Source organism: Eptesicus fuscus, chromosome 11, assembly GCF_027574615.1.
Source record: "Eptesicus fuscus isolate TK198812 chromosome 11, DD_ASM_mEF_20220401, whole genome shotgun sequence".
Lineage (NCBI taxonomy): Eukaryota > Metazoa > Chordata > Mammalia > Chiroptera > Vespertilionidae > Eptesicus > Eptesicus fuscus.
The window spans coordinates 63,449,102-63,511,402 of NC_072483.1; the positions used below are offsets into that span (position 1 = coordinate 63,449,102).

At 46.3% G+C, this 62,301-nt stretch overlaps 2 protein-coding genes across 2 annotated transcripts; both read left to right on the top strand.

The window, feature by feature from the left end:
- Positions 1–13,158: 13,158 nt before the first annotated feature.
- NMUR1 (neuromedin U receptor 1) lies at positions 13,159–34,229 on the top strand. The gene is given in 4 exon segments (XM_054722843.1): positions 13,159–13,221; positions 30,310–31,174; positions 33,693–34,047; positions 34,049–34,229. Coding segments are annotated over 4 exon segments (1,464 nt in total).
- A 2,720-nt stretch (positions 34,230–36,949) lies between these two features.
- On the top strand, positions 36,950–54,296 carry LOC103283433 (nucleolin-like). Its single transcript, XM_054722844.1, has 12 exons — positions 36,950–37,039; positions 37,824–37,937; positions 39,953–40,280; positions 40,666–40,836; positions 41,275–41,361; positions 41,840–41,978; positions 43,423–43,547; positions 44,202–44,325; positions 47,935–48,092; positions 49,095–49,165; positions 54,095–54,179; positions 54,252–54,296. Exons 1-11 carry the CDS (start codon positions 36,950–36,952, stop codon positions 54,158–54,160), a joined length of 1,473 nt encoding a protein of 490 aa, XP_054578819.1. The 3' UTR covers positions 54,161–54,179; positions 54,252–54,296.
- Positions 54,297–62,301: the final 8,005 nt, after the last annotated feature.

A 62,301-nucleotide genomic window follows, 5' to 3' on the forward strand; every position in this document is an offset into this window, starting at 1 on the left:
TCCACCATCCCGCTGCAGCCAATGCCCGTCATGTTCCGCACACGCCCCCTGGTGGTCTGCACACATCATAGTGACTGGTTGTTCGGTTGTTCCACCGTTCGGTCTATTTGCATATTAGCCTTTTAATATATATATATATCTTCCAAGTGATGGACCAGACAACACCATTAGCTACCCAGTAACACAATATGCAAAAGATGAGAACAGACCATTCATCCAAGAAATCTAAATAACTAATAAACAAAGGAAAATATTCAAATGTATTAGCAGTCAAAGAAATATATGATTAAAAAATAAATTATCGCCGAAACCGGTTTGGCTCAGTGGATAGAGCGTCGGCCTTCGGACTGAAAGGTCCTGGGTTCGATTCCAGTCAAGGGCATGTACCTTGGTTGCAGGCGCATCCCCAGTGGGGGGTGTGCAGGAGGCAGCTGACCGATGTTTCTCTCTCATTGATGTTTCTGACTCTCTATCCCTCTCTCTTCCTCTCTGTAAAAAATCAATAAAATATATTTAAAAAATAAAAAAAAAAACTTGTTTTCTTTGGCATTTTCCAATTAATTGTTTTGGTTTTTTTTTTAAATATATTTTATCGATTTTTTACAGAGAGGAAGGAGAGGGATAGAGAGTTAGAAACACCGATGAGAGAGAAACATCGATCAGCTGCCTCTTGCACACCCCCCACTGGGGATGTGCCCACAACCAAGGTACATGCCCCCGACCGGAATCGAACCTGGGACCCTTGAGTCCGCAGGCCGACGCTCTATCCACTGAGCCAAACCGGTTTCGGCTCTAATTAATTATTTTACAGTAACATTTATTGCTTGCATTAAGAGAAGATCCTAAAAGGTAAAAGCACAGGATACCATTAAATAATGAGTAGCCAGAGTCAGAGATTTCTAGTTGTGGTGGATCACGGGCAAGTTTTTTTTTCCAACCATGAGTAGGTATTACTTTAAGTATTAGAACTAATTTGCAAGTTAAAATAAATTCCTTCTTTCTAACCTCCCAGAAGCCTGTGCTCTGCAGGCAAATAGGATTCCTGGGGCCACCCAAACGCCCACTCCACAGTGGGAAGGCAACTGAACTGAGAGACCACTCCTCCCACATCCACTCCTAAAACAAAGGGGTGCTTCAGCCCTCCCCACACCACATACACACCCCCAGGGCTGCCCAGGCCTTAGGACATCCCCATCTCCAGGGCCCACCTAGTTTCTCCTGGCCCTTAGGTTTGGCTTGCCAACTGCTAAAGAGGACTCAGGGCCAGAGTGGGACTGCCTGAAGGCCCAGGGAGGAGGGGCGGGCCACCCCAGGCCCCTCAGAGGCCTGGCTGATGGCTGTGCAGTGGCCTGAGGGGGCTCTGAGGGGCTCTGGTGCAGACCAGCCTTGAGAGGGCGGAAATCAAACCATGATCCCTCTGCCTGCGGCATGTCCCCCCACCCATCCTTCTCATTTACTCCTGGGTGTCTGAAGTGTGTCCCCTTAAAAGGCACGTGTTGACGTCCTAATCCCCAGTATCTCAGAATGTGACTGTATTTGGAGATTGGCCTTTAAATTCTAATTGAGTTAGAATGAGGCCCTAATGCAGTGTGACTGGTGTCCTTTTAAGAGGCAGTTTGGACACAAACACACATAAATGTCTATAAACCGAGGGGAGAGGCCAGGAACAGCTCCTTCCCTCACAGCCCTCAGAAGGAACGAACCCCTCCAACATCTTGATTTCTGCCTCCTGCCTCCAGAACTGTGGGAAAATACAGTTCTGCTGTTTCAGCCCCCAGTCTGTGGTACCTGTAATGGCAACCCTGGCAGACGGATGCAGTGCTCTTGAGCCGGATTGGGCCTCAAATAGAATTTTAAAGAAGTTAAAGATAGGTGCCTGCTCGAAAAAAATTTATTATCCAATTTGAGAGACAGGTCATCAGTCTGTTGTCACAACACAGCCCAGTGGGCCAAATGCACAATCCCAGCAGTATGCAGTGCAAGATCCAGGATGTCTAGCCAGCATCCTGGCCAGCCGGGAGCCAAGCCACGGGGTACAGGGAAGTTACAGGGTTTTGCCCTCAGGCTCCCCAGCTCTCTCCCAGGCCTAGGGATCTGCTAGTCATCTACAGGGTGGCAGTGGAATGGGGTGGGGGTGCTGTGACTCTGCATGGAGCCAGCTTTGTTCCATCCCTGGGGCATCCTGTGGATGGTGACTCATTTGAAATGCCTGTGTCTCCCAGGATTGGGGCCCCTCAGCTCAGAAGGAGTGGGAAGAGGGGTTTCCCTGGGGTTACTGCTCTAAGAGAGAGTTACTCACTGAGCTGTAGTTCTAAACTAGTGGTTTTTAGCCGCTTTAAGTCAGGAAGAACCATTTGGAGAAGTGATGAAAGATATGGACCCCTCTCCAGAAATAATGCACACACATGCATTCCCTGAGCCCCACCTCTACGATCTGAGCCATCTCTGGTTATTTGCATTCCAGGGACCTGCAGATCCTTGAAACCCACCTGCCGGGTGGCTCGTAGGCAAGCAGGGTGTGGAGCAGCGGTAAGGGTGGGTGAGCAGGGATGCAATCCAGGTGGAAGACACCAGAGTAGCAAGAAGTGCCAATAGGCCCTCGCTGGTTTGGCTCAGTGGATAGAGCGTCGGCCTGCAGACTGAAGGGTCCCAGGTTCGTTTCTGGTTAAGGGCACATGCCAGGGTTGCGGGCTCCATCCCCAGTAGGGGGCGTGCAGGAGGCAGCTGATCAATGATTCTCTCTCAGCATTAATGTTTCTATTTCTCCCTCTCCTTCCTCTCTGAAATCAATAAAAAAGATATATTTTTTAAAAAGTGCCAACAGTAAGAGCACTCAGGCTGGTCCTGGAGGGAGGAGGTCTCACTTCCTCCTGGAGGCTGAGAGGGTGGGGCAGTGTTCTGGGCAGGAGAGAGGCCTGGAGGAAGGAGGAAGCAGGGCTTTGAGAAGACTTGGGGAGGAAGCCTCTAGAAGCACAGTCTGTAAGAGCTTCCTACCACATTGCTACAATGGCTGAGCATCAGTTTTTGCAACTGTTTCCAGAAATTCAGGCCTTATCTCCCAGGACAGAGCAGAAAGAACAGGGTCAGAAAGTCCAGTTCAGGTTTTGAATGAGTAGAACAGTAAGTCCTGACCTGCCCCAAACAGGAATGTGTTCATGGGGGATGGTCAGCAAGGAGTTCAGGAAAGGAGGGTTTGTGGATCCAGCATTGCTGACAGGAGAGTGCTCTTCCGAGTGTGTCCCTTGGAGGGGATGGACCCTGAGCTTGCAGACACCTAGAGGAGTGCCACTCACCCTGCTCTGTGTCCACACTCAGCCAGCACCTTGGGTGTCCTTTGGCTTCTGTAGTGAATGCAGTTCTGGTCCCCAAAAGACATGTCAACCTGCAACCTTAGAATGTGACCTATTTGGAATAAGGGTCTTTGCAGGCGTAATTAAGTGAAGGATGGTCAGATGAGGTCATCTTGTAGGGTGGGCCCTGAATCTGATGACTGGGGTTCTTATAAGAGAAAGAGGAGGGAGTTGAGAATGAGACACGGAAGGGAAGGTCTTGTGAAGATGGAGGCAGAGGTGGGAATCAATGATGCATCTACAAGCCCAGGACACCATGGATTGTAGGCAACCACCAGAAGAGAGGAATGAGGCGGAGGGTTCTCCCTCAGAGCTCCAGAGGAAGCAATCCTGCCACCGTCTTGATTTCTGACATCTGGGCTCCAGACTGTGAGAGAATAAGGCCATCAAGTTTGGGTTGTTTGTTACATCAGCACTAGAAGTGAATATAGCTTCTGATGGTGATCAGGGGTGCTGACAAAGGACCTCATTTTTTAATAAAATTGGGAAACACTGTGTCAAACTATAGGTTTCTTTGTTCAAGAACTTTTCAGAGTCTTTTTTTTTTTTATCCTCACCTGAGGATATATATTTTTTTCTTTTTGTGTGTGTGTTTTTATTTTGAGGATATTTCCCCATTGATTTTTCAGAGAGAGTGGACTGGAGAGGCAGAGACAGAGAGAGAAACATCGATGTTGTGTGGCTCCCACATGCACCCCGACCAGGGCTGGGAGCCTGCAATCGAGGTATGTGCCCTTGACCTGAATCGAACCCAAGACCCTTCAGTCCACAGGCTGACACTCTATACACTGAGCCAAACCTGCTATGGCTCTCAGAGTCTTTAATAGGCCACAGAGCTTTATGAATTTCCAAGGGTGGAGGATCAGTATTGAACATGCATTTCCCAAACTTCTTTAACCAAGAATCCCTTTTGTATTAGTCAGCTTGGGCTGCCATAATAGAATATCACAGACTGGGTGGTACAACAGACATTTTCTACAGTTCTAGGGGCTGCAAGTCTGAGATCCAGGTATTGGGAGAATTGATGTCTGGTGAGACTTCTCTTACTGGCTTGCAGATACCCACCTTCTCTTTGTGTTCTCACTCGGCCTTTTCTCTGTGCATATCTGGAGAGGGGGAGGGGTGGTGGGAGGGAACTCTGGAACTCTGATATCTCTTCAACTTCTTATAAGAATATGGATTTTATTGGATTAGGGTCCTATGAATGTGGCCTCATTTAATCTGATTGTCTCCTTAAAAGCCTATCTCAAGCCCTAACCGGTTTTTCTCAGTGGATAGAACGTCGGCCTGCGAACTGAAAGTTCCCAGGTTCGATTCTGGTCAAGGGCATGTACCTTGGTTGCCGGCACATCTCCAGTGGGAGGTGTGCAGGAGGCAGCTGATCGACGTTTCTCTCTCATTGATGTTTCTAACTCTCTATCCCTCTCCCTTCCTCTCTGTAAAAAATCAATTAAAAAAAAAGCATATCTCAAAATATAGTCATGCTGGGGTTAGAGTTTCAACATATGAATTTTGTTGAACACAATTTAGCCCCTTACTGCATATTGATTTTCTGGGGGATTGGTTTTCCCCCAGACACACCTGGGGAAATGTAGAATTTAATCTCAGGAGTATAGGATATGGGTAGTATAAGGATGCCCTATATAAGGATCTTCTCAGTAACAGGAGAGGAGAAAGAGCATGTGTTAAGATATTTCTTAAAGCTCCTCCTGTCAAAGTATGGAATCTATGTTCTCTATCCCCTGAATCAGGGCTTGGCCATGTGACTTGCTTTGGTGCAGGGGACAGTGGGAAATATGACTCAAGCAGAGACCTAAAAAGTGTTTGTGTATGGGGGCTTGGCTCCTCTTGTTCCTTTTGGAACCCAGCTGCCAAGCGACAAAGTCTGGCCTGCTGGGTAATGAGACCAACGTGGCCCAGTTGCCCTCACCACCCTCGCCAAAAGCCAGGCATGTGAGCGGGGCTATCAGGGACCTGGACCATCCAGGCCCCCTACTGCAGCCAGGTAGACTAGCGGAAGAATCAACCAGCTGAGCCCAGCCCAAATAATAATAATAATAATAATAATAATAATAGTTTCTTTAAATTATCAAGTTTTGAGGTGTTTTGTTCAATAGTAGCTAAGGCATTTCAGAAGAGACCTGTGACTATCACTGATTTATACAGAATAGTTTTCTCAGGGTGTCTTTGTACCAAAGTTACTGGTAACTTCAGTTCTATGCAGAAGCAATATTTGCCACCAGTCTTGCTTCTAAAGTTTTCTATCCTCTTAAACTTTAAGACTTAAAGACATCAGCATGATGAATATAGGATGTGAGCTTTATTAAGCCAGTCCCTGAAGTCAGCTATAGACTGAAATTGAAAACACATTTTAAACGATAGAACGTGTTAAACATGGAAGAACTGAGCTATCTTGAATAGTCCATGGGAAGGACGTGGTGAACACTTAGGTTTTACTTGCAAAGCAATTTCCTTTTGAGAAATGGCACCATCTTCTGAAAACCAAGCTGAAGTGACTGTCTTGGTGGTTAAGGGTCGTCAGAGATGGAGGGTTGGGGGGAGAGCAGTGGATGTGGAGACAGCTCCCACGTGCCCCCCCAGCCTGACCTAGCTCTCTGCTGCCCTCCAGTGCTGATTCTTTGGAATTGCAGGAGGGTGCCACCCTTCATTCAGGCTCCTGGTTCTGTAGACAGCTGATCCCTCTCAGGGTCTGGGCTTATGTCACAGGGTGAGGAGGTTTGTGATCCATACCTCCCTCCCCCCCACAAAGCTACACATATCCACCAAACCAAACCATCTAGGGCAACAGTTCTTAACTTTTATTAACATTTATTAACCCAGGAATTATACTTTAATTTTTATATTTGAAGCCAATTAATCTTTTTTTTTTTTTAAGTCACACATATTCTCATAGGACCTTAGCTGCTAGGTTTATGGCTGTGCCTGGGATGCCTGGTATAAGGAGACCATCCCCCACCAGGACCTACTGGGACCCTGGACCCTGCTGCCTTCCCAGGGCTCCCTGCCTTCCACATTGCCATCAGCTATTGATTATTTTAAACACTAGTGGCCTGGTGCACGAAAGTCGTGCACATTAAAAGGGGATTAATTAGAGAAAATAATTTAATATTGCTATTTGCCCTTTCTCTATAATAGAAGTGTCAGAGATGAAAGAAAATTAGTAAAAATGTATATGACTGTGTAGAGGGCCCCCTGGGAAGGCACCTGAGCATTCTATATTGGCCCCTCTTGCCCTTTTGTCCAAGAGGGACCCTCTTCTCACAATCCAATTGCCCACAGCTGTTGCCTGAGCTCTCTGTTCATGCCAAGGTTGAAGCTTCATGGTGGCTGGTACCATGGATCTGTCTCTTGCCCAGTGGGGTGAGCTGGGTCTTCCCTGGAGAAGAAACCTGGGTTCCCCAAGATATGTGATTAGTACCAGGGCGTTGCCAGCAGGCGAGGGGATCCCAAGGCAGGTGCTGGGCATGGAGGCCATGGGGACATAGGCTACCAAGGAGACAGAACTGAACCTCACATCACCCTGCTTGGCCCTGGAGGATGGCTGGTTAGCCAGAGACGGATAAGATTCCTCAGGGAAGGAACAACCTAAGACAGGCACAGTCACAGAGGGGCCATCAGGAGAGAACTTGGGGGTCAACAGAGGTGGGGCACAGACCCTCACCCCCACAACTTTGCAGGGGCCTGAACCCTCACCCCTTCTGAGGGAGGTCTACTGCCCCCATGGCTGCTTCGCTTCCCATGCCCAGCTCAAATTGGGACCCGGGTAGCAGACAGAGACTTGGCTGACAGCAGCTGCCCTCTCACTGCAACAAGACTTGTTTTAGTTGTCTTGTACCCATGGTGTGGAGAAGTGGGTTTTTGATACCTAAATCCAACCTAGTACCAGGAATGCTCAGGGCCTCTAAAGAAGGCAAATAATCCTTTCCACTAATATTTACAGGGTAAAATAAGATTGTTATTAGAGTATTAAAGTTGACAGTAAAATAGTAGTCAAGTTTTCAGACTAATTTAAATTGGCTAATTGAAATAAGTGAATATTCTAGAAAAATTAATTGTACTGGACAAAAAGCTGTTCATAAAGTGTTAACTAAAATTTTTATTGGTAGTTCATCTCATGGTAAAATTATGTAACATGTAATGAACCTAAAACAGTCATATTTTAGTGCAAAAAAATAAAATTTAAAAGCTATCAAGACTACATTATAAAATTTCCAAAAGCCTCCTAATATTTAAATAAAAAAAGGAGGGATAGTAGAAGAATATCATGTAAGGAAAAATATCCTGTAAGTAAATTACATCTAGAAAATTTTTACTTTAGAAAATTAACTTTCATTTGTAATGCTAACAGCAAGACACCCATGAAAAACACACAAGGTGACAAAACAAGCCAGAGGAAAATCATTTGGGCAAAAAATGAAAAAGGATCCAAAGTCAAATTTATAGAAAATATTCCTTATTAACTTTTGGTCGAGAATATGTTTGTGTATTTTCAGAAAACAACTCCAAGACCATGTGGATTCCTGCAACAGAGAGGAATTGACAGGACTGCTCCAGCCATGAAGACAGAAGAGAAACAGTCCAGAGATGGAAGACGCTGACAACGCCTTGCCATACTAGCAGTCAGCAGCTGTGTGTCGCTGCAGGTTGCCCAGGACCAAACCAGAGAGGGTCAGACCTGCATTACCACCATTTGTCCACCATCCAGAACTGAAATATAATTGCTGACATGTACACATAAGGAACTGTTCGACTTTGAAATTAGGACTCAAAAGAACTGTTGGCCCAGAATGAAATTCACTACAGACTGATTAATTTGCCTCCCAGCATAACCATTATTGCTTGTCTCATTTTCGGTTCTTATAAGTGTATTTCTTGTATCACATGATCTCACTCATCTAGGAGAAATAATGAACAACATAAACTGATGAACAAAAACAGACCCGGAGACAGGGAAGCATTGATAAGACTGTCAAACCTCAGAGGGAAGGTAGGGGAGTATGGGGGAAACGGGGAGAGATCAACCAAAGGACTTGTATGCATGCATATAAGCCTAACCAGTGGTCACAGACAACAGGGGGGTTGGGGCATACATGGGGAGGGGTTTGGGATTGGAATAGAGGGGATGAGGACAAATATGTGATACCTTAATCAATAAAGAAATTTTTTTTTTTTTTTTTTTGCCGAAACCGGTTTGGCTCAGTGGATAGAGCGTCGGCCTGCGGACTGAAGGGTCCCAGGTTCGATTCCGGTCAAGGGCATGTACCTTGGTTGTGAGCACATCCCCGGTGGGGGGTGTGCAGGAGGCAGCTGGTCGATGTTTCTGGCTTTCTATCCCTCTCCCTTCCTCTCTGTAAAAAGTCAATGAAATATATTTTAAAAAAAAGAAAAGAAAGAAAAATTTTTTAAAATGTATATGAAAATCTTCCTCCTGTCAGAGTCTGGGGCTCACCACGGGACCCAGAGTCAAGTCCCTGCCCACCCACATGCGCCTCATAATCGCGTGAGACCCAGACCCGGCCAGCCCCCGCCCCCATTGGGCTAGATCCAGACCTGGCCAGTCCCACCCTTGTCAAGCCCTGCTGGGCAGGGGACGTAGCCTCAGGTCCCCTGGCCCAGTGCCAGGACAGGGGGCATGGCCCGAGGTCCCCCAGCCCAGACTGGGGTGGGGGCCGTGCCTTGAGGTCCTCCGTCAAGCCCTGCCAGGTGGGGGGGCGCAGCCTCAGGTCCCCCAGCCTGGCACTGGGAGGGGGTACAGCCTCAGGTCCCCCGTCAAGCCCCACTGGGCAGGGGGCGCAGCCTCAGGTTCCCCATCAAGCCCCACTGGGCTGGGGGCGCAGCCTGAGTTCCCCTGACCCAGCACTGGGGGTACACCTTGAGGTCCCCTGTTAAGCCCCACCAGGTGGGGGGAGTGACCTGAGGTCCCCTGTCAAGCCCCACCAGGCAGGGGGGTGCAGCCTGAGGTTCCCTGGCCTGGTGCTGGGGTGGGGGGCGCAGCCTGAGGTCCCCTGACCCAGCACTGGGGGTGCACATTGAGGTCCTCTGTCAAGCCCCGCTGGGTGGGGGGCATGGCTTGAGGTCCCCTATCAAGTCCAGCCAGGCAGGGGGGCACAGCCTCAGGTCCCCTGGCCCGATGCTGGGGCGGGGTCACAGCCTGAGGTCCCCCGTCAAGCCCCGCTGGGCGGGGGGTGTGGTCTCAGGTCCCCCGGCTTGGCGCTGGGGCGGGGGGAGCAGACTGAGGTCCCCTAGCCCAGCACCAGGATGGGAAGTGCACCTTGAGGTCCCCCGTCAAGCCCTGCCAGGTGGGGGGCATGGCCTCAAGTCCCTTGGCCTGGCGCCAGGGTCGGGGGCATGGCCTAAGGTCCCCCAGCCTGATGCCAGGGCAGGGGCGTGGCCTGAGGTCCCCTGTCAAGCCCCATGGGGGAAGGGGAGGGCGTAGCCTCAGGTCCCTGCTGATTGCTCTTTAAGGCTCCTTATGGGAACTTGGCTTCAGCTGTGGATGCAGCCATCTTTGTGACAGAGTGATGGTCAATTAGCATATTCCCTCTTTATTAGATAGGATACTTGTATAACCATTTTGCCAAGTTACAAAATCATGATATGGTTATTTTAGACAAGTTGGAAATTATAGATTAGTATAAAGGAGAATAACCACCCTCCCTAAATTTACCACCTTGAGATAACCAGTTAACATTTAAAGGTCTTCCCCTCAATCCATTTTTTTTTTAAGGTAAAATTACCACCCAACTTACCTCAATCAATATTTACAAGATATATTTTTATTTGAAAAATTGGGATCCCACTGTACTTTCAGTTTTGTTCACTTATTTAAAATATTTTGAGCACCCTAGCCGGTTTGGCTCAGTGGATAGAGCATCAGCCTGTGGACTGTAGGGTTCTGGGTTCAATTTCAGTCAAGGGCACATGCCCAGGTTGTAGGCTTGATCCCCAGTAGGGGCATGCAGGTGGCAGCCAATCAGTGATTCTCTCTCATCACTGATGTTTCTATCTTTCTCCTCCTCTCCCTTCCTCTCTGAAATTAATAAAAATATGTTAAAAAAAAACATATTTTTTGAGCAACTTCCTATGTCCTTAAATAGAAGTTTAATAGGTGCATACATTTAAGTATAAATTTAAATTTAATATCATTTAAAACATAACTTTAAATTTGATAGCTGCATTCCCACCATAAAGGTACATTATATGGCCAGTCACCTATTGTAGGGTATTTTTTAGTCTGTGTTCACTGGGTGTAGCTGCAGTAACAACATATCTCAACATCTCAGTAGCTCACAACCCTAAAGGCTCATTTCTTGCCCATCTTAAATAGGTGTATCCCCAAAATTTATACACAATTTAAAAGCTGTTAGCTCAATTTTGAAAATGAAATGCATTTTAATAAACACTGCCTTTATAATTATTCAAAGTGTGTGTATATATTTGGGGGGGACACCCTATATTTGTCACAGGTTTCTTGTGGCTTAGCTCCTTTTGGCTGTGGGTAACCTGTGGCTGTAATTCTTCTTCCTTCTATAATACAAGTCAAAGAAACAGCCCCAACTGGAGACATGTCAATCTTGTGGCAGAGGTTAAGAACAAGTGAGCAGGGGGAAATAAGCAATATCTCTTAAAGTTTCAGCTTGAGCCCTAGCTGGTTTGGCTCAGTAGATAGGGCATCAGCCTGCAGACCAAAGGGTCCCAGGTTCGATTCTGGTCAAGGGCACTACCTTGATTGCAGGCTCCTCCCCGGCCAGCGCAGGTCCTGGTCAGGGCTCATGCAGGAGACAACCAATCATTGTGTTTCTCTCACATCGATGTTTCTCTCTGTCTTTTCCTCTCTCTTCTACTCTCTCTAAAAATCAATGAAAAAATATCAGGTTAGGATTAACAAACTAACAAAAAAGACAAAGCTTAAAAAAAAGTTTCAGCTTGAGGTGCCACAAATCATGTTCATACACAAGCCATTGGCAAAGGCAGTCAGGAGGTCAAGGGCAAAGCCAGTGGGGCAGGAAATAGTGCCCCCTGGAGGCAGCGCAGGTGAGCGGGGTTGTATAATCTCCTTCCAGGAAGAGAGAGAGCGAACAATTGGGAACTAGAACACGATTGTCTCCAGGTGTTTCCAGATTCAAAGTATTAAACTACTTTTAACTTCTCTTTTTGAATGATATTAAATCTTACATAATTTTTAAACTAAAATTTAATTTTAACCACGGTTGCACAGGTACATGCTTTTTAAAGTCAAATAATTCTTTAAGGTTTATAAACCTCCCTTCCCGAAACAGTAGCAGCCTTCCAGCCAAATTTCTACACCTCAACCACTTGGAAAAGAACTTTCCCCCATTCTTAATATGTGCCAGAAATTGTGCTAAAGAATTTACCCAAATTGTCTTCATTTAATCGCCACAAACACCTCGGTAGGTAAATACTAGTATATTAGTAGTATTTATCTAACAGAAGAAATTGAAGCTGAAGAAGCGATTTCTTTGGCCAGCAGGGGGCAGATTTGCGCTTGGCATCAGGATACTGGATGCTGGAAACCAGGAACCGAACTTCTGCACCATCTTTCTCAAAGTGCGGTCCTCACCAGCAGCTTCCGCCTCATCTGGGAACTTGTTAGAGATTCACATGCTTAGGCCTCACCACAGCCCTGCTGGCTCAGAAACTCTGAGGTTGCAATCAGCAATTTAGGTGGACACCCAGCTGGCGTGGCTCAGTGGTTGAGCGTCCACCTATGAACCAGGAGGTCCCAGTTCAATTCCACTCAGGGCATATGCCTGGTTGCTGGTTTGATCCCCACTGTGGGGTGTGCAGGAGGCTGCCACTCAATGATTCTCTCTCATCATTGATGTTTCTATCACCCTCTCCCTCTCCCTAAATAACTTAAAAAAGAAGAAGAAGATTGACAACTGGGCTCCATTAGCCGGCCTCACTCCCTCCTCCCGGGAGGCAGGAAGGTGCCTGTGCCCTGTGCCTCTCCCACCGGCTTCAGTGACTACCTGCTGGATACCGGTGAGCGCTCCCCTGTATCTCTACCCCTGCTTCTACCCCTGCTTGGGACACTACCCCTGCTTCTCCCAGCTTCAGGGGACCCCACCTACCCACTGCCACCACTGCTAGGCTCAGGACAGTGATCATGGAGCCCCTTGGATCCTTGGTTCGTGGGGGATCCCTGGTCCACAGATGGAGAGATGTGCACCTTGGAGAATCTGGGGTCAGAATGAGGAAGAATGTGAGTCAGAGGGCTTCTACGGGAGAAGGGGAAGATCTGGGGTCCGAAGGTTTAGGGAAAGGATCCCCAGTTATGGGGAGAAAGGAGAAGATCTGGGGTCCGAAGGTTTAGGGAAAGGATCCCCAGTTATAGGTACCCTTTGGTCAGCCTGCAGACCAAAGGGTCCCTATCTACCTGGGATCCTTTGGTCTGCAGGCTGATGCCCTATCTACTGGGTCAGGTGGAACACCTCTAGGACTGCCCCTCCCAGGGAAGTTTCTGGGCGAACCACTTGCGCCCCCCAGTGCAATATCCTGGAAACACAGCGGGCGAGTGACTTCCCTACTCCTCCCCGCCTGAAGCCAGGTGCTCCTGGACACCTGCTACGTGGGGGCTCGGATGTCTGCTGGAGGCCCCTGTTGGGTCTGTGTTCCCTGGAGACGATGAAGGCCCTGCTTGCTGGAAGTCAAGGATCCTCCAACATGGGGACCCAGTGAAGCTATGGAGGGACTGGGTTACTCGGGAGGCGGGGGGTGAGGGGGGTCGGGGGGGAGGTGGCTCACAGAGGAGGGCAAATTCAGGATGGCGGAGCCTGAGGGTGATGGTCCAGACTTCATCCAGTCTAGACATCAGCTGTTTGTTCAGGTCATGCCATCCCATTTGGCAACAGTGTCTATCTCTGTAGAGTATCCTCATTCATTTCATTTTGTTCTCATGGCTGCCTTTTAAAACCATTCCTGTGGAGCCAGAATTATGACTCCCCTCTCCCCCCAGCCTTCCACAGTCCTCCCCACCCAGCTGTCACCATGCACACACATGTCCTCCAAATCTTGACCTCTATTTGATATCTCAGTGATGATTCCTCCATCTGTTTCTGGCTCCCTGCCTTCTGGGCACTTGGCAGTATCACATTTCCTGGCCCCCTTATAACTGATTTGATGGGGCCATGTGACTAGTTTTGGCCAATGAGTAGAGTGATTTGAGTGACTTCTAGGCTAAATATTTAATTGTCGGATACCCTCCAGAACTCTGACAGAGTGATGTTTAAGAAGATGGTTACTCCATCAGCATCAGTCCATGAATGACACATGAGAAGACTCCTCTTACCGCTCTATAGAAGCCTGTGACAAACATGTAAATGGAGAGAGTAATAAACTTCTGTTGTGTGCAGGGCTGGTCTAGAAGTTCCATAACATCACTAGAGACTTACACTTCCTCTGCCTTTCAGCTCTGCTCTTCATATGTGGTGACTTGCAGCTTACAGGTTACTTCAGGGTCCGTGATGGCTGCTGGAGCTCCAGACATCACAGCTATATCCCAGAAAGGAAATAGGTGGGAGAGGCTAAGAAGAGGGTAAAAATGGCCCTTGTCAGTTCTCTGTTTCTCTTTTAAAGACTTTTTCCTTAACTCCCACTCAACATCTTCTACTCAATAGCACCCCCTAGTTGGGAAACATCATTTGGCTGGATACATGCTGTATAAATGGTCACTTGGGAAAACAAAGAAACTAGGATCTGTCAGTGAGGAAAGAGGGAGAGAGGAGAATGGTCACTAGGTCGTCAGCCTGCAGTCTGTCATGGGTACCAACCAAAATTCCCTCCGGTCTCTTACAGTCCAGGCTCTGCTTAGCATCCAGATGATTACTTGTTTAAATTTTAAGGCAATACATGTACATAATTTTTTCCAAAAAAATGCTAGCAGTGTAGCCGATACTACAGTAAAAAATAAGTCTCCCTACTGTGCCCGTTCCCCACTTCCTCAGCCAGAAACAATCTCTGAATTTTCCATGTATGAACCGGACCCTGTCATTTCCCTGGTGAAGACCCTTCCATGGATCTCAGAGTCTGCTCTTGGGCCCTGCCCCCCTCTCTGCCCTCAGCTCATGCCACCCTCCTCCTGGCTCATAGTGGGAGGTGCTCTGGCTTCTAACCAGTTCCTGGAGATGCTCCCCCTTCCAGACCTTCCCCTTGCTGTTCCCTTCCCTGGAATCCTCTTTCCCCGTCCTTCAGGGCTCAGGTCAGTTCCCTTTAGTTCAGTGGCACATTCTTCTTGAGGCACAACCCCATACAGGGTAACCAAGTCCTTCCTCCACCCTCCAGTCAGGGTCCACACTGCTGGACAGTTGAATGTCATGCTTTACTACTGTCCATCACCAAGGGACATGATGGGGTAGGCCCAGGGTACTGTGGGAAATGGGGAGGGAGTTGGCCCAAATATGAATGAGCTTAGGAGCTAAGGAATCATTCTTTTATTTAATACTAGAGGCCCAGTGCACAAAATTCATGCACGGGTAGGATCCCTAGGCCTGGCCGGCGATCAGGGCTAATCTGTGGGGCAACCAGCGGGTCAATCAGGGAGCTCCTACTGGCACCCACCTTGGCTGGCCTGGTGCCGCCCACTCACCAGCCCCGCTCCCCACCTCTTCCGGTTGGGGCCTGTGGGCTGGGGGCAGCTCCTGTGTTGTTCCGCAGTTCGGTTGATTTGCATATTAGGGTTTTATTATAAAGAGAATGAGAGGGGCACATTCTCCTGGAACTTCTAGACCAGAACAGGGGGGCCGACAATAAACAAAACAAACAAATAAAATCATTCCAGACTGTGATAAATGGGATTTAGTAGAAGATTTCAGTGAGGGGGGTGGTGGTGTCAGAATGTGTGGTCAGGAAACTACCTTAGAACCCTGAAGTACGAGAAGGTGCTAAGCAAAGAAGCAGGGAAAGGGATTCCTAGCAGAGCAAACAGCACATGCAAAGGCCCCGAGGTGGCAGAGTGGTTTGGTGGAGCTCAGGGAAGGGGAAGCTGAGCAGAGGTGGGCAGGGCTGGGCAACAGGCTGAATTAAATTTGGGATTATTATGAGCATAACCAAGGGACACAGTAGGGGGCTGAGGGGATAACCACTGAGCATAACCACTGAGCAAACAGTAGGGGGCTGAGGGGATGTGCTGGGGGGTGGGGGTGGCCAGGGAGAAGTCAATGGGGAAAGAGGAGACCATGTAATACTTTAAATAATAAAGAATTTACATTTAAAACAAAATTGGGATTATTCCAAGAGCCTTGGGGGGATTTTTGGCAGGGCAGTGGCGTGACCTGGTTTGATTTATATGGGAGCGGACTATGAGAACTGTGCTTCATGAGTCCTTTGAGTGGTTTCTGCAATTTTCTGTTTACAGCATTGGGATAGCTTTATGAAGGTTATTCTGGGATGTCTGGCCATTTCAGCTGAACCAACAGCAGGATGCAGGGCAATAGCACACGTGTCAGCAAATGTCCCCCATGTTTCTCTGTGACCTCGAGGATTGTCTCCCCTGAGAGGGACACTCATGCCACTCAGCACTTCTTAGGCCTGCCTTCCACTGAGGGTGGGTGCATCCGCCAAGGCTCTCCAGAAAGACTGAATCAATAGATAAATCAATAGATCTATCTCTATCTCTATCTCTATCTCTATCTCTATCTCTATCTCTATCTCTATCTCTATCTCTATCTCTATCTCTATCATCTCATCTATCTATACCTATATTTACGCTAGAGGCCCGTTGTTGCATGAAGAGATTCGTGCAATAGGCCTTCCTTCCCCTGGCTGCTGGCTCCAGGCCTTCCCTCTGGCCGCCACCTTCAGTCTTCGCTCTGGGCGGAGCACCACTCCTGTAGCTCCCTCCGCCTCCGCCCCCCCCCCCACCCCGCCCTCTGTCCCCCACCCTCCCCCTCATAGCAGGCGTCCTGCCCCGCCTAGCCACTCTGGCAAATCTGAAATCTATAAGGTAGGCTGGCAGGCTGGACTCAGGTAGGAGTTGATGATGTGTCTTGAGGCAGAAGCTCTGCTCTGGAAGGAACTCAGGTTTTGCTCTTAAAGCCTTCAATTGATTGGATAAGGCCCACCCACATTATGAGGGTAATAAACTCCTTGTGGATGTAAACCACTTGTGCAAAATACCTTCACAGCAGCATTTATCTTTCTGGTTTTTTGCTTGTTTGTTTTCGTTAATCCTCACCTGAGGATATTCTTTCCATTGATTTTTAGATAGAGTGGAAGGGACGGGGGAGAGACAGAGAGAGAAACATCAATGTGAGAGACACACATCAATTGGTTGCCTCCCACTTGCACCCTGACCAGAGCTGGGGATGGAGCCCGAAACTGAGGTATGTGCCCTTGACCAGAATCGAACCCAAGACCCTTCAGTCCTTGGGCTGATGCTCTAACCACTGAGCAAACAGTTAGGGCTCAGGACAGCATTTATGTTAGTATTTGAATAAGTAACTGGGCACTGTAGCCTAGCTTGGTACCTCTCAGGCCTGCCTTCCACTGAGTTGACACATAAAACTATCACAGTAAAATATAGAAAAAATAAAAAGTTTTTATTCTAGGCCAACTTATGAAATCTTTGAGCTAACCTAGGCTCTTTTGTCCTGTTGCTCTGGGCAATCCTAGGCGTGAGTGTTTCGGGCATTAAATCCACCAACTATCCTTTACTTGAAAATGAAGGCATTTGGCTGAGGCTGAGCAGCCTGAAATTGTGGAAAAATCAAGTTCTGAGCATCCATTTCTCAATCCGGGTCTGGAGGTGGTGTGAGAAGCTGGGTCCAGCCCAAACTTCTCCCCTCTGACTCTCAGCCTGTGCTCAGACGGTGAGGTTCGTGGCCTAAGTGACCTGGGCCTCACTGGGCAGGAGATGCCTCTCCCGCTGATCCCCTTCCCTGACAGGCCTCAAAGGGTGTTCCTGGCTCACTCACTTCAAGTCTTGGCTGTGTAATCTTTGCCTTCCCTTAATCAGATATGTCAAGTTCACAGTCAAAGGGTCTGACCCTTCCCACAGAGTCTGCTGAACTCTACCCTCATAGCCCTCTATAACCTCCTGCTTCTCTGTCTTGGTGGTTTGTGTGGTCAGATGAAACCCAACCACAGGAGACAGGCAAAATAAGACAAAGGGGAAATGAACACGTCCCATACAGCCTGACTGTAGGGTAAAGGGCAGTGACAGGCCTGGACTGTTCAATGGTCCCTACCACAGTTCCCAGGCCTGAAAGTGTGTGTGGGGGGGTGGTTAGCGTGTATGCAAACTACCCCAGGCTCATGCCAGGCATGCTGGGAAGACTGAGGCCAGCTCCATGGTATTCTGGACTTTGGTTCAAGCTTTCACCCTACACAGTTGGTTGGTGAACACAGTCTCCCCAGATGGGTTCTCTACTGACAGGACTTAGAATCAGCCCCATGCCAGGTGAACTTGACTCCCAACCCAAAGAAGACAATTGCTTTAGTTTGGGTTTCTTAAAAAACAAACCTCGAGACGAGAATTGGGTGCAGTTGTTTATTTGAGATGTGATCCCAGAAAGCATAGGGTGGAGAAAAGAGACAAAGCAGACAGGAAAGGAAAGAAAGTTCATATTAATGGGCAAGCTTTGGCCTTGGGAAATGGGTTCAGTCCCACTGGGACCTTCTGAGAGAATGAAACATGCCTCAGAGTTATCACCTAGGGGCAAGGAAGCTGTAGTGTATCTGTGTTTAAAACAGTTTTATTAAGATGCTAGAGGCCTGGTGCACGGATTTGTGCACATTGAAAGGAAATTAATTAGAAGAAATATTTTAATATCGCTAGTCACCCTTTCTCTATAATAGAAGTGTCAACCAAGTTCACGATCAACAATGACAGATCAAAACACACGTGTGCAATTGGCGCCAGCGAGAGCTTTATATGTATTGCGCATGTGCGAGTCAACTTAGCCTTTTATATATATAGATAAACTTACTTAATTAGACCTGCTTTCTGATTGAGCTAAACTTTTTCCAGCCCAGTGAAGCACCCCAACTTCTCTTTCAGATAATTGTCAGCAACACAGCAGTAAATATCAACACAAAGCAGATTATTATTGTAGATCATGCAGGGAGAACAAAGGGTAAAATATTTAACTGCAGCAGTGTTTGACTATACTCTGCACAGTGAGAAAACCTGAAGTCATTTTCAAGGTCCACCCATTTCTTACTTCTTTTCAGTCGTGTCAAGTTTCTAAACTTCCTAAATCTCCGTTTTCCGGCTAATGAAAAGAAAATAGTATTCTACCAAATCTCCTATCTACCTACTCCAGGACTTCTGAGAGGATCAAATGAGATGATGCACGGGAAAACACTTCACAAATATTTGGTTAAAGTGTAAAATGTTTGCATCTGGCTATAAAGTAAGTCAAGTTCCTGGGCTGAAGAAATGCCAAGGAGGCTAGTCACTAGGGAAAGGAACCGGGTGTTGCTACATCTGGCTCCCACAGTTACAGTTTCTGGGCTGGGCTGTGGTCCGCATTTGGCGCCAAGGGGTCTTGGCAGCACTGGCAGCGAATTGGTAGGGTGTGGCTCTGGGGTGGTGGCTGGACCTGTGTTCCACTTAGATGAAGCCGAGTGTTGGTTTGTTGGTGCCAGGTCCGTGGCACCAGCCAGTGCGCATCATGGCAGCTCCTGTGTTGAGTGTCTTCCCCCTGGTGGTCAGTGCGCATCATAGCGATTGGTTGGACAGTCATACACTTAGCATATTAGCCTTTATATATATAGATAATTCACATACCATACAAATTACCCACTAAAAGTGTACAATTCAGTGGTTTTTAGTATATTCACAGATATGTGCTATTATCCCCTTGGTCAATTTTAGAAGATTTTCATCACCTCTAAAAAAACAAATCCCATACCTTTTAACTATCACTCTTATCCACCACACCCCACCTCAGTCTAAGCAATCACGAATCTACAGTTGACCTTTAAACAATGTGGGGGTTTAAGGGCACCGATCCCCCATACAGTTGAAAATCCAAGTATAGCTTTCAACTCCCCAAAACTTAACTACATTTGTTCCTCGGTATCATGGGGGATTGGTTCCAGGACTGCTGTGGATATACCAAAATCCACGGATACTCAAGTTCCTTGTATAAAACTATAGGCCTGATGCATGAAATTCTGCAAGGGGCTCAGCCCTCATGGCCCTGCCCATTGGTCATTCTGGAAGGTCGTTCTGGAGGAAGGTCATTCCGCCATCTGGTCTAATTAGCATATTAGCTCTTTATTATATAGGATGGTTTCATTGTATGAATGACTGCATTTTGTTTCTCCATTTGTCCCTTAATGAAGATTTGGGTTGTTTCTATCTTTTGACTATTATATTTAAAAAATGCTATTATAAACATTTGCATGCAAGTGTTTGTTTTTTTAAATCTTCACCCGAGGATATGTTTTTATTTAATTTTAGAGAGAGGAAGGGAGAGAGAAAAACATTGATGTGAGAGAAACATTAATTGGTTGCCTCCCATATGCGCCTGACCAGGGATTGAACCTGCAACCTCATTATGTGTCTTGACTGGGAATCAAACCTGCAACCCTTTGGTGTACAGCATAAGGCTCCAACCAACTTAGCCACCCTGCTAGGTCATGTATACAAGTTTTTATGTGAACATAAGTTTTAATTTCCAATAGGTATGCATCTTAAGTATATAATTGCTGGGTCATATGGTCACTCTATATTTAACCATTTGAGGAACTACCAAACTGTTTTTCCTAAGTGGCTACATCATTTTACATCACTACCAGGAATATATGAGACTATTAGTTAGCTGTTGTTTCATAACAAATTACCCCAAAACCTAGCAGCTTGAAACAGTAAATATTTATTACATCATATTGTTTTTGAGGGTCAAGAACCCAGAAGCAGCTGGGCCTGGTGGTTCTGGCTCAGGGTCTCTCATGAGGCTGGAATAATCTGAGGACTTGACTGGGCTGAGGTGGCTTCTTGGAAGCTGCCTACCACATGGGAAACTTATCCAACCACTCCCATCTCTCAGTAGGAGGGTAGCTCCTGGGGTGTTAAGTCCTTGGTACTTTTGGCCTAAACCAGAATATACTGAAGGCCCTGTCATGCTAAAGAATACCTGCAGGCAGAGAGAGAGAGAGAGAGAGAGAGAGAGAGAGAGAGAGAGAGAGAGAGAGAGAGGAAGCTGTTAGCCTGTATGAGCCATATTTGCAGATGTCCACAGGAGACATGGCCAGGAACCTACCTTGCCTGCTACAGTGATCAAACCTGACCCACATCATGTCTCGGTATCCCCTTCCTTGCTGAAAGACCCACCACCCCCTAACACTTGTCGTGACACCAATCTCCATCCTCTCTCCTGTTGAACATGCCCTTTGGTCTCTTTCATGTCCTGTGGGACTTTGCTCTAGTTCTTATCTGCTCCCCCCTTAGTTGATCAACAGTGGTATCAGCAGATTTCCCAGATCTTCTTTACTTACTCAGTTGATTTTTTTTTTTTGCTTTATGATTACAAAACCAATAAATATTGATTGTTGAAAATGCAAACAACACAAAAATTTATTTTTTAAAATATGTTTTTATTGATTTCAGAGAGAGAAGGGAGAGGGATAGAAACATCAATGCTTCCTGCATGCCCCCTACTGGGGACTGAACCCGAAAGCTGGGCATGTGTCCTGACTGGGAATAATACTGTGATCTTCTGGTTCATAGATCTGGTTCACAGGTTGATACTCAACCACTGAGTCACGCTGGCTGGGCCAAAATTTTATTTTTTAGAGAGTGAAAGTCTCTAGAATCGACCACTGTTGCCCATTTGACAAGTGTTCTACAACCATTTTCCATGCATAAACCCACCCAGTAATTTACATGCTTGGGGAGCCAACCCTCCCTGTTGCTATGTTCCTTACAGGTTTCTCTTGGCAACTTATCTTGCTTATATGCCTTTCCAGGACAGCATGTGTGGGTCAGCCTCCCCCTCTCACGTGCATGCCCAGTGCTTCTTAGTGTGTGTGTCTCATCATTTAGGTTGCTCATTTCCTTTTGATGGAGTCCCTTTTCATGGAGTTAGCAGGATCCTCTGGGGCCCATGTCTCCTCTCCTTGCCCTGACTCTGATTTCACCTGCAGCTGGGGAGGAAGGGTCCCAACTCAGGCTCATGCCTATCATCTCTCGCTTTGTGGAAGGACATTCTCTGGACTCTTGTACAGACACATCCTGGAAGTGCTGGGGAGCTAACAGCCCTGGGGGAAGCCAATTAGCAGTCAATTATTTGGTCTTTCAGACAGATGGTTCTGGGAGCGTGCAGGACACTGCTTTTAGGAGTTAAGACAAAATATTTAGGTTGAGGTTGTCTCCAATTTTTCATTATTACAAAGATGAGTCTTCTTGCACTCAGCTCTGCATTTGAGTTACTATTTTCCATAAATTTCTAGAGGTAAAGTTGCAGGGTCAAAGGGATAAACTTCTATATTTTGGTAGCTACTGTTAAACTTGTGTTTCAGAAATGTAATTCCCATCCACAGTGAGGGAGCCTGTTTCCCTCTATCTGGGAAGTTGGGTACATACAGATATATATTCCCTAGTTCTGCTCGCCAATAGAGCCACTGTCCCACGGCCAATGTGGAAATCCCTCCTTCTAGTGGGCCTTGGACTGCTGCCCTGCTACAGGTGCCACAATAGGAGAAAGGTGAAGAAAAAAAAAAAGGAACCAGCCGAAACCGATTTGGCTCAGTGGATAGAGTGTCGGCCTGCGGACTGAAAGGTCCCAGGTTCGATTCCGGTCAAGGGCATGTACCTTGGTTGCGGGCACATCCCCGGTGGGGGGTGTGCAGGAGGCAGCTGGTTGGTGTTTCTCTCTCATCGATGTTTCTAGCTCTCTATCCCTCTCCCTTCCTCTCTGTGAAAAATCAATAAAATATATTAAAAAAAAAAAAAAAAAAAAAGGAACCAGAGTTCCTTGGAAAATGGCTGATTCCAGGCTGGTCCCAAGGAAATACATTGAGGCCTGGAACATCTTATTATGCAAGAAATATACATGGTAAGGATGTATGAAAAGGTTGCAGGAGCTAGCTTGAAGGGCTTTGGCCGAAACCGGTTTGGCTCAGTGGATAGAGCATTGGCCTGCGAACTGAAAGGTCCCGGGTTCGATTCCGGTCAAGGGCATGTACCTTGGTTGCGGGCACATCCCCAGTAGGGAGTGTGCAGGAGGCAGCTGATCGATGTTTCTCTCTCATCAATGTTTCTAACTCTCTATCTCTCTCCCTTCCTCTCTGTAAAAATCAATAAAATATATTAAAAAAAAAAAAAAAAGAGCAGGGCTTTGCAGGGGGAGTGGGTGCCAGCTGCACTCCCTTCTCTGAGAAATGGGAGGATGGTGCCTTCCTTGGGGGTGAACTGAAACAATATTGAGGTCTGGTTAGTGCCCACAGACCCGCACTGTTGGGGGTGGGGTACTGCCCCCACATAGGGGTCACACAGGGAACGTAATCTGGGCCCAACTTCCTGCCCAGAGGTCTCAACCAGGAAGTTGCCATGCTGGGCCTGGCAGCCAAGATCTGGGAGGGAAGTGGGTTGTGTGGGGCCCTTCCCTCCTCACACTGGGCCTGGGGGTCCTAGGTGTGTGGTAGGGGTGACACAGCAGGGAGTATAATAATCGGATGACAAAAATGGCAGCCATATGGAGGGGGCCTTGGGTGCACACGGGCATGTGGCTGGCTGGAGGTGACAGGGACACACCTCTGTGTCCAAGTTTTCCCACGCCACCCTCGGAAGGGTTCTGCCCAGACAAAGCCTGACCCTGTGGATGATCTGAAGAAAGGGCTGGCCAGGGACAAGCCACCGGAATTAAACAAGAAACTGCCTTTTAAAATGAAGAAATTATGAACTTACACGTGTAATTATTATAGAAGGAACAAATGTTGACTGTTGAAAAAAATTTAACTGAAAACAAAAAGCATTACCTTCCCTCTTCCCACCCTAGTCTACCCACGAGAGAAAACCGCTGTCAACATCAGAATCTGACGCCCCTAGAGCGGCTGCCCCTCCGCAGGGCCTTGGGCCTCACACTGACCTAGGGCCCACCGCTGGACCAACCTCAGCTGGTTCCCCTCTTATCAACGCTGTGAGGAGGATACATGTCCCCATTCTACAGATGAGGAAGCTGAGGTGGGAGGGGGGAAGGCGCTTGCTCAAAGTCACACTACCTATCCTTACTCTGGCTGCAGACGCTCGCCCTCACCACAGAGGAGGCCTTTGCTCCCTTCCTGCTCAGAAGTGACTGCTCAGGGAAAGAGCGGCCTGGAGCAGGGTGGGGCCGGGGTCCTCCTGGGTCTTTTGGGGCCCTTTGAGGTTGGGTTTAGCCCGACAGAACGGTCTTGCCCTAATAAAGGCCTGCTCAGTTCAAGCTGCTCATCCCAACCTTGTTTATAGCGCCTCCACCCAAACAGACTCCAGAGCTTTCTGGGAACATGAGTTGCCGGAAGGCATGATCCTAATGAGATCACCCACCGGAGGACAAGTACTGCGGCATCTGTATTGTCCTTCCGTTTCTCTCTCTAAAGCCCCTCTTCCCAATCATCGATGTTTCTCTCTCTATCCCTCTCCCTTCCTCTCTCTGAAAAATCAATAAAATATATTAAAAAAAAAAGAAACCTTTAGGTTATTTTCTCTCACTGCCTTGAAGAAAAAGATTAACAATCACTCCCTTTCGTTCAGAAATGTACCAAGTTTCTGAGACTTGCACCTGTTCTCATTTATATGAAAACTATCCAGCCTGGGCCTGGTGGCTCAGTTAGTTAGAGTGTCATCCCAATATGTCAAGGTTAAGGGCTTAATCTGGTCAGGGCACATGTAAAACACAACCAATGAATTCATAAATAAGTGGAAGATGAAATCAATGTCTCTGTCTCCCAAGAATGAAAATAATAAAACTTCCGTCTCTGGGAACTCATCTCAGCTGCACCCCCACCCTGTGATCCCTTGAAGGACACGAAGCCCCAACTAGGGAACTCTTGAACTTTTACCAAATATTCCAGCGCAAACTGGGTACCAACACTGCTCCCTGGGGAAAAGCACAGGAGTCAGCAGGGTGAGGAGAAGCTGTGGGGCTAGTGTAGTCTGCTCTAGCACCAGGGAGGTACCCCAAACTGCTCCCGGAGGTCCCAGCAGCCCTCCCTTGGCAGATTTGCTGCATGGGGAGTTGACCCTTAGTCTGAGTAGATGCCCACCAGCCCAGGAGATTGAGGTATACACCCAGAAAACTTGGGATGTGTTTACTCCAGGCCTCCGCCCTGTGAGTGTCCGCACCCCCCCACCACCCCATGGGCATGGCCCTGGGGAAGCCACCTCAGGACAGAGTAGGGAGGCAGCAGGGTGTCATCGGGTTCTGATGGGACACGCTGCTATGGTGGTCTTGAGCTCAGGCCCAGAGGCCAGGGCACACAGGGCCCTCTGGACGGTGCTACAACCATGAATGGCCATGGGGCTTCTCCTTTAGGGGGGCTACCTTTAGCTCCACGTGGTCTTTGATGGCTGCTGATGCTGTGAGTGATGCAGCCAGCTGTAGGAATTCCTGACCAGTGGGAGTCCTTCTGCTTCTGTGAGGTAGAGAAGAGGGCCTTCTCCATCATTTCCTGGGCTCTGAGCACTTCCAAAGGGTCTACAGTGAGTTTCAGGCCGCTCAGAGTTTGTGGTTCAGGACAAGAAGTCCTTGGTACTATTCTTACAGAATTTTTCTGGAGTGTATTTTGTCATTAAAAACTCCACAAGTTCTCGGGAGCCTATAAGAATTATCTAATTTAAAAAAGTGTGAGTGTGAGTGTGTGTGCTCCAGTGATGGGGGAGGGGTCGACAACACTAATCACATGCTAAGTGTTGTCTGTGACCCCATGTTTCCCAGCCATGCTGCCTGCCCCTCATTGCTCATCTGATATGATAGCAGCCCTAGTCTTTTTTTAAAAAAAATATTTTTTTATTGATTTTTTTTTTTACAGAGAGGAAGGGAGAGGGATAGAGAGTTAGAAACATTGATGAGAGAGAAACGTCAATCAGCTGCCTCCTGCACACCCTCTACTAGAGATGTGCCGGCAACCAAGGTACATGCCCTTGACCAGATTCGAACCCGGGACTCTTCTGTCTCCAGGCCAACGCTTTATCCACTGAGCCAAACCAGTTAAGGTAATAGCCCTAGTCTTATTTTATTTTATTTACTAGAGGCTGGGTTTATGAAATCAGTGCACGCCGGGGGGGGGGGGGGGGAGTGGGGACAGGGAGGGGGCTCCCTCAGCCCAGCCTGCACCCTCTCACAATCTGGGACTGCTGGCTCCTAACTGCTCGCCTGCCTGCCTGCCTGATTGCCCCTAACCACTCTGCCTGCCTGCCTGATCTCCCCTAACCACCTTTGCCTTGGCCCCTGCCGCATAGGCTTCATCCAGAAGGACTCTGGAATGACGTCCAGAAGGTCGTTTGGCTGTCTGGTCTAATTAGCATGTTACGCTTTTATTATTATAGATTTTTGCAGCCCTGGTCTTGAAGGGTACACTGGACTCACTCATCTGGGGCTTGGTAGTTAACTCTCTGGGAAACTGCAGAATCCTTTACTCCCAGGACTTGGAGACCATCTGCCCCTGCATGCCTGAAACCTCCCTGTGCCTAGAGCTATGTTTATATGTGCAGTTCCTGGGAAGGCAGGCTGACGGAGGCTTTGAGAGGGCCTAACTCCCAGTTTCCAAGGTCAGTCTCATGGGGCTGGGGGGCAGGACAGAGAAAATCTGGGGGAAGGTCTTGTTTCCAGTTGTCACTAAATGGAGATAATCCCACCCAACTTTCTTGAGTGCTGACCACATGCCAGCCCTGTGCTAATCTTCACACTTCATCTCATTGCATGCTCACAATAGTGGTAACAGTGGTTAGTACATTCTACGGAACAGAGGTGCTGAGTCTCTTTCCATTCCCACAGCTCACCAGCACCCTTTCTGGGTCCTGGGGCTTTGTACTTAACCCCTCCCAGTGCTTCTCAGAGTGGGATTCTGGAGCCTGGGGCTCTCAGGAAGGCATCCGTGACCTCGCCCAGACGAAGTGAATCAGACCCTGAGAGGAGGCCCAGGAGCCAGCATTTTAGCCTGTGAGGCCCACATTTCTAGGCCCCCTTGCAAGTTCCTGATGTTACGCTCCTTAGCTGAAATAACTTCCAGCTTAGTAGCTCGTCAGAGGAGGGAGCGAGCAGGGAAGGTGCTCCCTGCTGGGTTTACATGTGTCCAGTTTGTGGGAGCAGGAGGAGGCTGGGGTCCCGGCATTCATGGCTCTTCCCTACCGACAGTTCCCTCCTTCCCTGTGGACATCCTGCAATCAGATGAGAGGGGCCTGGGGGACATCTGAGTGGAAGGGTATTGAGGGTGATAGGATTTAGTGAGGGGCCCAGCAAGGCAAGTGGGAGCCAGGGAGGTCCAACATCAGGTTAGACTTGTGTTCTTTTTCAGAAGGAAAGACCTACAGAAGGTTTCGAGCAGAATGGCTGCGTTGGGGGTTCAGGAAAACTAGGCTGTGGGAACACCACTGGAGGGAGAAGGGAGGTTCCCGCAGTAATCCTGAGGACCTGGACTCGGGCTGGAGGACCTCAAGGGAGAAGGGTGGAGACTGCTGTCCTGGGCCTGGGATGGAGGAAGAGAAAAGAGGCTGAAAAAAAAAAAAGAAGAAGAAGAAGAAAACAGGCTGGTGTGAAGCCTGGGAGGCAGGATGGGACCCTTGGAGTCTCACTGACTCCCGAGGGGCCAGTGGGATGTCCTTGGAGGCTCCTCTGAAATAGGGGGGAGGAGGGGGTGGGGCTGGAAGGAGTTATGCTAAAGGTCAGCACGTTTCGTTGCAGGGCGGCCGGACAGCGAGTGAGACCCAAATCACTGAGACTTCATCTCTCTGAAACACGGGTTGTTGTGAGGGTTCGGAGAGAGAAAGGTGCCCGTCAAACGCTTGGGAACACAGTGGTATGGTTTAGGTGGGTGTGTGGGTGGCCCCAGATGAGTGTGTCTGGGTTCAGCGGGGGGTGGGCGGGCTGCGGGGGGGGTGGGGGGTGGGGTGGCGGCCCTGCCCTCTGGTGGCGGTCCTGGACGGGGCACCCCGGCCACCGACAGGCGGGGCGACGGGGCTACGGGGCGGGCTGTTGGTGGGCCGGCCGCCCACAGTTGTCCAGGCTGCCAGTCCGCTCTCTCCGGGCGCCGCAGCTGCCGGTCGGGTGTGCTCCCGCGCCTGGAGCTCACGGCCGCAGACGGCATGGTAGGTGAGCGGGATGCCGGAGCGGGCAAGAGCGCTGTGGCTGGACGGGGCGTGGGGCTTGGGCAAGAAGAGGCGGGAGGAGCGCGGACTGGGTCCTCCCGGGTGGTAGAGGTCTGAGGGTCCCGTTGGGGCGCCCCATCTCCGGGGGACTCGCGGGTTATTTGTCTTGTGGCAGGCCACGCGCGCCGCGGGGCGACCCTTCCCAGTGGTGTAGGGAGCCCCCCCTGAACCTGGGTCTGCGCTGCGCTTGAACCTGGGTCTGCGCTGCGCTGGTCCAGCTCATCCCCGCGCCTCCCGCCCAGCCGGGTAGCGGGAGGCAGAGGCTGCGCTTGAGTGGATGGAAATGCGCCAGGGTCCCAAGATGCGGGGATTATGTGTGGGAGGGGCAGGGAGGCTGGGGAATTTTATTTGGGGAGGAGGAAGATACTCTGATTAAGAATGCCTGGGGGACCGACCCTATGACCCAGTTTACTACCTCACTGTAGAAAAAAAAAGAAAAAAGATAGAAAGATAGAAAGAAAGAAAGAAAGAAAGAAAGAAAGAAAGAAAGAGAAAGAAAGAAAGAGAGAGAGAGAGAAGAGAGAAAGAGAGAAAAGAGGGAAGGGAAGGGAAGGGAAGGGAAGGGAAGGGAAGGGAAGGGAAGGGAAGGGAAGGGAAGGGAAGGGAAGGGAAGGGAAGGGAAGGGAAAAGGAAGAAGAATGCTTGGGTCTGGGAGAGCAAAGGACCTGGAAAAGAAAGTAGTTGAACGGTGGTTGCTCGGGTATGTGGGCTACCTGAGGCCCAAGCCCGTGACTGAAGAGAGGAAATGGGGCTGAAGGAATAGGGAGAAGATCCGGGAACCAGCCTGAAAATCCAGTTGCTGGCGGGGAGGGTTGATGGTGGGGGTGGGCTTGGGGAACAGGCTCCGGAGGACAGTCTGGGGGACTGCCTTCCCTTTCCATGTGGGGAGCAGGGTCATGTTACTGGGCACTGAAACTGCGCACCCAGAATGTCCCAGGAGCACCCCTGAGAACTTTGTGTAGTCTCTCATTTAATCTTCACAGAAACTATAAGGTAGGCTCTATTGACACCCCCATTTCACAGGTGAGGACACTGAGGCACAGTAAGGGGAGGTAACTGCTACAGTGTGACAGAGCTGACATTTGATCCCAGGACAGTTTGTGTAACACCATGGCCTTGGTTCTTAATCACTGTATATGGTGGACTGGCGGAGATGGGCAGCCTGAGAGAGGAGAGGGAACCCTAGAACTGGCAGTTAAGGGTGTCAAATATTTCAACTTCTAATAGTTTAGGTGATGGAAAACAGAAATAAGAATGAACTTTTGGCAATGGCCAGCATTGCTCAGTGGTTAGAATGTCGGCCTATGCACTGGAGGGTCTCAGATTTGATTTTCAGTCAAAAGCAGGTACCTAGGTTGCAGGTTTGATCCCCGCCACCCACTCCCACCTGGTCGGGGTACGTGTGGGAGGCAACCAATCTCTCTCTCTCTCTCTCTCTCTCTCTCTCTCTCTCTCTCTCTCTCTCTCCCCCTCTCCTCCCTCCCTTTCACTCTCTCTAAAAATCAATGGGAAAAATATCCTCACTCCTTCAGTGAGGATTAAAACAATAAAGAACTAACTTTTGGATCAGCATTACCATCTTTTAGCCCTGGGTCCTTTCAGTGACTCAGCCCCCTCTGTAACTCAGTCCCCTCAGTCGGGTACTGATAAACCTGGCATCTGTGTGTCAGGCAGGCCTCTTTCATGGATTAAACTCTCTCAATCCTCCTAATAAGGGAACAGCTGCAGAGAGGTTACCAGGCAAATGGTCACACAGGGACTGGGGAGGCTGGGTTTGAACCCAAGCAGTTGCCTACTGAGTCCTTGTTCTTCAAGACCACGTGATACTGCACATTGCCCATTTTACAGATGCCCAAACTGAGTACCTGTCTCAAAGTCTGTGGCTTGAAAGTGGAGAGATTCAAGGGAAAACTGCTGATGGCAAAGCCCATGTTCAAGAGGATTCACCATTTAGTCAAGGTTTCAATAGATTGAGAAATTTCAAATTGAAGTCCACTTTTTATCTTTTGTAAAAATATGTTTATTGATTTTAGAGAGAGAGGAACATCAATGTGAGAGAAACATCAATCAGTTGCCTCCCATACACATCCCAACAGGAATCGAATCCACAACCTGGGTATGTGCCCTGTGATTGGGAATCAAACCGGCGGGGCATGGGACAACCCTCAACCAACTGAGCCACACCAGCGAGGGCTTTATCATTTTGAAGATGTACTTTTATTTATTTAATTTTGGTTAATCCTCACCCGAGGATATTTTTTCTATTGATTTTTTTTTTTAAGAGCGAGTGGAAGAAATGGGGAGAGACAGAGAGAGAAACATTGATGTGAGAGAGACACATCGATTGGTTGCCTCCGGGATCGAGTCTGCAACAGAGATACGTGCCCTTGACCGGAATTGAACCTGAGACCTTTCAGTCCATGGGTGGCGCTCTAACTGCTGAGCCAAACTGGCTAGGGTAAGATGTACATTTTTACATCTCTGCAGTTGTAATGCATCTTACAATGGAGGACAGACTTCCTTCTCAGCAGTATATAAATAATGGCACCTTTGGTTTAATGAATTACAACAGAGCCAGGGTTCCCTAAGTGACTTTTCTGAGTGTCTCTGTATTCTGTTCCACAGGTTCCTTTCTGCCTCAATTGTTCCATCTTCCCTGGAGACATGTCCCCCAGGGGTGCAAGGAGCCCGGTGCCCTGCAATGGCAGTAGGGCGTGGGGGCTCTTTGAACCTGAGGATTTGAACCTGACTGATCAGGAGCTGAGACTCAAGTATCTGGGGCTCCAGAAGACAGAGCTGTTCCTACCCATTTGTGTCACATACCTGTTGATCTTTGTGGTGGGCACCGTGGGCAACGGGCTAACCTGCATGGTCATCCTTTGCTACAAGGCCATGCGCACGCCCACCCACTACTACCTCTTCAGCCTCGCCGTATCGGACCTGCTGGTGCTGCTCCTAGGCATGCCCCTGGAGCTCTATGAGAAGTGGCGTAACTACCCCTCCCTGCTGGGTGCTGGTGGCTGCTACTTCCGCACGCTGCTCTTTGAGACAGTCTGCCTGGCCTCTGTGCTCAATGTCACCGCCCTGAGTGTGGAGCGCTACGTGGCTGTGGTGCACCCACTGCAGGCCAGGTCTGTGATGACCCAAGCCCGTGTTCGCCGGGTGCTCGGGGTTATCTGGAGCCTTGCCGTACTCTGCTCTCTGCCCAACACCAGCCTGCATGGCATCCAGCAGCTGGATGTGCCCTGCCGGGGTATAGTGCCCGACTCGGCTGTGTGTATGGTGGTCCGCTCAAGGGCCTTCTACAACCTGCTCATGCAGACCACAGCTCTGCTCTTCTTCTGCCTGCCCATGGCCACCATCAGCGTGCTCTACCTGCTCATTGGGCTGCGGCTGCGGAGTGAGAAGCTGCTGCTGCTCAGGCAGGGGCCCAAGAGCAGGGTCCAGCAACTACAGGATAAAGGTCGGACACAGGTGACCAAGATGCTGTGTAAGTGTTGCTGCTGGGAAAGGGGGCTGATTGAGACAGTGGGTATGAGTCTGGGGCTTCCAGGGCCTGGGGGAGGTGCTGCATCTGAGTTTATGAGTGTAAGGCTTGGAATCACATACCCCTCCGTGTGTGTGTACGCACAGGTGCACATACACAAGTGCATGCATGCATACTGTGTTAGAAACTAACACCAAAGGCAAATGCTAATGCTTCTGGCAGGATCAGCTACATAATTTGCAGGGTGCAGTACAAAATGAAAATTCAGGTTTCTTGTTAAAAAATTAAGATTGTCAGGACAGCAACAGTAGAGCATTAAACCATTTTAAACTCGGGCCCTGTTCAAATGCACAGGTGGCACACACATGAAGCTCACGTACCCAAACCACAGACAGGGCAGGGCAGGCTGGGCTCCAGGATAACAGAGCTGTTCATGTCATCTGGACCCTCCAGGTCTCTCATCTTGGCTCCTAAACACATCTTGGCTCTGTCCTTCCCTACATCACTGGAAGGCATGGCCATAGGCTTTCCTGAGGAACCGTTCTCTTTCCTTAGTGGCTATTGAAAAGTTCCAGGAAAGGATTCTGATTGGTGGGGTTAGGTCATGGCCCATCCCCGGGCCAGAATGACAGGCTGCTGAAGTGACTACCCCCACAGAACCATATGGGGGGATCTGGGAGGATCTGCATATGCAAGATGATGAATTTCTTCCATCTATGTTTGCAGTTCCCTTGGGGACCACAGGAGTGATCATTGTCTAAAAGAGGATTGTCAGGAGGGGTATTTGTGAGGGTCCGAGCACAGGAGAATCAGGGCAGAAGTGTGGACTGGGGCCAGCCAGGGCATGCAGCTGGGGTTGAGATTCTAGATGTTACTGTGCTCTAGACCTGGGTCTTTTGCAAAAACAGTGGCCCTGGGGAAGCAAGACAAACTGATACTAAGACAGTCATTGATTTCCATCGCATCTCATCCCACCTTAGCAGGGCCTGAATCAGGCAGATGGGGTGAGCCAGGGCAGCACAGGCTGGTGAGGCCTTGGTCAAAGCCATGGGATTACAGCCAGCTAACTGAGGACTGCCCATTCCCAGAGAGAAGCCCACCCCACTCCCCTGCCCTGGGTGTGGTGTTCCAGAGTGTGGTATCACTTGTCATCCCCTAGAGTTCCTTGCTTGCTTCCCAGCTCTGCACTATAAAGCCTGTACTACAGACCAACTGGCCCCTGCCCGCGCCCCCCCCCCCCCCCCCCCCCGCTCCTGCCTCAGTCTCCTCCAGATCACAGGGTCCAGGTCTGAGTCTGTTCAGCTGGGATGGTTCTCACCCTGAGGAAGTTGTTTCCTTAAAGCCACCTTGGTTGCTGGCCTGGAACTCTGACTTTCTTCTCTCCTTCCATCCCTCCCTTCCCCCACCTTCACTTTCTGAAGGCCTACTGAGCAGCAGGCTGTGTGCTGGGGACAGTGAAATCTGGGATTACAAGCAAAACCACACTGGGCTGACACTACAGGGGAAAGATAGTCAGCTAAACAAACACAAGAAATAAGAAACAAAAATCAAGGCAGCCCTAGCTGGTTTTGCTCAGTGGATAGAGCGTGGGCAGCATCTTGTGGACTCAAGGGTCTGGGGTTGGATTCTGGTCAGGGGCACATGCCCCGGTTGTGGGCTTGATCCCCAGTAGGGGGCGTGCAGGAGGCAGCCAATCAATGATTATCTCTCATCATTGATGTTTCTCTCTCTCTCTCTCTCTCTCTCTCTCTCTCTCTCTCTCTCTCTCTCTCTCTCCCCCACTCCCTTCTTCACTGAAATCAATAAAAATATATATTAAAAAAAAATTCAAGGCAGACCTGGGGACAGAGACCCAAGAAGGCCATGGCTGGTTAAGACTAGGGCTGGAAGGAAGCTGGGGAGAAAGAGTGAGGGCTTGGCCAACCTGTCCTGTTTTTTTCTGGATGGTGGGGGATGGGATCTCAAGTAACGGGCAGTTAGTACAGGGCAGGATATTCCGCTGGGCCTTGGAGAGCTGGTGGCTGGGGCTGGGAAGGCTCTGGGGCCAAGGCAGACGAGGGGAGGTGTTTGTGTTTATCTTGCCTTTCTCTGGCCCCTTAACCTCCATCTACTGCTGTCTGAGCACGGGCCCCATTCTTCTGCTTCTCTCTGCTTCCTCATCAGTAAGCATTGTCCCTGAGTGGGCACCCAGGGTGGGCCTTAGCCGCACACTCTGCATCACGCTGGGGCTTCGTGTCCAGAGCTTATAGTCACCTAGTTCCAAGCTCCATGGTGAGATAGTCAGGCTGGGCCCGACTCAAGTGTCCACGCCTGGCCCAGTGGCCTGTGCCCAGGGGCAGGGCACATACCCACTGCCCACTCAGTGACAGTAGTGAGAGCAGCCTCTCTGAAAGGGGTGTGGCCAGGGCAGGCAAACTTCCGGATGGACAGTGGGCATGGGTAGCCTGTGGAATAGGAGGGGAGGGGAGAATGAGCAGACCAAACTGGAGCGGCACCCAGACTTCCTTCTCTGCCCCCACAGTTGTGCTGGTCCTGGTGTTTGGCATCTGCTGGGCCCCGTTCCACATCGAACGCCTCATGTGGAGCTTCGTGTCCCACTGGACTGAGTGCCTGAACCTGGCCTATACGTACGTACACGTCATCTCTGGCGTCTTCTTCTATCTCAGCTCAGCTGTCAACCCCGTGCTCTACAGCCTCATGTCCAGCCGCTTCCAGGACACCTTCCGGGAAGCCCTGTGCTTGGGAACCCGGTGCCGTGGCCACAGACGACGTCACAGCTCCCACAGCCTCAGCAGGGTGACCACGGGCAGCACCCTGTGTGACATGGGCTCCCTGGGCCACAGGGCCCACCCTCTGGCTGAGAACTATGGCCCTGAAGCAAGAGACTGACCCCTCCCTCCATAGAGGAGCCTCAAAGCAGCTCCACCGGGAGGCACCAGAGGGCCACCTGCAGTCACACCTGCCCTCCTCCTCTTCGGTGATGTCTTCATGCCTGTCCCCTTTATGCCCTGTCCCCACTGCAGGCACCTCAGTGACTCCTGCCCCCACCGTGTACTAGAAGGGATATAAGATTACCATCTAGGCCCCTCGGCCTCCAGTTAAAGCCCTTCCCTGCAGGAACATCATAGTCGGTTAACTGGCACAGCACACCTTCATTTGGGGACATCCACACTCCTGCCAGTTTCCAAAATGTTTTCCCAGGGCTCTACCTTTCCTCCCATTTTCTGTCCCTTTCTAGCTCATGGCCTGCACCTGGGACCCTCCTCCTCCCTGACCCCTGCCTGGCCCAGTCAGCTTATTCTGCTCTGGGATCTCCCCTAGTGGCACGGTAGGGTGGCAGGGATCCAGGGGACCTGCATCCAATCTTGGCCCTGTTGCCACCTTGCTGTGTGGCATCAAGCATATCACCTCACCTTTCCAGACCTTGATCCCCTCCCTGCAAAATGAAAGGGCCCCGATGTTCTAGGTGCCACCCTTTGACTCTTTAGCTGCATTTTCTGTGAGTGTGCGTAAGCCACTGCTGTAATGAAACCCACTGACACCCTCAGATTACCAAGGCGGAAATTACTGTCTACAGTACCCCCTCACCACCCCACCCCCTCTCCCTCCCTGACCTCCCTACACACCACCTCCCATGCCCCCCTTCTGGTTGCACAGCAATGTGAACATGTTCAAACAATATTCAACTGTATGCTTAAATGGTTAAGGTGATAAATTTTGTTGTGTATTTACCACAGTTTTTAAAAATCTAAGATAAGCAGATATTTTCACTTATTTTTTTAAAGCCCCACACAACAGTCTGTAATACTTAGTAATCATTCCAATTCTTTCTTTCACTGTTTTTAAAACTTTTTTTTTTTTTAGAAGCGAGAAAGATGAGAACAGATTTAAGGCATTTGATTCTAGAAACATTTACATTCTTCTGACAGTCTAAACCTCTTCAGCACAGGCCTCACCCTCTTTCAAGTCCCTGCACAGGGCAGAGCAGGACAATTGGGGCTGTTTAGGGACAGATCTCAAGGCCAATATCCTGTAGAGCAGCGGTTCTCAACCTGTGGGTTACAACCCCTTTGGGGGTCGAATGACCCTTTCACAGGGGTTGCCTAAGACCATCGGAAAACACAGATATTTACATTACAATTCATAACAGTAGCAAAATTACAGTTATGAAGTAGCAACGAAAATAATTTTATGGTTGGGGGTCACCACAACATGAGGAACTGTATTAAAGGGTCGTGGCATTAGGAAGGTTGAGAACCACTGCTGTAGAGGTACACTATGAAGTATTTACAGGCAAAATGATAGGATGCTTGGGATTCACATTAAAATACTCAAGTGAAAAGGAGGAGAAGGGGGAGGGGGAAAGGGAAGGGGTGAGGAGGTAAAAGTGGGGCAGGGAATAGTTGAGAAAAGAATGGCAAAAATATTGAAGTTTTGCCCAAGTTGGTTCGGCTCAGTAGATAAAGCGTCAGCCTGTGGATTGAAGGGTCCAAGGTTTGATTTGGGTCTGGGTTGCACCCTCAGTCCCCAGTAGGGGTCGTGCAGGAGGCAGCCAATCAATGATTCTCATCATTGATGTTTCTCCCTTCCTCTCAGAAATCAATAAAGATATATTTTTAAAAATATTGGTTTTGAAGCTGGGTGATGGGTAAAAGAGGATTCATTTTTAATTTTCTCTACTTAATGTATATTTGAAAATATTCACAATAAAATGTTTTTAAGTTTGCAATAAAGATTCACATATTTCTCTCTCCATCAACGTGACTGCCTTTATTAAAAGCTCTCAGCACCTGCAGACCGGGGATTTTCTGGCCTGAGGTTAAGGTGGGCCTCCCACCCTGGCGTTGTGAACTTAGGTCTCTTGGGCTCATCAGCAGGGAAACGGGTGCGAATTCCTTTCTCCAAGCGGCGGGAGGCTGGGCGTGGAGTGAGGGACGGGGATGTCAAGGCCCTCTGCCCCAGTCGACAGGATCCCGACTCTTGCGGGAACAGGAGAGGGAGGGCCAATATCCACGGCCCCCAAGACCGGCATACGCGGCGCCAAAAATGTCCGTCCCAAGGCGCAGGCTCCGCAAGCACCGGCCGCGGAGGGCCACTTCAGTAGCCGTGCGCCCACCACCCCATCTGCGCCGGCCTCGCACAAAGCGGATCCCTGATCCCTGCTCCCCACCCCTTTTCCTCCGCTCTCCGGCCCGACCCAGAAACGGAATCTCCACCCTCTCTTCCGGCGGCCTTGGCCAGCCCACTCCAGGCCCCGCCCCACGACGTCCGCGATTGGCTCATGGAATGAGCGCGAACTCTGGTTGGTTGAAATGGAGTGACGAAGGCACAGACGTCGACTTTCCAAAGAGGATCTTTCGCCTCAGGCTCGAACTCGAGCTGGTAGCGAAACACACGCGCCAGAATCTTCCGTAGCAGCGGCCCCCTTGACGTTGTTCGGTGCCTCTAGGCTCGTCTGCCCCACTCACCCGCCACACACGCCTCCGTTGTAACCCACAAAGATAAGAGGCCTTCCTCGCGTGAGCACGAACGTCGAGGCCCGTTTCCTGAGGAACGCGCGCGGGGCGCCGCGAGGAGGAGGGTCTGCGCGCCATCCCTGGCGCATTCGAGGGCGTCGTGCTGCGCAAAGTCTCGCGTGATTAGCGCGGAGGTCTTGCGTTTTTTGGGTACTTGGTAGCGAGGTGAAGAGCTTCGGCAGGTGTTGCGGGTGGTTGGTGCAGCGGGGAAAGACGTCGGGACTGAGCGTGGGGAGGAGGCGCTGGGCCTTGGGGTGGAGCGATGAGGCCAAACTCCTGGGACAGGCGGGAGCGGGGCACGTGCCTTGGGTGGCCCGCCACGTGGGCCGGGCCCCGCAGGTCGTTCCACGAGGTGGGGAGCAGCCGGATTGCTTCATTTTTGAAGTCTAGTTAGGTTAAGACATGGTTGTTCTTTAAAATTGCCCCAACTTAAGTTCAGAGGAGAGGGGTGGGATAAGGTGCCAGAAGGCTTTTTTAAGGGTTTCTTTGTTTGTTTTTTATTGATTTCAGAGAGGAAGGGAGAGGGAGAGAAACATCAATGATGAGAGAGAATCATTGATCAGCTGCCTCCTGCACGCCCCCACTGGGGATGGGAGCCTGTAACCCAGGCATGTGCTCTGACTAGGAATCCCATCGAGGACCAGAGGCTCTGTCCACTGAGCCAAACCACTGAGGGCTGGAAGTATAATTTTTAAAACAGGTGTGCTAAATGAAGGCAATAGGAGGAGGGAGATCATTTATTTGAAATTGTTTTTTATTTTATTTTTAATCCTCACACAAGGATATTTTTCCATTAAGTTTTAAAGAGAGGGAAAGACAGAAATATCAATGTGAGAGAAACACAGCCATTGGTTGCCCCCTGCATGGGCCCCAAACCAGGGCCCAGGCCCTGTAACCGAGGTACGTGCCCTAGACCAGAATTGAACTGGGGACCCTTCAAGCCCCAGGCCAATGTTCTAGCCACTGAGCCAAACAAGCAAGGGCTAAAATTATCTTTTTTACCTAAGATTGGTTTATCTTATTTGTAATGTTTAACAGAATGAAAAGTGGATTCTGAGGAAGGGAGATGACTGCAGGCAAAATGTGAGTGGCCTGAAATGTGGGAGGTGTAATGTGCTAATAATTGTCTGTCTTAGGCTGGTAAAAATCAAGGTGATCCCAAGAAAATGGCTTCTTCTCCAAAGGAGGTAGAAGAAGATAGTGAAGATGAGGAAATGTCAGATGAAGAAGATGAAAGCAGTGGAGAAGAGGTAATTATGTACAATTTAATGCAGAGTCATATACAGTCGTGTTGTATGTCTGAAAATAATGGCAAAGGGAAGATTGTATTCCTTCATATATGTCCTGTTGTAATGGTTGAGTGTTTCACAAGCTCTTCATTGACCTGTCAAAATACCATAAGGGTAAATATTTGGATGAGCTTGAGAGAAAAAAATCTGGAGCCTCCTCCTTATGTGCCTTCTACAGGGCTTAGCGTGATGATATATTAAATCATTTTTCCAGTTTCAACATGGTAGCCCCACATGCTAGGGGAGGAAACAGCCTGGACAGTTAGCTGTCTTGTGTGTGGCAGTGCTGAGCATTCTATTCAGGTCTGAGGTTAGCCTTACCAGATTCCTTTCCTAGCTGCCAAGCAGGTCTCTGTTCTTTAAAAAAATATATATGCACTCCCCCTACTGGGGATCAAGTCCACAACTGGAGCATGTGCCCTGACTAGGAATGGAATTGTGACCTCCTGGTTCATAGGGCGACACTCAACCACAGAGGTACACCGGCTGGGCAGGTCTCTGTTCTTTGTACAAATTTTGTAACACTAGTCACTGTGTTCTAATGTTGTGGAGTGAGGAACGCCACCTCCCTTTGTGCTGATAATGATACTCTGGTACTCCTGGCTACTGTTGCTTACTGTGAAGACAACTACAAGTTTTATTTTAACACATAACTTGATAAAACTGGTGGTCAACAAAAAGTAGCTTTGAGTGTGACTTGAATGTAGATAATGTTTTTATCAAGCTAACTGCTCACTCTGTATTAATTTTGCAAGGACTGTCCAGCCTAATTGATACTCATTTTATCTCTGGTCCTAATACTGAGCTTTCAGTGAACTTTATACCACCTCCCCAAATGATTTAATAACACTTAAACAGTTAGAGCTCTTAGTTACAGAAATTAATTCATAATCCTCAAAACAACATGTAACGTTATCATTTTCAGAAGAGAAAAAAAAGCGAGGCTTTAAAAAAAATCTTTCCTATTCCTAACTGGTTTGGCTTAGTGGATAGAGCATCTGCTTGCAGACTTCAGTTCCGTTCAAGGGCGCATGCCTGGGTTGTGGGTTCGATCCCCAGTAGGGGGCGTGCAGGAGTCTGCTGATCAATGATTCTCTCTCATTGATGTTTCTATCTCTCCCTCTCCCTTCCTCTCTGAAATCAATAAAAATATATTTTAAAAAACTCTCCTAGAGCCACACAGTAGCAGATGGGATCTAGACAGTCTATTTTCAGACTGCATTTAGGGTATGCTGCTTCCAAGCTGAAGTTCTTAGAGCAGCGATGGGCAACCTTTTGAGCTTGGTGTGTCAAACTTCGCCAAAAAACTGAGCATAACTCGGGTAGTGTGGCACTTTGAGGAAAAAAACATTATTTCGCAAATGTTTCATCCTCAGGAGCAGCAAATGTTTCATCCTCGGCATGCAGCCGCCTCAGCGGCCGCGTGTCATCAGAAATGGCTACGCGCGTGTCATAGGTTCGCCATCACTGGCTTAGAGTATGAGGTATAGAAACTAACAGGTATGGGTCCAGAGGTATTTGAAGGGTTCATTATGATTAGTCATTTTACTTGAAAATAAGGATTGTGACTGCACAGGTACAGAGAAGGACATGTAACATGATGCTATAGTTTAACATGTTAGCATATATCTAATGCATGTGGTTTTGAACCAGAAGGCAGTGCCAGAATTTAGTGCTCATTTATGAGGGACCAATACTCCCTTTTTGAGTTTGAAAATAGACTCATGTTTGTTTGTTTTAAAATATATTTTTATTGATTTCATAGAGGAAGGGAGAGGGAGACATAGAAACATCAATGATTAGAGAGAATCATTGATCGGCTTCTTCCTGCATGCCTCCCACTAGGGATTGAGCCCACAGCCCGGGCATATGTCCTGACCTGGAATCAAACTGTGACCTCCTGGTTTGTAGGTTGATGCTCAACAACTGATCCACATCAGCCTAGTGACTCATGTTTGTTTTTATTTAATCTTGAGGTTATCATTCCTCAGAAAAAAGGAAAGAAGGCTACCACAACTCCAGGAAAGAAGGTGATGGTTTCTCCAACAGAAAAACTTGCAGTTGTCACCCCTGGCAAAGAGGCAGCAATTACACCAGCCAAAGCCATAGCAACCCCTGGTAAGAAGGAAGCAGCCACCCCAGACAAGGGAGCAAGGAATGACAAGAATGCCAAGAAGGAAGATGGTGATAAGGAAGATGATGGCAACAGTGAAGAGGAGGATGAGGATGAATTTGAGCCAGTAGTGATGAAAGCTACTGCTGTTGCCCCTTTCTTGGACGATGAGGATGATGACAAAGAAGATGGTAAGGCGTTCTACTGGTAGTCCTTGGGCTCTTGTTTGCAAGGTACATTAGGGGTGAGATTGTGGGATGGGTCGGCAACATGCAAACATACTCCTTCCATGACACCATGGGGGTAGATAAAAATTCTCCCAGGGATTCTCTGTGCTGGTTGTGTACTAGGGTGGTAGCCATGAATGATTGCCTGCCCCTGATAAAATGTTTAACACAGCACATTCTATGAGTAGTTTTCATAATATAGGGTTTTGCTTCCAAGTAATCTGTTAATTCTTGCTATAACTGCTAAGCACGTGTTGTATTATGTATATTTTCCTTTAGATTTATCTGGAACTAATGTTGGTTTGGGGATAATTCTCTTGAATTTTTGACTAGGTAGCTTCTCTTTCAGACTCTGAAGAAGAACCTATGGAGATTGCACCAGCCAAAGGCAAGAAAGCTCCCGTAAAAGCTATTCCTGTGAAGGCTAAGAGCACAGAAAATGAAGACGAAGAGAATGATGACAAAGAGGATAAAGATGAAGATGTGGTGGAGGTGGAGGTGGAGGTGGAGGAAGAGGAAGGTAATTGAGTTAGATTCTAAAGTGTATTGGTCTGAGTTTTATTTAAAGGAGGTACTTGAATATGTGTCAAGAATTGATTGGGTGAGTTTTCATTTAGATTCTGAAAAAGAAGCTATGAATTCTCCGTGGTCCAGAGGGAGAAAAGCCTTTCCTGTGGGGGTCAAGGAGGATGAGCAGGACAACCACTGTGATGACAAAGGCTATGAGGAGGAAGAGGGAGAGGAGGAGGGTCAGAATGACCCAAATTGGCTATGTTAAATGGTGGCCAATATTAGCGATATAAATGCTTTTAAAAGTATTTTGACCAGAACTAATCCATGTGTCTTGTAAAGAATAGGCATAACAGGTATATTTGTGGACAGTGTAAGAGCTTCCAGTTTACTTACTAGTGGCACAGACAGATCAGTAAAAATACAATATTTTGGCTTTTGCCCACAGATCATATTAAAAAAACACCTCATAAACAGAAGAAGAAAATGGCCAAACAGAAGACTTCCCCTGAAACCAAAAAACAGAAATTAGAAGGTAACTCCTTTGCTGTGTTGTTTTGTTTTGTTAATTCTCACCCAAGGATATTTTTTCCATTGCTGTTTAGAGAGAGTGGAAGGAAGGGAGAGAGGGAGGGGGGAGAGAGAGAGACACACTGATTAATTGCCTCCCTCACAAGCCGAGACCAGGGGTGGGGATTGAATCTGCAACCCAGGTATGTGCCTTTGACTGGGAACCCAATCTGAGACCTTCAGGTGTGCAAGCCAATGCTCTAATCACTGAGAACACTGGCCAGGGCTCTTCCCTGTGTTTTAAAATATAAGGGACACATAGAGAATTTTTTCTTGGTGAAAACCAAATCTTAAATGATGAGCAGGAAAACCAAATCTTAAATGATGAGCAGGGATGTTATAATACACCAGTCTTGAATGAATTTTCTTTTAGCATCATTCTTTCTGAACTGCTTATTTGACTTGTGTGTGTGTTGTTGTTGTTTTACCTTTTTGTATGGCAGCTGAACCACCTGTAACTTTCAAACTGTTTGTTGGAAACCTGAATTTCAACAAAACTGCTGCTGAACTAAAAACTGGTCTCAGGGAATTTTTTGCTAAAAATGAACTCACAGTTGTTGGTGTCAGAGTCAGCTCGTCCAGGTAAATACCGGTAAATTAAGAATGTTGTTAAGAGTTTATCAGCCTAGCACGTACTGTCCCTGGAGAATTTAGGAGTCCCAGTCGCTTTCTGTCTCACGGTGGGTTACTAGACTTTCATTTTGTCATATCTTTCTATTACTTGCTCTTTGCCCTTTGGTGGGATTTTACCTCAGTCTCTTGCAGTTCAAAATGAGTATTTAAAACCCTTCAATGGCTTGTTTATTAAACTTACAAGATTAAACTTCACTATCCAATTTTCCCAACCAAAGCATTAAAATAATCCCAAGATCTTCCAAGTCTTTACAGAAACATATTTTCATCATTTTTCAACTGTGAGCAATGTTATTTGCCTAGAATTATTTTAGCCAAGTCACAGATTTAATCACAAAACCCCCAGCTTTGGTGGTAAATATAGTTGCATCAGTTCTGCTTTTTTGCTGAGTTGAATTTCATCCTTTCTCACTTCTTTCTCATCAAAAGCATATGTCTTAGGTGTAAGCCTGTTTTGTACAACTCAGAATTTCTCAGGTAGAAATGAAAGGTAATCATACTAGTAAACATTTGCTGGGTGCTCACTGTTCCAGGTGTTGCTCTTAGTTTCTTATTTATGTAACTCACTGACTCCATAAGACAGTCCTCTGTGGTGATTATTGTCATTATCCCCATTTCGTAGAAGAGGTGATTAAGGCACAGAGAAGTTATGCTGCATGCCCAGGATCACAGCGAGAAAGGGCAGAGCCAAGATTTGAGCCAAGCACTCCGGCTCCAGAGCCTGTCCCCTGGCTCTTCTTCCAGTTTTGGTTAGCTATATTTTGGAATATTGTTGCATTTGCAGTAAATAAGGATTCCTTTTGTATTAAGAAAAAATTGTTACTGTAACAGCCCTTGAGTTTGTTAACAATTCCACATTAGGAATAATATTTTTGTTCCTGTAAACAAATGCAGATGGCTGCTTCTTAAAAATAAAAGTTCGAAAACTTGTCATTTTAAGCTTCGTTTTCTATAGCTTTTGGTTAAATTTGGTCAGTTATTAAACAGAAAACCAGTCCTTGCTCTAGAACAGGGCTTCTCAACCTTGGCATGGTTGACCTTTGTGTGGTGGGCTGTCAAGTTCATTGTAGGCTGTTTAGCAGCTTCCCTGGATTTTACCCACAAGGTAATAGAAGCACTGCCCCAGTTGTAACAGCCAAAAATATCCCCAGATATTGCCAAACTCGCTGGTGAGAACCACTATTCTCTGGGGACTCCCTGGCACTGATATTGCCAGTTGGTGGAGCCTTCGTTTGAAATTGTAAATTCGGCAACTGCTTTTTACTTGATACTAATTTCCACTTGATACTAATTCACCAGTGTGATGAGCCAACCAGAAGGCTTGTGCCTCTTGATTTAACGTGTGTGTGTGTGTGTGTGTGTGTGTGTTTTCCTTTCTTCTTTCTCTCTGTAGGAGATTTGGTTATGTGAATTTTAAATCTGTTGACGATCAGGAAAAAGCCCTGGAACTCAGTGAGACAAAGGTCCTTGGGTATGAAATTAAATTGAAGAAACCAAAGGGAAAGGAAACAAAGAAAGGTATGCAAATAAGGTAATTTGTTTATAGATACCTATCTAAAAGACTGCATCAGTTAGGAATATCATCTTCTGTCTTATTCCATGCTCCTCAGTTACCAACAGGTCACCTACTTCCACAGCACCAACTTGATCTGCCGTGCTCTCATTCCCCGAGCTCAAGCTGCCTGGCCCACCTTCTCTGTCACAGTGTTCTTTACCTTCCTGTCTGTCATTTTCTACCTTATCTTCTTTGTCGCATGTTCACTGCAGGACTCATGCCCTGGCTACCTGCAGCCCATCCAGCTTAAAGGTCACTTCCTCAGATCTGGAAACATTTCCCTTACCCCAGACGAGGCTATGTCTTCTCCACTAAATGTTCTCATCTCCCCTTTTACTTTTCCCTCCTGGCACTTAGCACAATTTTTAATTATGGGATTGTCTATGTACTGGTTTTTCCCCAACAAGACCACAATCCTGTATTTTCACAGCCAGCATGAAGCATAGGCCCTCGCCCAACCTATATGTTCAAATATTCGTTTAGTTCAAATATTTGAAGGAGTATGCATTGTTGTTTCCTCTCTTCAACTCTTGTGAAATATTCTTTCTCTCGGAGAGAACTTTTGATGCCTATGAGATCTAAACACAGACTAAAAATATTCTTTTCTATTTATGTAGATCGAAATGCCAAAACACTTTTGATCAAGAACTTGCCTAGCAAGGTCACTGAGCATGAACTAAAGGAAGTGTTTGAGGATGCTTTTCAAATCAGATTTCTGAGCCATGATGGGATAAGTAAAAGGTATGTTTCGTACCTCGTACTGAAAAGAATACATGTCTACTGGATTGAAACGTGACAATTTCATTCCATTCTCCCAAATCATTGATGTCTGATTTTAGAGAACAAAAGAGTAGTTAAGTAGCCTTGTTATTAGAAGGCATACGATGCACAGCCAGACCCTGGTAGAAAACTATGGTGGTATCATAGAGAGGTATCATAGAGAAATGGAGACTTACCGACCAAATACAAGATTGAAGATTGGAAGAATTCATTCATAGGTTATCTTCACTCTTCAGGGCTAGCTCCAGTAAAATAACACACTTGGTGACTTGCTGGGCAGGTACCAAAACAGAACATTAAATTGGTCTGTTAGAATTATATTGTGAGCCCTGGCCAGTTTGCCTCGGTGGTTAGAGTGTTGGCCTTCAGATGGATAGTCGCAGGTTTGATTCCTAGTCGAGGGCTTGTACCTGGGTTGCAGGTTTGATCCCAGGTCGGGTGCATGTGGGAAGCAGCTAGTCGATGTGTCTCTCTCTCATCAATGTTTCTCTTTCTCTCCCCCTTCTCTCTCCCTTCCATTCTCTCTCTAAAGATCAATGGGAAAAATATCCTGGGGTGAGGATTAAAAAAAAGAATTATATTGTGAGCAGTTAATGAAAATTATCACCGTGTGTCCAAGCTTTGATAGGGTAAGAGGGTGAATATGGTGAAGTTAGAATGGATGGAATAGAATGTACTTTGAAGGGATTTTCAGTGAGATGAAAATTGAATATCAGGTTTCCAGACACATTTGAGCTAAATTTGTTGGTGTAGGTGTACTCTAAAACAATTTATGCCAGTATATTCTGATGAACATAATCTCTAGAAAAGAATCATGCAGATTTAGAAAACAAGTCTGAAAGCAGAAATCCCAAATTGTTCGCAGTGTTTGCTGTGAGGAGATTGGCGGGCACTCTGCATGCTTATGGTCAGCAACAACAAAACAGAAATTCTTGCCAAAAGCTGTATTAATTATCTAACTTTATTTAATTAAGTTGTAGTTAGATAAACTTAAATGTTTAGAATAATTCCTTTATATGAAGATTTTTTACAAAGGGGAGCTAAGAGAAGCCCAGAAATCCATGACCATATGAAATAAAGCATATTGCCTAAGTCAGAAATGAGTGTGGTGCATTCTCTTCAAGAATATTCTTACTGCCCTGTCTGGTGTGGCTCAGTTGGTTGAGTGTTCTCTATGCACCAGGAAGGAGATCGCCAGCTCAGTTCACAGTCAGGGCACATGCCCAGGTTGTAGGCTCAGTCTCCAGTAGGGGGTATGCAGGAGGCAGCTGGTTGATGTTTCTCATTGATGTTTCTATCTCTCTCTTTCCCTTCCTATCTTTCTAAAAATCAATAAAAACATTAAAAAAAAAAAAGACATAATGGGAGAAAAAAAGAGAGAAAGAAAGAAAAAAAGCACAATGGGGGACACATCATAAAAGTAATTCAAAATGGATCTAATATCTAAAGGTAAGAGTTAAAACTTAGAAAAAACACACAAGAGTAAATCTTTGTGATACTAGGTTAAGATATTATTGCACAAACAATAAAACAGAAGATTGAGATGTTAGGCTTTATCAAAAAAACATTTGTACTTCAAAGGATACTATCCAAAAAGTCAAAAGAAACCACACACTGGAAGAAAATATTGCAAATCATGTATCTAATAAGAAACTTGTATTCAGAACATAGAAAGAACTCATACAACTCAGAAATTAAAAGACAACCCAATTGCCCTAGCCCAGTGGTCGGCAAACTCATTAGTCAACAGAGCCAAATATCAACAGTACAATGATTGAAATTTCTTTTGAGAGCCAAATTTTTTAAACTTAAACTTCTTCTAACGCCACTTCTTCAAAATAGACTTGCCCAGGCCGTGGTATTTTGTGGAAGAGCCACACTCAAGGGGCCAAAGAGCCGCATGTGACTCTTGAGCCGCAGTTTGCCGACCACGGCCCTAGCCAATTTGGCTCAGTGGATAGACATCAGCCTGTGGACTAAAGGGTCCCAGGTTCTATTCTGGTCAAGGGCATTACCTTGGTTGCAGGCTTGATCACCAATAGAGAGTGTGCAGGAGGCAGCTGATTGATGTTTCTCATTGAAGTTTCTAACTATCCCTCCCCCTCTCTGTAAAATCAATAAAAAAAAAACCAATTTAAAAAGATTTGAATGGACATTTCTTCAAATAAGATACACAAGTGGCCAATAAGCACATGAAAAGATGCTCAATATTAGTCATTAAGGAAATGCAAATCAAAACCATGATGTGATACCACTTCACACCCACTGGAATGCCTATAATAAAAAGGGCAGACAGTAACAAGTTCGGGCAAGGATGTGGAGAAATTGGAGTCCTCATACATTGCTAGTGGGAATGCAAAATAGAGCAGTTGTTTTGGAAAACAGTTTTGCAGTTTCTCAAAATGTTAAACATACAGTTGCCATATGGTTTGGTAATCCTACTATTAGGTATCTACCCAAAAGAAATAAAAACGTAACTACACATTTCTATGAATGTTCATATCAGATTTATTCATGCTAGCTAAAAAGTGTAAACAACCCAGAATGTACAACAGCTGATGAACAGATAAATAAAATGTGGTACTTTTCATACAGTGAAATATTATTCAGTCATAAAAAGAGATGAAGTACTGACACATGCTATGACAACATGGATGAAACTCAAAAACATTAGGCTAAGTGAAAGAAGCCAGACAAAAGATTGCATGTTTGTATAATCCTATTTATATGAAATATCCAAAATAGGCAAATCTATGGAAAATATTGTAGTGGTTGCCTGTGGCTGGGGGATGGGAGTGAGTGGGGGGAACGAAGAATGACTGCTGAGGGATACTTTTGGGGATGATGAAAATGTTCTAAAATTAGATTATGGTGATGACTGTATAATTCTGTAAATATGCTAGAAACCATTGCATACTTTTTTTTTTTTTAATATATTTTATTGATTTTTTTACAGAGAGGAAGAGAGAGTTAGAAACATCGATGAGAGAGAAACATCGATCAGCTGCCTCTTGCACACCCCCTACTGGGGATGTGCCCGCAACCAAGGTACATGCCCTTGACTGGAATCGAACCTGGGACCCTTGAGTCCGCAGGCCGACACTCTATCCACTGAGCCAAACCGGTTTCGGCCATTGCATACTTTAAGTGGGTGAATTAAGTAGAATATGTGGCCCTGCTGGTGTGGCTCAGTGGTTGAGTGTCGACTTATGAACCAGGAAGTCAAGGTTTGATTCCCAGTCAAGGTTGCAGGCTTGACCCCCAGTAGGGGCGTGCAGGAGGCAGCCAATCAGTGATTCTCATCATTGATATTTCTGTCTCTCCCTCTCCCTCTCCCTCTCTGAAATCCATAATATATATATATATAATAAAAAAATAGAGTATGTGTATATTTCCTTTTTTATTTGTACAGCTTATTATCTCTAAGGATAGAAATTGAGTGTCAGGAAGACTTTACAGTATCTACCTTTTTGCATTTTGAATCGTGTGTGTATTACCAATTAAAAAGACATAAATACAAATACTAAATGTTGACAGTTCTCTCTCCCCACCCCATCCCCACAACTGCAGGATTGCCTATATTGACTTCAGGTCACAAGCTGATGCAGAGAGAACCTTGGAAGAGAAGCAAGGAACAGAAATTGGAGGGCTTGCCATAGTTCTGGAGCATGTTGGAGAGAAAAATCAAGGCCAAAAAGATAGAGCCAGGAAGAACAGAAGTTGGAGAGGTAAGCATGCTAAAGCTCTGTAGATGGAGACTTATAAGGGATGTCACCGGGGTTCCCAGGGAGGGGCTGGCATTAGGTTAGGGGCACCTGGCACTTTTAAATACAATTTTCTCTCTGTATTAAAAATATGTAAGTCATCCTCATAATTATATCAAGCTAATGAGCATTGTCCCAGTTAACTGCAACCTTGATGTCTGTAAAAGAAATGGCTCTTTGAGGCCTGGCCGGTGTGGCTCTTGGTTGAGCATCATCTGATGCACCAAGAGGTCCCCAGTTCGATTCCCAGTCAGGACACATGCCTGGGTTTCTGGCTTGATCTCCAGTTGCAGGCATGTAGAAGGCAGCTGATCTATGTTTCTCTCTCTCTCTCCCTCTCCATTCCTAAAAACATGTTAAACATTCAATAAAAACATATTAAAAAGAAATGGGACTTTGAGATACATCAGTTTGGTTCCCCTTTTTGGGTACCCTTAGGCTTCTGTTTGAACAACCTCTCAAAATTGTGGTTTTAGAATTTGATATTTAGTTCTCTTCAGACATTTAATTCTTTTTAAGAAAAGTTGTCAGGTTTAAATCAGAGACCCCAAGCCAGTGTCCCTAATCTGATGGGTAAGCGTGGTGGCTTATACAAAATTTATAGGAAAAAGCAATACAATTTGTTATGAATGTTTTTAAAAATCAAGACATTTCACATAAAAATTGGGATTCCCAGCTTCTTTTGCTACATCAGGAAATCTGGGCGTCCTGTGGCTGCAGCCCTACCTGCCCAAAGTCCTACCTGTCTGCAGCCACCTGGACAGAAGCAGCCGTTTTAACTGTGGCATTTGCTGTTTGTGCAGCCCCCACCGTTCTCTAAGTTCTCCCTAACTCTGAACAAGTGAACAGCACACTTACACTTTGAAAAAATAGTTAATACTTTTTCTTCGAACATAGTACTTTTTTCCCTATTAGTAAAGATGACATTTTAACATTTCTTATGCATTTGTCTCTTTCAAAAAATAGGAAAACAAAAGATAGAACAAGAAAGCCACACATTTCAAGAAAAATGGGAGAGAGCTTATTTCTTTGTGGAGGTAAAGAATGTTCCTATGTGTTTAATATGCAAAGAGAGTCTGTCTGTGTCAAAAGAATATAACCTAAGATGCCATTATGAAACAAACCACAGTAGGAACCTTGTTGGATATACAGAAAAGATGCGTGATAAAAAACTCAGTGAACTGAAAAAAAGGTTGAAACTTGAACATGATTTGCTTTTGAATGTGAATAAAATAACTGATGCTGCTATGAAATGTAGTTACGTGTTACGTGAGAAAATTGCTCGAGCATCAAAACCCCTTACAGATGGTGCGTTTATAAAGGAATGTCTACTGAGTGCTGCAGAGATTTTGTGCCCTGAACAGAGACAAGTGTTTGCCAACATCAATCTCACTGGTAATATTGCTGAGCAGCATGTTGCCAATGTGACTGAGAGCTTACAGGACACTTTGCAAGAAAAAGCTAAATCATTTGTGGCTTTCTCTATTGCAGCTCATGAAAGCACTTATATAAATAACACCCCCCAGTTAGCTGTATTTATTCGCGGTGTTGATGAAACTTTTGATGTGACTGAGGAACTTTTGGACATGGTACCCCTGATGGGCACAACATCAGGAAATGACTTATTTTTATGTGTTGAGAAAAGTCTTAGAAAATTTGATGTAGACTGGTCAAAATTAGTAAGTGTTAGCACAGATGGTAATTCTGCAACGGTTGGTGTGAAGCAACTTGTTACAAAACTTAAGTCTAAAGTGTCAGGGCTTTGCAAAGACATAGAACTTAAATCTGTGCATGGCCTCTTTCTCCAAGAATCCCTTTGTGCTAAAAAGTTACAAATGGATCATGTCATGGACATAGTAATTTACACCATAACCTGGCTGCATTCCCATGGCTCGACCCACAGGAAGTTCAGTGCTTTGTTCAGTGAGTTAGACACACAGTATGGAAACCTGTCATACCTGGAACTGAAGTGGCTGAGCCGTGGTATGGTGCTAAAGCAGTTTTTTGAACTGTTGGAAGAAATTGACTTTTTCATGTCTTCTAAAGGAAAATCTGTGCCTCAGCTTCGTAACAAAGATTGGGTCAAAGACCTAGCCTTTTTGGTTGACATTATGACTTATGTAAACATGTTGGATGTTGCTCTGCAAGGGCATTCGCAGATGGTTACACAAATGTACCATGCAGTTCGCTCTTTCCTAGCAAAATTGTGTCTTTGGGAAACTCATTTGGCAAGAAACAATCTGGTCCACTTCCCGACGCTGAGACTAGTTTCTGAAAATGAAAGTGATGGACTGAACTACATTCCCAAAATTAAAGAGTTGAAGACTGAATTTCAAAAAAGGTTCTCTGATTTCAAACTTTATGAAAACGAACTTATACTGTTCAGCTCACCTTTCTCAATTAATATTAATAATGTGAATGAAGAGCTACAAATGGAGGTTATTGAATTGCAGCACAACACTATATTGAAAACTAAATACGATGATGTTGGAATCCCAGAATTCTTCAAATATCTTGGGAATAGTTACCCTAAATATAAAAGCCATTGTGCAAAGATTCTGTCTATGTTTGGAAGTACATATATTTGTGAGCAACTATTTTCTGATATGACACAAAATAAAACTATTGTTCCCAGTTAAAAGATTCAAAGATGAATTTGCTCCTGCATATTGCTACGAGAGGTCCTCAACCTGACATTGACTGACAGGCATCAGTGAAATTTAGATTTCAAACCTAAGGAGTAACAAATTAAAAAATAACTGAATAATTATTTCCATTTCCAAATTACATTTTTCTAATGTCAACTTAAAGCACAATCTCTGGCATCATTTGTTTGTATCTTATAACATAAAATAAAGTTTGATTATACCCTGGCAGTTTATTTCTCCTATGCTTTGCCTTTCTGGTCCCTAGAATTATACAAGTATATAAACCTCTGCCCTAAAAGTAGCCACATATTTTCCTAAAGGCACTCATGAGCCAAGGATGTGAACCAGAGAGTCAGCTGGATAGAATGAATGTTCAGATACCTAGAGCATTCCTATCCCCAAGGACCACAGACCTGCAGCTGCAATTGTGGGGCTCAGGTCAGAGTACCTTGCGTCCATGGATCAAGCTGGTATGGGATAGCCAATGGGATTAATTGATGCTTCCATTTTGGATTTGTGCATTTCTGCTAAAATTTCAATATTATTGGTCAGCTTACAGTCATGGCTGGCCCAGGAGTCATTCTGCCTCCTACAGGCAAAAATGGACATGCCCTTGCATTGGGGCCACCCTGAAGGGATGCAGAATGGATGTTGATGTGTGTAAGAGCTTATGAGCATTTTTCCAGGAAGAAGGCCCATAACTACAATTGGGACTTGACTGCTCATTGCTGCAGAAACTACATAAACAGTTTAATTATAGCAGTCATATATATATATGCATGTGTATATGTATATATTATTTACTTTTGGAGAATATAAGAGAATAAAGGGAAAACCCTACAATTTCAACAACCAGAGGTAAGCCCTATAAATATTTAGGCATGTTTTCTTTTAGTTTTCTATGCATTATTTTATATGGTTGAGTATTCCTCGTTTCTTGAACTTAATTCTTTCCGGAAGGCTGTTCGAGAAGCGATTTGTTCCAAAACCAAATCATTTTTTCCCCCACTAGGAATAATGTAAATTGAATTAATCGTTCCAGATTCCCAAATGATTCCCTGGATGTTTTGTGATTCCTCACCTCCCATTGATTTTTAGAGAGAGTGGAAGAGGGGGGAGAGAGAGAAACATCAATGTGAGAGAGACACATTGATTGGTTGCCTCCCACACAAGCCCCAACAAGGGCCAGGGATGGAGCCTGCAACTGAGGTACGTGCCCTTGACCGAAATCGAACCAGACCCTTCAGTCTACAGGCCTACGCTCTATCCACTGAGCCAAACCTTTCTTATATACAATACACATATAGTGCACTGTTTAATCTATAAATAAATACTTTCCTTAAATTTATGGAACCAACCCCTACTAGCCTTAAATGAATTTTTCATATATCACTGCCTTAGGAATGCTATCACCAGCTAACTGCTTTTCCTTTATCCAATCAACAGTTTTTCTACCTATTCCATTACCTGTGATTGTTGTTTTGTGATCACTTTCACACCCTTTAGCAACCTTAGCACTCTTGATAATCTCTATGTTTTAAAATTGTGCTAAACAAAAGCATTCTCTCCTTTGTTTGTTGCCTGACAGATGCATTTTGTCATGCTGAGGTATCAGCAGGAAAGCGTTGTCAGGTCAAAAACTGAAGTTTTGGTCTATAATTGAGACATTTTTTCTGTGACCAACTTGGTCAAGAACCGTATTGTTTAAGATGAGAGATGTTCGGGAACTGAGGTTTGACTGTATTATGTATGGACCATTTTGAATTCTATTGCCCTCTCGCCCATTCCCCCACATAACAGTAAATCCTAAACATCTGCCAGTCATCTAAGCTCAAGACAGTTGTTTTTTTACAAAAGTCTATAATATTAAAAAAAAATTTTTTTTAACTTCTGGCCAGTATGGCTTAACTGTTTGGAGCGTTGTCTGTGCTGGAAGGTTGCCAGTTTGATTCCCGGTCAGGGCATATACAGGAAGCAACCAATCGATTTGTGTCTCACATATCGATGTTTCTATCCCTGCATTTGTCCCTTTCTAAAAATTCAATTTAAAAACACACACCAGTAAACTCAAAACTGCTACATAAAAAATAGTTTTTTAGCCCTGGCCTGTTAGCTCAGTTGGTTGGAGTGTCATCCTGATGCACCAGGGTTGCAGGTTTGGTCAGGGGCCGGGCACATGCAGGAGTCAGGCAGTGAATGCATGGATGGGTAAAGCAACATGTCGATGTTTTTCTCTTTCTCTCTAAAATCAATTTTTTATTTTTCAATTATAGTTGATTACAACATTATGTTAGTTTCAGGTGTGCAACCCAGTGATTAGACATTTCTATAACTAACTCAACAATCACCCTAATCTAATATCCATCTGAAGCCATACATATTTATTACAATACTAGAGGCCCTCTACACGACATTTGTGCACTGGGGGCGGGAGGGTCGTGGGGACGCGGTCCCTCAGCCCAGCCTGCGCCCTTTTTCACAGTCCAGGAGCCCTTGGGGGATGTCCGACTGATGGCTTAGGGCAGTGGTCGGCAAACTCATTAGTCAACAGAGTCAAATACCAACAGTACAATGATTGAAATTTCTTTTGGGAGCCAAATTTTTTAAACTTAAACTTCTAATGCCACTTCTTCAAAATAGACAAGCCCAGGCTGTGATATTTTGTGGAAGAGCCACACTCAAGTGGTCAAAGAGCCGCATGTGGCTCACAAGCTGCATTTTGCCAACCACAGGCTTAGGGAGTGGGTTATGGGGAGAGGGCCTAAGCCAGCAGTCGGACATCCCGCCACTGCAGATGCACTCTCCAGCTGTCAGCCCAGCTTCTGGCTGAGAGTCGATCCCCCCTCTGTACCCTCCCCCCCACCCTCCCACCCCCATGGGAGCACACCGACCAGTCGTTCTGTCATTTGATTTGCCTATTACCATTTTATTATATAGGATTATTGGCTATATTCCCTATGCTGTACTTCAAAGATTTTTTAAAAATTAATATTTAGAGAAAGGAAAGGAGAGAGAGAAAGAAACATCAATTGGTTGCCTCCCACACACGCCCAGACCAGGGATCGAACCCACCACCTTTCAGTGTACGGGATGACACTCCAACCAACTGAGCCACACCGACCAGGACCCTGTGCTATACTTTCAATCTCTGACTATTCTGTAGCTACCAATTTATACTATTTATTTATTATTTTTTAAATTTAAACTTCTTAATCCCTTCACCTTTTTCACCCATCACCTGAAATCCCTCCCCTCTAGCAACTGTCAAAATGTATCTATGAGTCTATTTCTGTTCTGCTTGTTAATTTCATTTTCTAGATTCCACATGACAGAAATCATCTGGCATTTGTTTTTCTGAGTGACTTACTTCAAGGGCTGAATTGATTTGATTCTGCCAGTCAAGGTGAGTTCTCTTGGCTTCACATGAGCCACAGGGTTGATTTCCAGGGGTGAGATCCCCCTTTCATCCTGCCAGGTTCTGAGAAGGCCAGAGAAACCCTGCTGTCCCAGGAAGGAGAGACAGATCATATCTAATGACAGCCTCCCAGCAGAGGTCCTGGAACCACTAATGAGCATGAAGAAGCTCCGCTGGATCAGCCCCACTGAGCAAAGAGAAAGATGGAGGTGACGGGGGGGGGGGGGAGTGAGGGACTGGTGCTATGAGGGGTCTGGTTCTAAATACATGCCTCCTGTCTTGGCCCAGCTCTCACTGCTCCCTGAACGTCTTCATTTCCCTGTTCCCTTGTCCACATGATCCCTTATTCTCCCCTATAAGTTAAATCTACCACTCCTCTCATTCTCATTCGGTAACTTCACCTTCTAAATAAAAGCTGTTTGAGAAGAACCCTTTCACCCTCCCTTCCTGTTCGCATTTGTACACTTACCTGGGGTTGCACGCCTCCAGCCTCCTCCCTTCCTGTCCTAAGGTACCTTTTTCCTGTGCTTGGCAGGTCCCTGCCCCGTGCTCATCTCTATCCCCTGCTCTTCACAGCTCTTCAGGGCTTTCCTCTATCCTCGATCTCCCTGTACTTTAGGGATTTTTGTTTGTACTGGCTCCCACCAGTATCTGAACATGCCCACGTCTCTGGCATACTCCTTTTCATTTCCTAATTAAAACCAAAATTTTAAGTTAAGAAACACATTCACATTCAAAATTCAGCAGGTGCATATTGATAGGTCTCCTACCCCTCCCCTGGCCCTCTGTTCCCCTGTATGGAAGTAGCCAGTATACTGGTTTCTTTTATCCCTCCACTGTTGAGCATGAACAAGGAATTATGTTTACATTATTTTTCCCACCTATTTTTTTACACAAAAACTAACAGGTTATACACATTTCCCTGTACTTTGCTTTTTTTCATTTAAAGCTATCTTGGAGATCATTCCATATGAATAACAAAGAGCTGCTTCCTTAGTTTTACAGCTGTAGTGATGTATACCATACAAAAAAATTATTTCACCAGTGTCTCAAGTTTACTAGCTCCTCAGAGAGATGGACCCATAGTCGTAGTGGCTCAACAGAGTAAAAGTGTATTTCTCATTCATGACACAGTTCAGAGCAGTGTTGAAACCGGACACAATGGTTCCGAGGTTTCCTGTCACTACTTAAGCCAAATTAAGCAGGAGACAGGGTTGAATCATTTATGAGTGTTTATTTCAATATTGCTGGCAAGAAAAATGAAAAAATAAAATAATTCAATATTGCTGGCAGTATGGGGAGAGCAGTCGGTCACCCTGGAAATTATGCTCTGATCCCCCTCATCAGTGGGCTGATTATATACGAATGAGGGAGACGATAACTACATGCAGCTTCAAGCTGCAAGTGTAACATGGAACCGAGAGGGTAGTGCCTGCAGTCCAGGCTTCAGGAGCTCAAAGTCCGATAATAAGGTGGCTAATCTTCTTTGATGTTACAAACAGCTCAGCCCATTCCTGGGACCAGAGAATGGTTAGCATTCCTGAGGCAAACGTCCAGAGGGGGTCAGGGTCCAGACACAGTGACCAAATCAAAGCATGTCCTGTCCTTGATCTGTTCTCAAAATGTATTTCTTTTCTGAGTAATGGGCCCATCGAGACCCATTGTTTCATCCTCTAGTTTCCCAGGGTCTGTAAGAAAACATCGATTGTTAGTAAGGTGAATAATTATTAAACAACTCTGGTTCTATTTTTTTAAATATATTTTTATTGATTTCAGAGAGAGGAAGGGAGAGGGAAAGAGGGATAGAAACATCAATGATGAGAGAGAATCATTGATCAGCTGCCTCCTGCACGCCCCCTACTGGGCCTGCAACCTGGGCATATGCCCTTGACTGGAATAGAACCCAGCCTCTTCAGACTGCAGGCTGATGCTCCATCCACTGTGCCAAACCGGCTCTGTGCCCTTCCCTACTATCAGTGTTGCCAGTCAGATGGCCGTCCATGTGATCATGTAGGGACCCAGGTCCCCTCCATTTTGTGCCTCTATCCTCTTCTGGGTCATTAACAATCTCCTCATCCAGGGAGTGGACAGGAAAGAACAAGTAGGATCCAATGTTCAGACTTTAAGGGCCTGGACTTTTGAAGGGCCACTACTTTTGGCTAGAACTTGGTCAATGACCACAACTCGAGTCCCAAGGGAGCCTGGGAATGTACTCAGCTCCACATCCTGGAGGAGGAACGGGTGGGATGAGCAGCTGGCGGTCTCTGATGCCGCTAGTGTCCTGTTCATGCTGCTGTGTTTTCCAAAGAATCCAAACAAGCCTTTCTGTCAATCTGCATCCACCTTCTAAGTCCTGTTATTTTTCCATTTAAAGTCTGCCTCTAGTCTCTCCATCTATAATCGCTTCTCCTTCAAAACATTCTCCACCCAACAGTCCAAGTGACCAAATAATAAAACAAAACAAACCCAAATTAGGTCACATCACTTCCCTGCTTAACATTCTCCAATGATTCCCTAAATCATTTGTAATAAAACCCTAACTCCTCTAACTCAGCAACAGAAACCCAAACAGTCCAATTAAAAATGGGGAAAGAAACAGACTCATAGATGCAGAGGACAGACTGAAGGTTACCAGAGAGGAAGGGGTGGGGGGTAAAGGACTGGGAGAAAAATGTGAGATTAAGAAGTACAAATTGGTAGTTACAAAATTGTCATGGGGCTATGAAATACAGCATAGGAAATAGAGTCAATGATATTATAATAACTATGTATGGTGCCAGTTTGGTATTGGAAATATTAGGTGAACACTTTTTTTGTAAAGTACTAGAGGCTTGGTGCATGAAATTCGTGCACTAGTGGGGGGGGGGTCCCTCAGCCTGGCCTGCACCCTCTGGCAGTCCGGGACACCTCGGCGGACATCCCTCTCGCAGTCTGAGACCCCTCGCTCCTTACCACCCGCCTGCTTGCTGCGCCTTAGCGTGCCATGGAGGCGGGAGAGGCTCCCACCACCACTGCTGTGCTTGCCAGCTGTAAGCCCGGCTTCTGGCTGAGGCGCCTTCCCCCTGTGGGAGCGCACTGTCCACCAGGGGGCAGCTCTTGCATTGAGCATGTGCTCCCTGGTGGTCAATGCGCATCATAGCGACTGTTTGTTCCATCAGTCATCCACCATTCAGTCGATTTGCATAGTAGGCTTTTATTATATAGGATGTGATTGTCTAACCACTATGCTGTATATCTGAAACTAATACAAAATAATAATGAATGTAAACTATAGTTGAAAAAAGTAGGCCAAGGACTTGAATGGACATTTCCCAACCAAGTTGTACTAATGGCCAATAAGCACATGAAAAGATGTTCAACGCCAATGATCATTGGGGGGAAATGCAAATCAAAGCTATGATGAGATACCACCTCACCTTCATAAGGATGGCAACTAAAACAACAGCAACAACAAACAGAAAATAAATGTTGGAGAGGATGTGGAGAAATGGAACCCTGTTGGTGGCAACGTAAAATGGTGCAGCTGTTGTGGAAAACAGTATAAGGATACCTCAAAAAATTAAAAATGGGGGGACTCTTACCCCCTCCCCACGTGGGAGTCAATTCTATGGGACTCTTTCCCTCTCCCATGTGGGAGTCTGTACTTGTTCTTCAATAAATCTCCACCTTTGCTATAAAAAAAAAAAAAGGAGCTATCAGCCTGGCCGGTGAGGCTCAGTGGTTGAGCATTGACCTATGAACTAGGAAGTCACAGTTCAATTCCCGGTCAGGGCATATGCCGGTTTGTAGGCATGCAGGAGGCAGCTGATCAACATTCTCATTATTGATGTTTCTATCTCACTCTCTTCCTTCCGCTCTGAAATCAATAAGAAAATATGTATAGAGACACCTCCCTATGGGAGGAACCAAATGGCAGCATAGGAAAACACCTGAACTTGCTGCCTTGCACAACAACTTCAAAACTACAACTAAAAGACAAACCTGACATCATCCAGAACCACAGGAGCTATGTGGAAGTTCTACAACTAGAAGGGAAGAGAAAAGCACACTGAGACTCAGAGGAGCTGCGGAAGTAAAGTGCAGAGGTACGGAGGCGTGTGTGCGAAAAGAGGGCTGGCAACTGAGTACGCAGCTGGCTTTTTCAATCTGCAGGGAGACACCAGCTCCCGACTGCTCTGAACTCCAGTTCTGGGTGAGACTCTGGGGACCCAGACTCATTCGGGGAGAAACTGGACTGTCTGGCAGCGGGCAGAACTTCTCTCAGAGGTGCTTGCAGCAATTACTGAGGGACACTGAGACCCGGGGGCCTCTTAGGGCAAGGCTGATGGGAAGCCATTGCTGTTTGCTCCACCCTGAGACTCCGCCCAACCCAAGCTGTGCGCAGAGGCTTTTGCATATGAATGGACTGGGCCTTTGAAATCTAAACTTACCTAACAAACTATAGCTGAGTCAGAGAGACCCAGAACATCCAAAAGAAGGCCCAAGGCGCCATAGCACCTTGCATTGCTTCACAGCTGGGCCTCATCTGGGCACCTCCAAAACCAAAACAAAGAAGAGGAATCTGTATATCTATACCTCCTGCTGGGTGGCCTCAGGCAGAGGCTAAATTAGCACCTCCTTGGAGATCCAAGAGCCAGTGTACCCAGGGGTCAGAGTAGGACCATCCAGATTACAACTCCTCAGACCCATAAGGGATACACTCAGGGGGCAGACTCAGTGAGCACCAAAGCCCCACTGAAGCAAGTCTTGCCTCATAAGGGTGTCTCTAGCACAGAAGTTCTCCCATTGTAGACATAGCTGATCCTCACAGCCAATTGGCCTGGAGGTCAATTCCTCCCAGTGATACCAACAACAATCAAGGCTTAACTACAACAAGACTGTGCACACAGCCCACAAAGGGGTGCACCAAGAGTGTCCACCTCAGGTAATAAGGGAGGCTGAGTCACTGGGCCCTATAGGACACCTAGCACACAAAGCCACTCTTATCAACTCAGGGAAGCAGCCAAAATGCGGAGACAAAGAAACAGGTCACAAATGAAAGAAATGGAGGAAAGCAAACTACTGGATATAGAGTTCAAAACCAAGGTTATAAGGTTTTTCAAGAATTTTCTAGATCCTTGGAGAAGAAACCTGGGTTCCACAAGATATGTGATCAGTTCTGGGACCCTGCCAGCAGGCGAGGGGATCCCAAGGCAGGTGCTGGACGTGGAGGCCATGGGGGCATAGGTGACCAAGGAGACAGAACTAAACCTCACATCACCCTGCTTGGCCCCGGAGGATGGCTGGTTAGCCAGAGACGGGTAAGATTCCTCAGGGAAGGAACAACCTAAGACAGGCACAGTCGCATAGGGGCCATCAGGAGAGAACTTGGGGGTCAACAGAGGTGGGGCACAGACCTTCACCCCCCCAAAGTTTGCAGGGGCCTGAACCCTCACCCCTGCTGAAGGAGATCTCCTGCCCCCATGGCTGCTCAGCTTCACATGCCCAGCTCAAATTTGGACCCAGGTAACAGAGACATGGCCGACAGCAGATGCCCTCTCACTGCAATAAGACTTGATGGAGATGTCTTGCACCCATGATCCGGGGAACTGGGGTCTATGATATCTAAATCCAGCCTAGCACCAGGAATGCTCAGGGCCTACTCAAGAAGGCAAATAATCCTCTCCACTAATAATTACAGGGTAAAACAAGATGGTTGTTAGAGTATTAAATTTGACAGTAAAATAGTAGTCAAGTTTTCAGACTAATTTAAATTGGCCAATCAAAATAAGCAAATACTCTAGAAAAATCAATTGTACTGGACAAAAAAGCTGTTCCTAAAGTGTTAACTAAAATTTTTATTGGTAGTTCATCTCATGGTAAAATTGAGTAACATATAATGAACCTAAAGCAGTCACATTTTAGTGCAAAAAAGTTAAATTTAAAAGCTATCAAGATTACAGCATAAAATTTCCAAAAGCCTCCCAATATTTAAACCAAAAATGGGGGGATAGTAGAAGAATATCATGAAGGAAAAATATCCTGTAAATAAATTACATCTAGAAAATTTTTACTTTAGAAACTTAACTTTCATTTGTAATGCTAACAGCAAGACACCCAGGTAAAACATACATGGTGTCAAAACAAGCCAAAGGAAAATCGTTTGGGCAAAAAAATGAAAAAGGATCACAAGTCAAATTTATAGAAAATATTCCTTTATTAACTTTGGTCGAGAATATGTTTGTATATTTTCAGAAAACAACTCTGAGACCATGTGGATTCCTGCAACAGAGAGGAATTGACAGGACTACTCCAGCCATGAAGTCAGAAGAGAAACAGTCCAGAGATGGAAGACACTGACCATGCCTTGCCATACTAGCAGTCAGCAGATGTGCGTCACTGCAGATTGCCCAGGACCAAACCAGAGAGGGTCAGACCTGCATTACCACCATTTGTCCACCATCCAGAACTGAAATATCATTGCTGTTATGAACACATAAACAACTGTTGGACATAGAAACCGGGACTCAAAAGAACTGTTGGCCCAGAAAAAAACTCACTATAGACTGATTCATTTGCCTCTCAGCATAACTATTATTGCTTGTCTCATTTTCGGTTCCTATAAGTGTATTCCTAGTATCACATGAGCTCACTCATCTAGGGGAAAAGATGAACAACATAGACTGAAGAACAAGAACAGCATTGATCAGACTGTCAGACCTCAGAGGGAAGGTAGGGGAGGGTGGAGACAAGGGAGATAGATCAACCAAAGGACTTGTGTGCTTGCATATGAGCCTAACCAGTGATCACAGACAACAGGGGGAGGGGGACATGCGTGTGTAGGGGGGGGGTTTAGGAAGGGGATGGGGGGGTTGATGACAAATATGTGATACCTTAATCAATAAAGTAATTTAAAAAAAAGAATTTTCTAGAAAAGGCCGATAAATTTAGCCTGACCCTCGAGGATATGAAAAACAACCAACTAGAAATTAAGCATACACTGACTGAAATAAAAAATAATATACAGAGAGCCAAGAGTAGACTAGAGGATCGCAAGAATCAAGTCAAAGATATGAAATACAGCCTGACTGGTTTGGCTCAGTGGATAGAGTGTCAGCCTGCAGACTGAGGGGTCCCGGGTTTGATTCTGGTCAAGAGCATGTACTTTGGTTGTGGGCACTTCCCCAGTGGGGGATGTGCAGGAGGAAGCTAATCGATGTTTCTCTCTCATCGATGTTTCTAACTCTCTATCCTTCTCCTTTCCTCTCTCTAAAAAATCAATAAAATATATTTTTAAAAAAGATATAAAATACAAAGAAGCAAAAAACACCCAACCGGAAAAGCAAAAAGCAAAAAGAATCCAAAAATATGAAGATAGTGTAAGGAGCCTCTGGGACAACTTCAAGCAAACCAACATCAGAATTATGGGGGTGCCAGAAGAAGAGAGAGAGCAAGATACTGAAAACCTATTTGAAGAAATAATGACAGAAAACTTTCCCTACCTGGTGAAAGAAATAGACTTGCAAGTCCAGGAAGTGCAACGAATCGCAAACAAAAGGAATCCAGAGAGGACCACACCAATACACATCATGATTAAAATGCCAACGGCAAAAAACAAAGAGAGAATATTAAAAGCAGCAAGATAAAAACAGTTACCTACAAGGGAGTACCCATATGACTGTCAGTTGATTTCTCAACAGAAACTATGCAGGCCAGAAGGGAGTGGCAAGAAATATTCAAAGTGATGAATAGCAAGAACCTACAACCAAGATTACTCTACCCAGCAAGCTATCATTCAGAATTGAAGGTCAGATAAAGAGCTTCACAGACAAGAAAAGCTAAAGGAGTTCATCACCACCAAACCAGTATTATATGAAATGCTGAAGGGTATTCTTTAAAAAGAGGAAGAAGAAGAAAAAGGTAAAGACAAAAATTTATGAACAACAAATACATATCTATCAACAAGTGAATCTAAAAATCGAGTGAATAAAAAGTCTGATGAACAGAATAAACTGGTGAATATAATAGGATCAGGGGCATAGAAAGGGAGTGGACTTGGGGAGAAAAGGGTGTAGGGGGTGTGGGAAGAGACTGGACAAAAATCCTTGGGGAGAAAAGGGTGTAAGGGGTG

Bases quoted from the DNA above. Each gene is read 5' to 3' on its own strand.
- LOC103283433 (XM_054722844.1), top strand. From the start codon at position 36,950: ATGAGGCCAAACTCCTGGGACAGGCGGGAGCGGGGCACGTGCCTTGGG. The intron at 37,938-39,952 runs GTAATTATGTAC...TTTAATCTTGAG, and splicing joins ATGAAAGCAGTGGAGAAGAG to GTTATCATTCCTCAGAAAAA. The intron at 48,093-49,094 runs GTAAGCATGCTA...TTCAAAAAATAG, and splicing joins GAAGAACAGAAGTTGGAGAG to GAAAACAAAAGATAGAACAA.